General features: G+C 44.0%; 1 long non-coding RNA gene across 1 annotated transcript; it reads right to left on the reverse strand.

Annotated features, from left to right (window-relative positions):
* Positions 1–9,488: 9,488 nt before the first annotated feature.
* LOC147755482 (uncharacterized) lies at positions 9,489–50,045 on the reverse strand. The gene is made up of 4 exons (XR_015329218.1): positions 49,389–50,045; positions 22,697–23,360; positions 10,257–10,397; positions 9,489–9,649 (listed from the first exon to the last, which is right to left on the reverse strand). It is a non-coding gene; the product is annotated as an uncharacterized LOC147755482 (long non-coding RNA).
* Between the last annotated feature and the right edge of the window lie 22,044 nt (positions 50,046–72,089).

Consider the following 72,089-nt stretch of genomic DNA (forward strand, 5'->3'; position numbering starts at 1 on the left):
CGGAAACATTGACTCTCGAGAACCTAATTAAATAGGGTTTTGTAGGAATGACGGCTTCGCCGAGAAGTTTTATTGCGGCTTTTCCATTCCAATCCAACTCTTAAAAATAAAAATACAAAAAGAAGACGAGTAGAAAATTGATAGAGTCGTCGAGCTGGGACGCAGACCCAAGGGACGTTCTGTCAAAATGCAGTTGAATTGTCGGTAAAGCAATTCCGGTTACTGTGAATTTTTATTTCTCAATTTTGATCGTTATTTTCAACGTTATGTACCGCGACTTAGCGCACCACAGAGTTAGCTGATCTTGGTCAAGTAATTTGTTTGTCTTCAATTGTGCATACACAGTTATTTACGGTAAGTTCCTGCAAGGTAGGTACGTGCTACTTGTTTAATTTTGACATTATGCTATTGAGGTTAATAGTGTTTTCCTTTCTCTACGGTCTTGTCATTCATTCTATAGACCTTTTATATCACAACTAACTTTGCAAGCGGCGCATCGCTGCTAGTTAGCTCCGCAATGTAGTCATACATATTCGAAAAATTACTAGAACAGGAACTTTTCATAGCCATTGAAAATAGAAAGCGTCAGAGAATAGGAACATCGTATATGTACTTGTGCACGACGTGCTAGCTGAAAATAGTAATAGATCCGTGACAATCACTTAACGGCGATGCTGCACGTCTACCGTCAACCTAAGGATTAAGCAGAGAATATACATAATCATATTAAACAGTAACGATTGTCATGAAGTAATGATTTGTAAGTTATAGCCCACTCTCCTGGCGGTTTACGAGCGCGGTTTGTTTTGCTTAGCCCGTCAGGGTGTTCGGGCATTTACCCGGACCAAAGGCGAAAAGAAAACAATCGGCAGAGACGCCAACAACCCATGCCTCTACTAGCAACAACAGTTGGTGTGCAGCATTGGCACTAAGACGGTACAGGTCGGCTGAAGAAGCTTGCGAAATTTGAATAGGTTTTTATTAGAGATGATGCCAGGCACGGGGGTAGCGTAGAATGGGGGGGGGCGGATGTAGTAGTAGCTAAGAAGCCGGAAGCAACTCGGGTTAGTTTACTTCCGTAGACGGTATAGTCCGCCCTACCATTCGTCTTAAGCCTCCTGTTCTGATCGAGATGGAGGGCATTCGTCGAGAGTGAAACAAACGAGGAGCAAATTGTGCTACTCCCGCGTCGGCCCGACCTTTAGCCACTAACCCTCGTTCGCATATTGGTAAAACGACTGCATACTGACCCATGGCATGGTGCCGCCGGGGGTTTTCTACCGACACCTGTTAGAAAGGGAACATCGCTGCTACAGTATGTATTAAAGTATTATTTCCCTAATATAAAAGCAAATACAGAGCCGAGGCAGGAAGAACAGTAGAATAGTAGGTAATCGAAAGCTGAATTCGCCAAATGAGCGGAATAGATAATAGCGCAAGTGACCTTGGAGCTAAGTAGCGTACTGTGTACAAAATAGCCACTTCTGAGTAATTTAAATTATCGCTGCGCTTATTGATTGCAACGTTGGTGCTCTTCTGCAGGTGCTATGGTTTTTATCATAAGCGAAAAGATTCTGCAACGTGCGAACATGCGCGACTACAGATAGGCCAGCTACAAATAAGGTGAATTATGATAATTCGTCCCTGGCTGGGATCTTTGCTTTATATGCCGACTACCTACGACCCGTGCTACCGCGACAGCGTAGAATGATAGAGACCTAGGAAGCTTGGCTTGTTTTCTGCTTCTATAACACGTAGTCGTAAAGGAATAATTTTTTTTATCATTACGTAAGGAGGGTACGTACTATACGTAATGAACTGGCAACTTTATAAGACTGGATGGGGTAGTATATTAATTTGCCTCTGTCTTTCACTATGGTCATATTGAAATCGGATTACGCGTTCTCCCTGAAACATAGAGCAGCTATTGGAACCGCTCGATAATCGATTGTTGTCGCATTTTTGAAGCCGATGAGTACGCTTACAAATCGAAAACACTCTCACTTTTGAGTGTACTGATTTTCCATGTACATGTAAACTGCTTTATTTTTCTATTGCTTACCTCCACCAGATATGCCTTAACAACACATGAGCATAGGACGCATCGGTTATTTAGATATTTACTCGTATACTTTAATGATTTTCCTCTTATTGTCATTATTTTACTTCTATTCTAATAGAAGTTACTGTGTTTTAATCTAGTCAGTGACAAGAACAACAATTGATCAGTAATAATATGATAATCTGACGCGAACAACTGATTTGGAATTTGTCGCACTTACTTCGGGTTCAACTTGCATCGTTAATTACCTAATTATTCACTCTCAAGTAAATAGTCGTAATGGCCACGAAGCGGAGACAAAGTTTGCTCATTTACGCTTGCGCCTTCTAATCCTCAGACGTAAATTCGCGCTAGCGTTACCCACGTACCCGTGCAGACTATGGTCCGTTTAGTTAGTCCTCTGTGTGAGCAGATCCTAGGCAAGAAGATTCGTTAAAGTTTATGCTTCGAGTCTGAATATATTTATGTCTCGTAGAGGTGATCGCAGGCGATCAAGCACAAAAGCAGTGAGCCAAGTCCTGGTCTCAAATCCCAAATCTTGGTCGGATAACAGCAATCATACACGATTGGAGAAAGATGACTTGGGGGCAACAGCGACTGAACGTGGCAATTGTCAATAGATCCTTTATAGGATAGTTCACTTTGATGGGTCATTTTGCAGATCTGTAGCTTGTGCGATTTTTACAGTTCGGAACATCTCGGCAGGTAAATCTGTTGTTCAAATTAAAACTGAACATAACCTTGATGAGTAATGAAGATATCATATTAGGTACCTTTCTAACAGGTTTACTAGCAAAGTTCTGAGTTAAAAAACTACTGTTGTAACAGATTTAGTACGTTAGTAGGACAAGGAATTAAGTTCCGCCAAAATAAAGAAACATCCTTAAGATGGTTTACTAAACTGGATGTCTGAGGCTCTACTAGCCCCTCATTGTCATTATTGCATTATACGACCCATTAACGTACATAGATTTTCGTTCACAATGATACTTTTGATAGAGCATTTTTTTTTGCCTGAGAACGGAGACAGAGTTCACGAGCATGCGTAACCATGAAGTAATTAATTCGCATATTCTATACAATATCTAGACTATATAATGGAATTACGAACTCTGGCTACTGGCAGATCTATTCATTGTTCTCGGTTCGTTACCCTCTATTAATTACTAAGCATAGCTTCCCGGACGGAAATCTTTCCCTTTTAGCACAGCGAAAGCAGCAGCAACAGTAACCGTTCTGACCGGTACCGAAGTCGGATGTTGTCGTGAGAATCTTTTTGTCAGTGTCGGCGTCCGTTAGTTACACAGTGATGTTAATGTTTTTGCCCCGCCTGCTGCTACTGCTACTGCCGAATGCTGATATCAAAGGAACGAGGAAAAATACTTCAACGTGTGTCCTGGGCGTGGACTGGAACAGGTACTCCACCCAAAAAGTTACTTTTGTCCTAACTCGTCTGAACAGGACAAGCGAGCACCTCCCGCGGAGCGCGTGTTCTCTCTCTCTCTCTCTCTCTCTTTCGACTTCGGCGAGCTCTGGGTCGTAGCGCCACCGCTGCGACAGCGGGGGGCAATTCGTTCGCCGAATGATGCCTTCGGAAAACATGGACGCTCATTTTCAGCCGCCTGTCTTGCTCGCCTACTATGGACCTCTCTGTACAGAACTCTGCCCCATTTTTACTTGTCCATCGTCGCCAAGTGCGCGTCAATCTAGTTTATCACGAAGCTTTTAACAACATACGGATTCGACGTCAACAGGATGCGACGGCGCTAGCGGTTATTATAGGGGGCATGTCACACGGGGATGCTCCACAGGTCGGTTTGATAAGGAGCTGAGTTTAAAAATAACTTTCGCTGCCTGGTTATGTTCCATCATTCCATGTATGTGTCTGTCGTTGGCTGAATTTTGATTATTTCCTATACACAAGGAGGATCAACATAAGCTTAAGCCTTAAAACGCAAGCTCTCAACTCTCCGGTGTTCACCGAAACAGATATAGCATAGTATACTATGAGTGATTGGCACAGGTATATTATTTGTACCAGTAAAATATTGTCAGCAGTTTATATATGTGTTTATATATATATATATATATACTTATGGGTTCCATAATGTGTATAGTATTGACTTCACGTTATTCGCAAGTAAAAGTCAATTATGGACGTAATTACGTTTAAAATATGCAATAATTTATACATGTCACAAAAATAGGTGCATATAACTTCGAATAATTTATGGTGGTTGCAGCCGCACAGGTTGCTTTTAACCGGACGACTTCGTCCTAATACTTTTCAGGCCAAATGGCTTTCGCACTCTCCCACGGCCTTTTGTCGATTCTGTGACCATTTATCCAGCTGCTATCATTTCCGAATTCGAAACGACCATGCTGAAGAGATACACGCATTTCGAGACATAATAAGAAATATGCCTAATCGCGTAACAGTTGTTAGACAGACAAGTCCCGGGATCATCTATGTTTCAAATCCTACGTGCGGCATCGCCGTTAGGCATTCCATAAGACGGCTCGCTCTCAGCACGAAAAGGGGTGTGTTTATGTCTGGATTTGAACCTGTGCCGTAACGTTTCACGTAATAACGTTTTCAAAAGACTACAAAATGCAAATTGTCTAGCTTTTTTGGGCTGCAATGACGAAACGTTGCAATAGACCTTTTCCACTACCTCACCATAGAGAATCCGTTGTGACGGACCGATTAGTAGACGTATTTTAAATAATTCTTACTTCACTATAATTGTTATTTCGTTTTAGTCGTACAGATAACTAAATCTGTATAAACATTTGCTTTTATTTTAAATGAATTTACTAACAAAGTTACTCAGTAATCTGCAAGACAAGCTCGGTTGGCTTGCACGTGTTTACCATACCTCCATGTGGGCAAGGAAATGATTACCGTAATGAGATCAGCAGAAACGATTGAGTCTGCTGTATTGTAACAAGCAAACCCTAACAACTGAAGGAAGTACTGTTTATATCCCTGAGACAGCCTGAGACGGAATGCTTTAAGGTGTGTCATATACCCAAATCTGCCTGGTACCTCAAATTATATTTACAAACGTATACTGCACGTATAAGCTTGTTATAACGGCTGCATCCTTCGTGGTAATCTGAAAGGACATGCCCCATATAGTTCTTTTTCGTGTCGTCAAGTATAATAACAAATTTAGTAGTCTGTAATGATGTCCGTAGTCCACGTAATTCGTGATTGTGGTTCGTGTCTGATGAATGCCATGAACGTAAAAACCCGTTGCCAATTCTCGGCATCTGTGGTCCACAAAGTTGTAATAAATCAGCATATCATCTCAGTCGAATTCTGGGTAAAACGACGTATCGGTTCATGCTCGACTCGTCGCAGCATTCATGGAAACCACCTTTAATCAGCTTAGCATGCAAGCGGTAGGCTAGCCGCCGTGAATATGATTACCTTCTCTATCTGATATTTACTTAAATTGCTGCTTACCACCCATGAACCTTTTAGCGGGGATGAAGACAGTAAAAAAAAAAAACGCTATTTTGAACCCGGATAGGGCACACAAGCTTTAGCAGTGACTGTGCTGATGACACCAATAATAAGTATGCGGACATTAGGTTTTTGTTTGTTAGATCGAATATAAATTATTGCGGAAACAATTGAGTGTCAGAGATCATGAAATCACTTAGCATAGACTTACTGACATTTTTGTTATACCCAGATCGCACTAAACCCGTTGTTTCGTTAATGATAGCTAACTTTGATTTCATGTACTTGCCATCAATAATGTTCCAGTTTATCCTAATTTTTAATGGTATCATGCTCGTAAGCTCGAAAGTCAACTGAATGAACAAACGTTGACAGCGTAATCCGGTGCTAGCAGTATCTAGACAATTTCGCAGCTCGTATTTCCTTCTTATCCTGGGCATCTACGCGTTTTAAGCGGCACCGGTCCACGACTCGTTCATCTATGATGCATGTTACCTTGCGAAGATTGCTATGGGGGTCAGCCACAAACATCGTCGTAAACATCACTCCAAAAAACTTCGACAAGGAACTTCGTCTACGACACACGATCTTCGTCTGTAGGTAAGCATACAACGTTGGCGGCAGGACATAGGCCGCCAGGCGTGGTCGTCCCCTCCCACTAAGCCTCCCATTCAATTAACTCGGACTGAGGTCTTAGAGTGTCGTCAACAGACCTGCTTGTTACTTCACATGTGGCAGAATGCGACTGTGTCCTGTAAAGGGGAAACGACGCTTTTCTACTGTAGATCGAACAGAGGACGGCGGATGTTAGCCCAATCGGCATGAAAGAATACTTTGCGTCGGGAAGGGCCCTGTATCTGCGTCCTTGTGTCTCAGCTGACTACGGCTTGTTAACCACTAGTACTAATGCTCGCCAACCGACGCCTGCCTCGGCTCTACGAAGCAAACTCGATTAGCCGTCCCAGACTAGCACCCTTTTTGCAGACTCTAACCAACCTACGTACGGAAGGACACGCAAACGGCTTGGCTGGTGGGCAATCCTATGTAGCTAAGCTGCGGCGATAGGGTGGCAATAGTGATGCTTGAGGCCTGTGTTCGTTGCTCACTGCGCTCTTTTAGTTGCGGGCCTGTGGAGCAGATGAGCCAAATAGACTCAGTCTATAAGTAATTGCTAAGCATGAAGTGGACGCTTCGACGCAGACCCCGGTCTCTTCTCCCTTTATCCCGTAGCAGTTCGAACCTACGTAAAAATGACCGGGTCCTTCGCCCAGCCCAAGGGAGTACTGTCTGCGATGTAATAACGGTCATAAGTATAGGATCTCATAAGTGGACCGATACGGATTCTGTACAACAGATTGCGACGCTTGGCAAAGCAGGGTGAAGTAGATCAAAAACGGACCGAAGAAGCATCAAGCAGAACTGGCGAGCTTCTACTGCAAATGCTAAACGAGGAAACTCACTCGGCTACCGAAACGTCACCTGTCGGACAATTAAGCGAGTCGGAACCCCGACAAAGGATAACCCAACGGCCGTACATTTCCTCAATGCCAATAGCTCTCTTTAGATAGTAGTTTTTGTGCAATAGCTGTTGGCTCACTTGAACTTAAAGACAGGGAGTGAATGTGTGGAAATAAAAACGGCCAATACCTATCGGTGCATACGGATCCAGCCCAAACTACGACCACTTAGGAAGTTGTCGATAAAGTCAAAGTACTTAGTAAACAATAATACGAGCAAGTTCTTTCTGCTCGTAGGATTACAGGCATAACAGGTCGTCATAGTGAACACAAACGCCTAAGACGTATATATGTATTTATGTATAGAAGTGAATATATAGCACTCCTTCGCAGAGCTCTAGTAGGGAACAGTGTAGTCTCATTAATGTATCGTACACTCACCACTGAGCATGCACAGCAATAATCTCCCAACTTTCTTGCAACTGGATTGTATGGGAAGTTAAACTAGCGTCCCCTTTGTACATGTTTACGTGGGCAACTTTACGAGTTGGTGGCTCATCAACAATTCTTTCGCGTCTGGAAAGACTGCGGCATACTAAATCCACCGAAATATGCTCACAAAGGCGACTCTATAAAGATAATTCTAGCTAACAGAGGGCTGTTATATTGACAAAAAGAACCACCAGCATTAACGACGTTTAATGAGCAAAGATTTCACGAGCTGTATATAATACGTGCCTAATTCTAAGATAAAGTTCGAGGCGGCACCGGCATATATTCATGTTAAAAAAAGTTCGACTATCTAAGTGGACAGATACAATGATACTCATCTCAAAACGTATAATACCCGTATTTCAACGATCCACAACATGTTAAATAATCGTATACTTATTACCAAGTTGAAATATATTGAATGGAACTAAACATTACGATATAACTTGTTATCAAGGGTCTGCTTTACATATCTATCTTTATTACCGGTCTAATTACCTATTATACTTTATTAAAGCTTTTTGTAGCGTTTCAATTACCCCTTCTAACTTTGAGCGCTCTGAAGCAATACGAAGAGTGGTTCCAGGCTTTCAATGTAATAAACGCAGAACCGTGGTTTAAAAGCCAACTCGGAGCGAGTCTCACATTTTTACCCCCATGTATGGACCGTTCAAGGATAAGAGCTTTGGGTGCTCCATTTGGGTGATTACATTTATTCGACACCTAAGATAATTTAAATTGAACGCAAACACATTCCTCCTTTACTAAGGTATCTTCCTGTCACGTTGTTAAGCCGGTCGATATTTGAAGGTGATTTGTGTTGGCTTGCGGAGCCTGTATTTAGTCGTGACAACAACGTCGACGCTGACAAACCAGCGGCGACAGTCTTTTTGAGAGCCATAATGGCTTGTACCGGGGCAAAAGTCTCTTGAAGATTTAGCTGCAATATATATATATATTATGTTTCAAGTCGACATATATCGTTTCTTTGATACACAGGTTAACAAAAGTGCTGAATAATTCATTTTTAGTACTGGATAAATGTTCTTGATGTTATAAATTATTATATAATTTCAACTAAATATCTATGTATCAGTGAGTGAATATATTGATCTATTTTATATACCGTAGAGTACTGCTGAACGTTGTTTAATCGATATGGCTCGGTAACGTTAGGTAAAAAGCTGTAAAGCTCTTATAGCTATGGCCGTATCAAATAAAGTGGACTTCAGCGATTTCTGTTGCGTCGTTACAGGTCTATATGCTCAGAGTTTTTCTATCGGCAAAGTGTCATTGATTGGATCAGAACCTGTTAATAGGACGAGTCTTTTTGTAATGAGTCAACAACATATCGGCGCCAATCATATCAGGTCGAAGCACGCTTAGACCGATCAGGGCATACCTTGTCCATTAGCTACTAATCGAAAGAGCATCTATGAACGAAATTGAAGAAAGCAAGATAAAAGACAAAGTCAAAAAGCATTTTCTCGGCTTCTGGCCTGGAGAGCCTTGGAGGTTTCTCATAAGGTATCGTCTGCGCACTATATAAGCCTGTGTAACCCTGTGAGAACATGTTTGTGTATGCGCTGCTTCAGCGTTCGTAGTTAGACATAAAGAGGCTAATAGCATGTTGGATAGACTAAATTGAAGACGTTGTAGTAAAGTTCCTGGATCGCCGAAGCTACCAAGCCTTGGGGTAAGCATTAAGTCGATAAGTAGCGGTAGTTTTGTCACGAATTGCACACATCGGAAAAGAAGACCCAGTCACAACAAAGATCTGTTACGGGACAGAATTATTTATAGGTGAACTAGAAGGCTGCTTGAATGAAGTAATAATACATATAAAAAAACAAACAATAATTCATTCGGCACACTGACCGAACATATCTACCATTTAGTAGAAAACACTGAAGTAGAACTTGGATTATTAACGAAAATAGATCGTGTAGGACAGATGAACGAATCCTATTTAGAGAACAATATCATGTAATTAGACTTGCCTGTGTTGCGATAACGAGGAGTCGCATGACGGAGCTTTCGTTTACGATGGAAGGTCTTAGAAGGTTTAAAAGTAAAACGATACGAGACGTAGAGCCTTTACAGCGTATAGCCTGGGCCGTGACGGTGTACATCGTCGACGTCGTTTGGGATGTTCGTATCCCATTTCTTCAAAATGCGAAAGGGTGGGGGCAATTAAAAAGGACAAATAGTTTGAACCTGCTATTCCTGCTATATCGACGATTGAAAGAAAAAACACGTTTGTTTTCATCTCTGCTAGAATTCTCGTTGAATATAATCACGTTGCTAACAAGGAAACGAGCATTTATTTGTCTTGCATAATTCGACCAGGTCGCAGACGTCGACCCATTTTACCTTTAGCGAAATAGTATAACTTGGAGCTAGACTAGAATTAGCTGAGAGCTTTTGTGACGGTCCTCTCCGGCGTTCAGCCACGTTTAACAGGGTAAGAAGACAACAACAACAACAACGTCAAATCGAAAAAACTGGGCATTTTGATTCTACTCGCAATACGTACGTAATAGTATAGGGTTAGATAAAGAAGATGGATTATTATTTGAAAAAACACACTGTACATATTCACACCAGCTGGAAATTGTCCAATCAAACAATGGGTTTCTCTTGTAAATCTGAAAAAGTCGTTAACTTACGTACTACAGTAAAGTGTAAATGTAGTTATACGATTGTTATTCAGGGATAGTTACAAGGCAAATGCGTTCGGGGATATTACTCTTAGCGCAATGTATAGGCTTACTTTTTCGGTGACGTCAAGCGCCTTAGAGTTTTTTGTAAACGTGACGTTGATGTCTTTGACCTTAATGGTAAACACACGTACATTCTAGATGCTCGCGGAAGTAGACACTGGAAACCACACTTCTCTATCTGGCCACACGACCTGTTGGCATATCATAAAACATACACAAAGGTCACTTTGGTCCCAAGGGAAATTTATTTATGCGCAAGAACAAGTTTAAAAAACATCCCCTAATTTCCGTTCATTCCCTAGTCTTGATGATCACAACATCAACAAGAATTTTAAATGGAACGGAGGAAGTCGCATATAAGTATTGTAACTCAAAAACAGTACAATAAAATGGAAACAATTAGCAAGCTTAGAAGAACTTAGGTAGAAAATCGTATTTGTGTTTCCGTAAAGACGTGCCTGAGCGTGACAAGTCAAAGATGAATTGCTCAGCAAATATGATCAAGCTGAACTAATAGATTCGTCGACTAAGCCAAATGTGTCTATAGGTGTTAGCTAGTTTTTAATAATTTTGTTTATGAAATACGGTATAAATTATGTTTAGGAGGTAGAACGCACTATCGCTGCTCCAAGGGGGTGAGGCCTCGTGTTTGGATCACTTCTGTTATTCCAAAGATTCTAGATGAACAAGTTACCATTGCGGTGCCTCAGGAAGCTGCACATTTAACGTGTAAACTTGTTCCTTTTAAGTTCGAAGGGTATATCAATCGCATTGACTACGTTCACAGCTTGACAAAGCTGATCATTTTATAAGATATAGTTCATCAAACCCTAAATATGAACTCTAGCTGGTTTATCTTGGGATTTCTATGCGAGCTAAGCCTTTCATTCAATCCGTGAACCTTTCTGTTGTTTCTAATCTAATACTTCTCCACAGGAAAACACAAAATCCATACAGAAAGGTTATCTTAGGTTATCCGTTTCCCGAGAAGCTATTGCCTGCTCGCGTGGGAAGGCCAGTGAGGTTCCTTTGTTCACAGAAGCGGCGGTCTCAGTAAAGTGTTATATAGCAGTGTTTTTTTTTTTTTTTCATAAACTAGATGCTAGACTAGACCCTAAAAAAGTTCCACCATATAACTTTATGAGCTTCCTGTGTGCTATTCAACAGTTATCTGGGTCCATCCCAGTTATACCGTAACTATATGCTATCAACACGATTGGCCATACTGAACGTGAAAGAGGTACATGGATGATGCGTCGCGTAACTAAAACGATCCAGATTAGATCGTTAATGGAAATTACTAATTTTATTTGAGCCGATAGAATCAAAACGCTATTTATTAAATAAGTGGTCTGTGGTACTACGATCACTCGGTCGCGAAAAACGCATCATGCGAAAATAATAAATGTAACGAAAAGACGTTGCCTCTTCGCCTGGGTGGGTAAATAGGTATGGCTTTACTACCCAACAAAACCACCAACTTGTAGAAAAATGTAGGATACTAGTAGAGCATATCGAAACACTGAAGAAGAAATTTACAAAAAAAAAACGAAAACGAAGTTTCCGAAGTGTTCATAGTGTCTTGAAATAAATAACTACTACGTTATTATCGGAAGAGATAATTCTCGTAATACTTCCCATGATTTTATTAATCGCGTCAAACATACAACATCGTTTCTATAATATTCAGCGACCATAGCCAGAGTTTAAGTTCCTAAGTTTTTTAAAAAAAAAAAAAGCCGAAACAACGCTAACAGAATTGGTTGTACGATCACTTCGGAAACCATTCCGAGGTGGATGAGACCCTAGAGGCCACTACCAGTTTGTGCTTTCTCATTTCTCGGAACATTTCCGGCTCGATCATGGTCCACAGTCAACATATATTTGCAGTCATTACCTATAACACTTGTGTGAAACACGTAAACACGTATATGTATATATGTATATATATATATATATATATATATATATATATATATATAAGCCCAGAATTAAGGAGAACGGTACAACCAGTCCTATGATAATTACTGATCCTTATAACGACCTAGTCCATGTCAATGGTGTTTTTATAAAGATACGTACACCTCGGCCTTCACTGTCGAAGGAACGATGTCTAGTTGTGTAATTTAACGTTTAAGATAGCTGTGATAATTGTTAAATGAAATATCATAGACGGTTTGATCATAAAAGCATAGCAGAATCGATAATTACGATAATAATCATTTGGAAATAAAACAAAGCCCAGTGATACATACGGTGGGCCTCCAAGAGGTCGGAGTGCATGTATACAGAGAAACTGTTTGCCTCTGCAACAGCTTTTAGAATAGATCTGTTTTTTTTTTTTGTTGTTGTTTTAGAATAGTCAGAATGGTGAGAAGTAAAAAAGATCTTTATAGCGAAACGTCCAAAAAACGAACAATATTTTGAACATTTAATCCAGTTAGCGTTAGGTCGGCAGTGTACCATTCTGGTTGAACTGGTAACCTCTTTAGTAGAAAAGATCGAGCGCCTCGTACTGTTCATTCGCCTGCGGTTTGCAATGCGATTGAAGATTTTTTTTTAGTGTGTCTCTGAGAAATGAGTTCGGGGCTACCATTCATTAAATGGCACGTAAACGCTAAACAAGTTTTTCGAAATCAGTTAGATACAGCGGTTTCGAAAGAGACATTTAAACATTACACGATTGCCGTTGAACTTCGTACTTTAAAACTTAAGTTGAAGCTTACGCGCTTGATGTACACAAATGAAAAAAATGTTTTCAATAAATAAAGCACTGCCGGATAGAGCACTTCGTCATAGCAAAGAGTTTTCGTCTGTTTTCGGGAACGAGAAGCATCTACATTGACCGTATAAGTACTAAGAGGTTTCAGCCGTTACACGGACAACTATTCGTTACCTTGTACTGCAATTATATTACACAGAAAGAAATTCTTTCTGGACAGAAAAACATTGCAGTGTCTGGCCTTCCGAGACATCAAAAAAATCAGCCTTTGACAGAGTCCGTAAAGGCCACACTGCACTGAAGAAGATCTTCCTCGTTAGCATTTCCTCATGCACGACGTACATTTACGATTAGTTATCGGTCCCAGATAGTGTCTGCAAGGCTTCCCTCAAATGTACCCAGCAAGTGTGTATATATTCTACAATAGTAAAAAGTGGCTCATAGCTAAAATTTGTACCTAATCATAATTTGATCTATTTTTCTCGTTACGTCAGGACATACAGTGCTTATCAGCCAACACGAGATACTTCACCAATTGGGAAATGGGCTGTTGTAACCGTGAAAAAAAATCTTCAACATTAGTGAGATTTTGTAAATTTGCGTAAAAAATGTTTTTTTTTCGTCATTTTAAAACTTCACGCTTTTGTTCATCCTGTTACACAGATAATAACTAACAAAGAACCGCTACAATAAACATGACTTTTTTTTTGCAATAGATACTTTCCTAGATACATGAGAGTTTGAAATACTATAACGTAGTATAACATTGAAGAAATGTTATCATAGACAAACCTGCCTCGGGGAGCTGTATGGTGTAAAAGCAGTCATCCCTAATGTGGCTTAATGCCCATGTACAATGCTTTACAAGGATTGCAGTAGGTTATTTTAAGAAGAGCTTAACAGATAGTATATGGAAAGAAACATTATTATTCATCGTGTCTGACCTTTTGTATAGCGTCTCTAGGTTCGTTTTAGGTATCTTTATGTTATATATATATATATATATGCTTGCATGTTGATGAATTTTACCTGCTTATTTATAGAAACAGTCATCAGTGGCCAGTTATGGCTCGACAAAGTGTGCGTATGTGTTAGAGATAGCCAGCGGTTACCGGTAAGTACCGGGATAGGAAACCTCTTAGGGCTATTGCCTCTTCTATTCCACCTCTTTTGCTAACGCTATTGTTGCTACGTAACAGCCGACTTCTTATTGTCCCATTAAGAGCCATTAGGCCCGACAGAGATCAATCAACGAGTGGCAAACTTTATACCAAGAGGTAACAAGATGATGTTAGTTACTGAGTTTACTATCTGGGTTGGCTCACCCACCGGAGCCGATCAGTAGCTTAAAATGTCCATCCCAGCTTTTATTCTCATATATGCCAGGCATCATTAGCCTTATCATTATGCGCTAATAATTACTGATACATATACTGCGCGCATGTTCGTCATAACAAATCATTTTAGGTCGCAACGTTTGCAAAAAGGTTCGTGTCGCGGTATTGATAGGTAAGGTGTTCTGGGCCTGCTGCTGAGCTCTTTTCGTTGCCGCCTTAACTACTGTTGGCCACTTCGTCTATTACTATCACGGCAACTATTTTGTATATTAGTCAAGCCAATAGGAGACACTTTTCTGATCATTGCCACTGGGGATTTGTCCGCGCCTTTCAAACTTCACCTTACGTCTTTCCCCAGACCTACGAATTCCCGTACCGTACTTGCTCGACTCGACTCGACTTCCCCATTGGGCTTCTGCTTACTCTGGTTTAACCCCTCAACCCCTTTTCTTACCACAAAGCCCCTAGCTACCTCCACGCGCTTCAGGTTTCAAATTTCCCAGGCCTTCTTTAATACTGTCGGACGTCCAGCCGTGTGCCGAGCGAGGCGTTGCAACAACACTGGCAGCAAAAGCAGGGACACCTACCAGCGGCACCAGCACCTCCAGCTCGATTGAATGCGTATTAAGGCAAAATAAAAGTCTCGTTTGTGGATGCTACTACAGCTGTGGTAGCCAAAGTGGCCTTTGGTCGGTCCGTGAACTACGAGAACCTATTCTTACTCAATAGTACAGTTCTACGCCGCTGTGAACATTGGTTGAATCGCAACTCAGCCTCCCTTGCTTTTACCCTTGCATCTACTGTTGCAGACAAGGGCCCCACGGAATCCCACCGTGCAGACCCTTGCGGTGCTTCTGATTAACCGCCTCGCGCTGCTTGCGAATGACTCTACGGGGATGGGATATAATACAGTGTAGAGTTTCCTTTACCGGTTTCACTTGCGCTCCGGCTTTGCTCAAACGCTACTAGTTTGCGATTGGGGCAGCCGTTTTAAAACTCTTTTATAATTCGAAATGACAGGAGGACGTTGGTTCAAAGGGAAACTAAAGTGAGAACAATCAAACCCACAAGCAGTTTTCGATATCACGGAGTTGCCGTCGCCAGGATCTGAGCCTTAATATGCTGTAGCGACTCTTAACTGAGCGGTCGACCCGCGTAAGTCAATGCGCATGTTGTTCCCAACGAACCGCAGTATTCCGTGCTAGTACGCGGCCTTAAGACCTGTTTCTTTCTTCTGATGTTATGTGAACTGCGCTTCCTATCAAGTCTTATGATTGTCTAGTAACTGTTCAAATTATCGTATTTACAAGAATCGAGGTCGCAACAATCGTTCGAGCAGAACGAAGGGCTCGAACTAAATAAAAAATTAATTGTTCTAATAAACGTCGTGACAATGACCCTATTTGGTGTGTGAATTTCGAAGGCTTCACGTAGGCACATAGGACAAAATCTGTTATTGCCAGAGAGCTTTTGTACTTTGTCAAATTATGTGTCGCCCAATACTTCGCCAGGGTTTTGGAAGTAACAGGCGCCGGATATACATAGGTTATGTGTGTTTTATTTAGCGTTGCTACGTATCGTTCCGTGGTGTCGGTCAGCCTACCAATAATTACTCCTGGACGACGATTCTTCGCTTGTCTTCCTGCTCGACCAGCATCGTCACAAGCATCACATGACCTAGCTGCCTATGCTATCAGCGCTGCTGCGTTAATATCATCGACTTAGTTCCTTCGAGCTGTTAGTTGAACCGGCAAAGTCCCTGCTTCCTATTTTGTCCTTTTTTCGACGCTCTAACGCACAATGCAAATAAGCTGAGGTCGATCGTGTCAATCGTAGCCCAGTTATTACGGGTGTCGCTAATTTTCCGAGTTCAGCCGCTATTGCCCTTTGTGATTTGGCGGAACTTGACTCGACTACTGCTAACAGCTGTTCTCATTTGTCGAATCGTGTGCCGCTGACGATTGCGCCATTTGTGTGACAAGATCTATAAACCGATAGTTCATTGCTTGTGTTGCTGGACGTAAACGAACAACTACGAGCAGTATAATGCAGCAGCTGCTTTCTACTAGAGAAGCAGGGGTTTATATCCGCGGTTTCAGGAAATTAACAGAGAGAAAGAGGGAGAGAATGAAAGGGGAACGAGGAGAGAAAAGCACGTAACGCAGAGACACCGCTACTTGGAATCTGCATTAAATTGCGGTTACAAAATACCCGAAATAGAAAGTTCAGGTCAATCTACGATACGTGCTGCAAGGTCTGCTAATTTGGCTTAGGAAAAACTGTCGCTAAGATAACCTTTGGTAACTAAGCATGTTATCCATGGGATTGGCTACAGTTTGCGACTACAAAATCAGACCGGAAGTAGGTCGGTCGTATTGTTGCGAGACGCTTTATACGCCAAAACAAAATCAACATGTAAACCTCACTTTATTAGACATGCTTTATATATATAAAGTTCGAAACTATGTAATGCACATCTATGGTACATTGATATTACGTGCATAACTTTGATACATAGCCTAAGTTTTTCTCTGGCTACTTTGCCATCATTAGAAAGTCAGGTGGCTACGTCAAGCTTTTCGCCTACTTGCTTCGTACAACTATAACCTACGTGATTAGTGGCCAAGAATGAGAATAACAGAGGCATTATAGCACTAGGTCCCTTTCTCTCTTTGGAACGACATCACTCTTAAATATACTCAAGCATATATTAACTCTTGCGCCCCCTTCTCGTCCCCTGAAGCACCACGAGTTTCCCAGAAGCTCGATCGACTCGCTTGGGGCAAAAAAAGCACAGTCCGCATAGGGCAGCAATCGATTTATGCATGGCAGCCACGCATAGCGTGGCTTAGTTTAGCCGAAGCCAATACACCTCAGTTCCTGGCTTCACGCTCATATTACTAACATTACCTCTACCACCGTTTTCATGACCTCATTGGATGGTTCACGGACAGCTACCTAAAACAAGTTGCTTCACGTGTAAGGCCTAATAACCGTCGCACAGTTCAGCCCAGCCCATACGCCCAAATGCACGCGGCTCATATGTGCAAATTTTCATATGAATGTTGACAAATGCTTCATAAGGCTGCTCACTACTCGGAAACCGAATTACAAGTTCCGCACTCCTAGGCACTCACGCGCTACAAGAGCAAAGAAAGCACAGGTATAAGTATCGGCGATAACAGCAGCAGGAACGGCAGCGTTCGCAATGGAAATGGCGTAGGCAAAGCGCCATTGTAGAGATGCACGTAGACAGCAGGACAACGGAAAAAAACTGTTCGGTGAAGCTCACGAAGCGATGCGGGCTTTTAGCAGCAGCGGCGGCTGTTTTGTCACTTAGCCACTGCTCTGAATAAAAGTACCGTAGCATCCATCCCTACAATGCTGCCGCTGTCGGTGCCTACCATTGTGATACCTTCGTGTCGTGGCAGAGTATCCCAGTCAGCCGCCTTAGTCGTTCCGTCGTCGTCCCAACTACGGATGTTCCGTAGTCTCCCGCTGAGGTAAAGGCCTCCCGGCACTCGCGGTCGGCAGACTCGGTAAGTTTTCCTCGCGGTTTCATCCTTATTCGCGCTTATACTTATGCCCCTCTGTAACGAAGCGATCTTACAGGCTTGCCCTATCACTATCGCTTACGCTGTTGCTTCGGCCACAGCCGCTGCATGAAATCCCGCTGCGGTCGCTTAACGGTTTGACGAGATAACTGACTACTGCTACTTTATTTAGTTGTATTAGCGTCTATGCTCCCCGCGGTTTACTTCTTTTGTCCAACAATGATAGCCAACAACGAACTCTTGACGTTTCGTGGGAGGACGGTGTCCCGATCTGGGACCTGACTGAACCGTAAAACCTAAGGCTAAAAGACGAGACGAGGTGGGACCTGTCTCCTTCATATGTAGGGTTTGGGAGTGGCCAACGTGAAAAAAAGCAGACGATCTGCTAAGCACATCGATCTATCTTCCCCGTAAGGCTATTCAACTGTATATATATATATATATATAGATATTGGTTTTTCCTAGAAGATGCTTGTATATACATATGCTTACGCTGACGAATAATAATAATAATTAAATATAGAGGCAGCGCCAGATCTAGGTCAGAGACTGGAAGGCGACATTCAGTTAGAGAGGACAACTGCCAAAGAACAAACTTAATGGAAGCCGTACGGGTCTGCCACAGAGCCATATGGCGTATCAGGACCCCGTACACGAATTCAGAAGACCCTCCAATAGAAGACTTAGCTTCAAAAACAGCTTATATATAATATGCGTCATTTGATAAAATGGCTAACGAGCTCTCCTTAGAATTGGGGGCACTGTCGTCTGATAATATAGTCGAACGTGACGGATAAATATAATGATAATTATTAAGGCTATCAATAGCTGCGGCCCGATCGATTTCTAGCCTATTATCAAAGACATAGCCATTCACAATATACATCTAAGGCTTATAAAAGCAAGACACAGGGTATTCGCACACTTGTACGGATAGCCCTGCCTTCTTTTATTTTATGCTCTTTGTCGCTGAGATGGATTCGCAACGGCGAATTTGGAAAAGATAGGCCTGAAAAAGTGAGCTCAACGACCAACCCAACAGTTGCCTATGGTCCCGCCACTGTTGAAGAGCTAGTTGGTAGTAACGTTGTGGTGGTTCTATAGGCTAGAAACAGGGGAGAAGCCGCTGTGAATAAGACTAAAAATAAATGCGGTTCTCTGCTATCTGACAAGCCTGGCGCCTCCTTCTGTCTTTCCCCCCATTTATTCGAACCTCCAAAAGGCGTCGAGGATTTCATATGTGGCTGACGACTCAGCGACCCCACGTTTTTTAGGCGTTTCAGCAACCGCTGTCGACATCCCCTTTATGGGCGTAGAATTCTTTTTCTTACCTCGAATGTAGCTGTGGCCAAGGGTGGTACTGGCCACAACTAGGTGAGATTCGGTAAGACCCGTGACGGTATCCTGTCCTCGTCGCTGTCATATTGCTAGTCACGATAGCAGCGAACGAAGAAAAGGGTGCCCCCCCCCCCCCCGCCCCCGTTTCGAAACTGCAATGTGCCCCCTCATCATACCATTACCCGAATTTTGGCCGTACACGAAGGGGCTCGTTTTCTCACTTGCAGGACTTAGCTTACAGTCGTAAATTAGTTTGCAGAACGAACTGTTGCCACTAGAGGCACGTAGTGGTTTTTTGAAGTGAGTTACACTCCAGTCGTAAAATTACATTGCAGAATGGCACTAACCAGCTATAGTATCATAGCTAGCGGGGTAGCTTGGCTTAATCGGTAAAGCGCGCATGCAATCAGCATAGCTAAGGGGCAGAGAAAACCCTGCTTTGAGTACGCTGCGCGTCCCTATGGTCTGCAGGGAACCAGGATCTGACCAACGGGCCGCATAGTTTTCAGGACATTCGTACAGTAGAATGTCGTCTTCCCCAATGCTTGCGGGGGTCGTCAACACTACCACCATTGGTAGCATTTTGCAAAGGCGGCGTCGTCCTTGTCGTCACAACTAGGCCAACAAGCCCAACAGACGTCGTTGTTCGACGAAACCACTGCTAGTTTAGTAGGGCTGCGAACGAACTCCTGCGGTGCATTTGCATAAGCACGGAAGCTGGAGAACAAGGGAGATTGAAGCAAGAGCGGCGACAGCCGCAAACGTGCGAGATTGGTCGTAATAGGCAATTCACAGTATTGCTGTTACTGAACGAAAAGAAGAAGGTGGCTCGTTCAGCGTAGGGTCTAGTTGGTTCAATGGGGGTGTTTGTTGCCTCCATGCTATACCCGAATCTACCCCATTTTTTCTTCACTCTGTTGCAAACAGCCAAGCTCGGCGGGTGCAAATAGAATGCTGGTTGGTATAAACGAATGGTAGTGTGGCGAGGGACAGCCTTTGCCGGGTCTGAGTAGTCGCAGTAGTAGTTGCTGATAGAAATCGGGTCGGTGGCAGGTTAGAGAAGAGACGACGTTAGGTGAGAGTTAGAGCTTCAGGGGCAAACACAGGGGCAAGCAAATCTCTTCTTGAGCAACTAATAGCTCAAGGTACAGGGAAGAAGAAATTCAGCAGCCCTTCTTTGTGGCAGTGTGGTAGCTATATGAAGGCTGAGCGAAAGAAGCAGACTTAAAGATAGAGAAACAAAGAAGGAGCGCCTATGGAGCAACACTAGCTTGCAAGCTGCAAAAAGAGAGTAAGCGTGCTGCTTGTCTAGGCGGGCGAAACCTGGCGGCAGTAGCAGTAGTAGCGCGCCGTGTGGGCTGGTATGGGAGAGATTGCAGAAAATTGAATTGTAAAGTAGGAGCCGGCCGCAGCGCCTTCGGAGTAAGCAGAATAAAGGGGAAAGAAAAGAGCGATTTCGTTTGAAACTATCGTCATCGTCGGCGGCTGACGCCACCGTCTTTGCCCAGCAATAGCAACATCAGCGGTGGGCAGCGACGAGATGGGTCGGAGCTTACGCATGCTCATATACACAAAAACATAGACCACACAACTTTTTGGATTCCTGTCGGTTAGCAGCAATAGCAGGAGTAGACAAGAGCAACAACGACACCAGAACCTTCACTTCGTTGACCTGTTTTTCCACGTGGATTGTACGAGAAGAAGGCGAACCAACAGGAGTCTGCGAGTTTAGTTTTCTGGTTGCTCCGCTACGTTGGAAATGTTACACTGGGAATAGAAGAAGGGGGACATGACCAATGCAACACCAGAGACTAACGGGGACTGAAGGAACGCCACGCAAATCTTTAACCTGGTAAGCTCTTTCAGGACTAGCTCGAGGCTCGCGAAGCCCTACGATTTGGAAAGTCCTCCAAAATCCATATGACGTTTCTTGCATCGCGCACTTTCGACCTCAATGACCTCCCTCTATCTGCATTGCCAAAATTGGTTTTTGGGGATCGGCCACCATCACTGCTGCTCGCGCCTTGCAGTCACCACCACCGGCCTGACTCCCATCACAGCCAACAATCCAACAGCAAACGTAATGCAACAGGTCTCCTACTTGACGCTGGCGCAGTAGCGGTGGCAGTCGGTTTGGTCTTTATGCTGAGGTTAGGTGCCCACCAGCCTTCCTGAACTCCTCTCGTTTCCTTAGGCGAAGGTGGGCGTGGTGTGGCAGTGGTCTTGAAGTTTTGGCCTTTTGGGGTTTTGGTATGCGGAAGTGTACTAAGGGTGCTCCGTATGTGAGACAAGTTGGCTGAGTCGCGTTGGTTCTGTGGACGAAGGGACTACATGATGGAAAAGGGGAATCAGAATCCCTTGAACGCATCCGAAAAAAGGACGGGAGGAACGAAAGGGGGTGTAATAGAATTACAGAAACTATGTCGATAAATCAAATGGACGCTTTACTAACCTACGGCACGTCACACCCATCCGGCAAAAACGCGTCGGTTTACTAGTGACAGACCGCGTAGGCAAGGGATAGTCGGCGGATTGACCAAACCCATTACCATGAACGTTGTTGGCAGCAGCCTCCGAGTAACGACAACTGAGTGAGCTTTTCTTCGCGTGGCAGACATAAGCCAGTCTGTTTCGATTCGGATGGCCCCGGTCAGTCTCTCGTACAATCTTTTTGTCCCCTTTTCCGCCATCTAGTCCCTGTGTGTAGTTGCACACAATGTGTACTGTATCCTGTTCCGTTGAAACACTTTTTCCCTAACAGAGTAGAATCAGATGGATCCCGGTTTGTTCGACTTCATTTTGCCCCATTTAGCGCATTTACCTGCATCGTGTCTATTGCATCGGTGAGCTTCCATTGGCTGCGGAGCTGCCCCAAGTATCGGTTGTTGAAGCGACCACGAGACCAGAACGCGGTTCAAAGTGTTGTTGCGTAAAGACGAAGGACAGAATATCTAGAGTTCTAGTAGAAATCAGCAGAAGTTACATATTGTCTTTGTCCTGAGATCCATCCAAATAGCGGTGATGACTAAACCAACGTATTTTTATTTTGGACCCGTAAGATTCACTGAATGATACCGGTCGCAACGACTGTACGTTTATAGGAACCCCTCTAAAATTGTAGAAATACTTACCCTTAAAGAGATGTCAAAGAACATTAAATCTCTATGCTGATTCTGTGCTGTGCTTTGCGGAATCGAACACACCTGAAACTTTGCTCACCTCAGTTCGAACGCAAAGGTTGAGACAAGGCATCAGGCCGGCTTATTCCGCATATAAACCACATAAATGAAATGCGTCACATTCGTAATTACAGGACCGAAGGCCTGCGTTGATAGCGGTAACCATTGTACGACTTCGGTCGGATGTGTTATTGGGTTCAGAAAGCTTTAACCTCATGTTGAAGTTTCCACTTTGAAGGTTACACTTAAAAGGAAAGTGTTAAAAATTGTTCCTGGAATGATAAAAGGAACATAGGTGATAAACGGAAATAGCGTTAGATGTTAATGAGTGATACTTAGACATCTGAGAATTTAACTTACCTCTTGTTAACGGCTTTATAATTTACTAGGTCCGGTTACAAACCAGTTTCACTCTTTAGTCTTCATATACGTTGACTGTCGTTTCGGCAGGCGTTGCTAGTGATTGCATAGTACGTAGTATCCACGAAGTGGCGCAGATTGGGCCGTCTAAAATGTATTTCTTGTCTGCCTATCTGATTGCTTCTCCTTCAGTAAGAGTACGAAGAACGTTTGGTTTGATGAGGGTTGCTATCTTGATATTCAAGCACAGCCCAAACAAAAGTCATAATACACAAGTGTGCGATTTGAGAAAGTGCGTTCTTGTCGCTGTACCGTCCCTCGATTCGTCTGCAGTTGCAGGTTATCCATTGGGGCAAAAAATGAAATACGATCAGTGCTATATCTAAGAGCCCTTAAGGCGACGAACGACAGGACGCTCCGCGGAACATTGTTGTTAACAATAAGAAAGACAACAATAACAACAATTATGAGTGCGACAACTGTGCGAAATTAGAACTTGGCGATGGACAGAGCTGGTGAAGGGCAGTGAGCAACAAGTTGTCTTGATATCAGAATCGTCGACCAGCTTCATAGCGGTGACAGCTTGATGGCACTGACCGTGCTGGCGGTGATGACGTATAGATGGCAGCGCTCAGAAAAGTCGAAAGAAGGTGAGCGAGTGAAACTGAAAGAAAGGAGTCATCAATACGAACGGAAAGAACCATTAGAGGTTTGATGTAGGCTGTCTGCCGGAAAAATTGGCCGTCGTATAAACATGTAAACAAACACACATGAATGAAGCATAGTAAGAAAATACGTCACAAGAGAAAGTGCGATCAGAAACAAGCTTGAACGGCGGCTTTTGCGTAAAGCTTAGGCAAACCATTAAACAGAAAGTAACAGCCTCAGCAGGCTAATATGTGTGCTAGTCAAGTTAGAAGCAAATGAAAGAGTACATGATCCTATGCATACTTTTGGAAAAGGCAGACCTCGGTTTTAATTCAGTATGAAACAAGCTTACTAGAGAAGCCACGCGTCAATATCCATAAATATTGCGGGCTAACAAGCACTCACATAATAGAAACTAATGGAGTTCAACAAACGGCTTTTACTGACTTATTGATATTCCAGATAGCTCATATACAAATAACGAGGGCATAAGACAGAATTAAAAGAGAAAATATAGAAAATAACAAGTTCTTCCTCGTGCAACATCTAATACTCAACCCTACATATAATAATACCCTTTCTAAGCTGGCATTTCGGCTCATATTTATAGGGAACATGAAAGTGTTGAAAAAGCAGTAGTCAGGGTCGATACTCTCTTAGCAGCGGCAACAGCAATGCTCGACCAGAAAACACGAAACAAGAAAATGATGGAGGAATAGGAAAGAAATCCGGCAAGCAACTTGTTGAAACCCAGGCCGCCAGAGCCGACGAAACGAAGTAGGTCTCGACGAACGAGATAGCTCAGCAAGCTAAAATGCGCTGCTATAATGGCTGTTGCCGTGGCCAAATATGGATACAAAGAAAAGGCCGGCTATAGGCAAATAGGTGTGTACGGCTTAGAGAATGGCGGGAAACGAGTCTAGGAGTCCGAAGAGGACTCGGCCTGCGCGGTCCTGTCTGAACAGCAGTGAAGCGACTTGGGATTACAGCGAGAAGCAAGGGAAGAAAAAGCAATAGAGAAAGGCCTAGCGGTGGGTAAGGATAGAGCCACGATCTTAGGTCGTTTTTCGTCGAAGCAGGAAGAAGCGGCTTTAGGGGTGGAACGTCTCAGCGCGACTCGAGATCATCTCTCGCAGGTCAACTGGAACGGTGAGCAATTCGCTCACATCCTTACAACATTCTTCGCTTCCTGCTTCGTACTATGTAGCTTCCTTTTCAACAGTAACCGAAGGGGCAGTCAGGTTCAGGCTAAGGATAGCTTGCAAGTCCATTGTAACCCAAAGTTCCGTCACTCTAGTCGCCTTACCACTCGTGACCAGCTTCGTCTTGGGTCTTGCGGGCGAGTAAGCCCTTCTTCTCTACTGTTATTGCTGTATTCGCCTCGGTCGCTTAGTATCAGTAGGCTAGACAGACAGCCAGCAACGCAACAATGTGGCTAGACTGTCGGGACCCAGTGAAGTCGTGTGCTATCGAAGTGAAGGGAAGCAGGATCTCCAGTTCTGAATACCACTACCATTGCAGCCGATACGGCCGGTGTTTCTATACGCAACTTTCTGAGTGGAGTATCAATTTACATGGTGATTCTTCTTTTCCGTTCGAGCGTTTGCCTTCCCTGCGAATGCGGAAAAAACATGTTGTACAGCCTACAAATACGCTGCTGGTATAAGCGATAGCCGAACACTCAACTGTATATGTGATTGTACCGCTGTGTCTATGTAAAAATAGTAATTAGTGGTGCAACCGAGTCGTCTGGCTACTTTTGAGAAAAGACATTTGAAATTAACTCGATGTCATCAGTTACAGAAGAGAGTGAACTGAAATTGACACCGAAACAATCTCTGTATGACAAATGGGCAGAAAGCACGAGAGTTGACATTTGGATAGCAATAAGCACCAAAGATTTATTTACTACAGTTAGCAAATGCAACATGAATATACGTTGGGAGTGTGTGAGAATAGAATTTGATGTGTTTGAATCTTTCTTTTGTAGGCCCTGATTATATGCATATGCGTATGAACGCGCTGAACTGTAGGAAGCCAACGACCTACTTTACTTCGACCAGTTACTCAAAGAGTTAGTTTAAGGGCCATGGCTATATCCAAGTTCTCGGCGGTAAGGTGATCTCGATAGGTAGGCGAGTGTGCGTATCGAACGGCCAAAAACGAAAAAAAGCGCCAGTCGTAACCCAGTGAGCGGCCAACTGGTGAATGTTTGCCGTTCTAGCAGGATTAACAGTAGTAACCGTCGTGGTACCATTGCCATTATGGATACGTAGGTGATCCAAATTTGAAACTAAGCGTAGGCACCTCGTGGGAAAAGCCAGCCGTTTAAGACATTGCTTAGCTAAAGCAGTGTAAGACATGAAATTCAAAACGTATATTTATTTAGCGATATTATTGAAGCAACACTCAAACGGTTTCGATGGAGTAAGCAGAATAGGGTGACAAACGATTTCCTTACTTCCAAGAGGCAACAGACCTCTGCGCAAAGCCTGGAACTAGTGCATGAAATTTTTCATAGTCATTTCCTACCGAACAAAAAAAAACACCGCTAACCCTATCAATGGTACTAACTATTTTCAACAGTAGAGGTAGGCAATCGTAGCCCGTCAGATCGAGTCATGAAAAACCGTATTTCGCCGCAGGCAGATGTAAACTCCATGGATTTTGCAGCTTGACTGACTCTAGGGCTGGCTACAGCTGTTGCCAAAAGGTCCGCCTTCTTATTCAACAGGCCGCAAGGTAGCGCCGCTTGCTTGTTCGGTACATACACACACGCGTAGACACATGCTTTTAGTCTCGCGTTAGTAATTTCCAAAGAGCTTAAGTTATTCTACCTTCGTCAAAACTTTCGTTCTCTGAATCTTCGTGAATTAGGAACGATAGGAATATACTCCGTTACTGGAGACTGAGCAAAGAAAAAATGGTGCGGCTCTTTACAGCAGTAGTAGCGTCGCTGATGGATACGTCAACAGCAGCAGCTATGATAAGTAAAAGCTAAATGTGAAAATATTAAATGTAATAAAATTTTATGAGATAGCACGGTTCGTCTGGTCCCGACTGGGCTGTGGATGACGACTCGCTTACTAGTCCATTCCTCTCAAACGGCTTTGATCTTCGGCCAACTTTTGGTGGCTGCTGCCAGCGGGTACTGACGCCTATGAGCCGAGAAGCCGCTGTGCCAACGTGGTACATCAGTGTGCATATTAATTAATAGTGGAACCCGACGCCACTCGGAGCGATAACCTTGTGCCGTAACCATATTCCATAGACTGCAATAGGCATCTATTTACGGTCCTGTCTAGCTTCTATGGCGTGTATTATACCAGCCTATACCCCTTCGGAGGCCGACACAAATTAGTTGCCACCTTCTCGTCCTCACTTTGTAGGAAAAAATTACCACAACTTGGAGTTCGGTGCAGTACTGTGCAGTTGCTGATGTACTGCACAGACCTTAAACCGCCTTGACGAACGCATCTTCCGGATGCTTCCTAAGCAGTGACTAGCCTTACGGGTTGAAAGGGAAAAGCAGTGAAGGCCACCACGCTTCCAACGTTTCAGATTAGCTTTCAGTTGGGTATCTCGTCCAGGCGGACATGATAACAAGCTTTTAACATGGTTAGTAACGAAAGCTACAGGTTTTACTATGACTTATGCCGCTCAGGCACATTGATGACTACAACCACCAAGTGAGATCACTTGTTCTTTTAAAATTTCAGAACAATAAGATTTAAGAAGAAAATATCTTGAAATAGATTAGTATTGATGTACCGATATACACCATAGGTGCATAGGAAAATGATTCTCTATCAGTGTGTGCGGTTCGCTTATGCCCGATTCTTTCTTCTTTAACATGTTCTGCTTTGGTGACCAGTTCCTGGCTTTCTTACCCACCGCGAACGTACGTAGTAGGTCTTGCTGCGTTGTCCCACTACCTGCCTCCATAATAACAGAAGTAAAGCCGTTATCGAAACTAGTAGTCAGAGGACTCATACAGATTAGATTACGTTCCGCGGATTACCAAGTCGACAAGTTGTCTGATGACAAAACGTGTTGTATAGTTACAATCCTGAATCGTATCAGCAATGTCTGTTTACGATTTCATCTCTTGCTAATCACCTCCAGTAATACCCACTCTGTCACAAAGGGCCAACCGAAGGCTTAAGCCAGCAAGCGATGTCACTCGGGATGCCAGTCCCACAACGGTAACTTGTGACAAGAACGATGTTTGATTGAAACCTGAATGCCGCTTCCAGACTGTCTAGCCCTCGTGCCTTCATCCTGCATTTCTATAGAGGATCACCGCCCGTTTCACCACAGGCTAAGTTGAGTCCAGACAACGAATCGGAGCAAGAGTGGGATCTTTGGGCAGTCGGCGGTGACTGATCACATCACAGCACTGTGACGGCTGAAGTGACGACACTGGAGTGTGAGCCGGCAGCAAAAGCAGGCCATCCTGTCGGAGACCACATACAGACATCCGTCAGGATTCAGGCGGTTACACACCACGCCGCTAACATTCTCCCCCCCCCCCCCCCCAATTATGTTGAATTCGTCCCAAACCATGGGCACAATTTCACAAAAAAGTCTCTGCTTTTTCTGTACCTGAAGGCACTTGTACCAGCCATAGAGGTGGTGCCAACAGGACACATACCGAACGAGAGTGAAGAACAGCGCGACAGTATAACAATGACTATGAGCGGCGATGAATACATGGCACCATTCTTCTCGTAAACAGATCGCGCGGATGCTATCGCCGTGGCTAGCAGAAAGACCCCGCTGAAAATTAGCGAGAATGACCAACGTGCGGAAAAACTTAACGTAGATAATATACTACCCTATATTAGGTATGGCCGCAATTATATAAAGACTATCTGCGAACATATGAATATCGAACATACTGTGGAGGCCGTTTCACATCCCGGTACGTTGCGCTTAGAGAGGAAAAATCTAAAAAGGGTGATTACTCCGGATAAGCCTCCGAAGCGGTGACTGCTCATGAAGCCGAGGAAATATGCTAAAAGTTAAGCAGGTACAAAAACTGTCTGTAGGTGTGTATAGGTCTGCGGTCTAAGTAAGTTAATATGTTGCTTTTGGGTGGTCGTGTCCGCGAAAACGTGAAATCGTGGATACGCTTAAGAGAAGTCAGTCCCCTTGCAAAATTATCAACTACTGAAAATAATTAGTGGTCTTACGTGTAAAAATAGAGGATACAGCGCCATTTCATTATGTTCGTTTGTTTGTACTGTAAATGGATCATGTATTTTACAGATAATTAACTAATTTAGGTAGGCGCCGACCAAGGGTATGTGAATATTCGGCATGCGAACAAGCTTCAGTAAATAACCTTCTTAAACAATTATATAGCATTATGTGTTAATTATTTTCCTACATACGTACACATTAATGAGTATCGGTTGCCGATTCGTATCCGGATTTTGTATTTACTAGGCCAAAGGCAAAACACGGAGTGCATACTTTAGACCGCCGAAACTGACGACGTCAATAAGTAACCGCTCTCCAACAGGCCTCGTACCGTACATTTTTATTTTACCAGTCTGCGCACCTTCTATTCATCAATGGATTATACGCCGAACGCTGTTCTATATATGAGACAGCTCTTCACCAATCAGCCGAACCCTAATAAAGAATGAGCTTATTTAGATACAATATTATGGAAATATCTATTTATGGACAATTTTAAACGTAATTTGTGAATAGGTTATGAAAGTGATTTGTAGTTGGATTATCTCCGGCTCGCCAAGGCTTGCTTTCTGTCCGTTCACAGCCATATTACGAACGGTCATTTTGTGACGTATAGATCTATGGCAGATTTTTGTAGCACTCGTTGTGCTCAAAGTAGAAGCGTTATCACGAAGACCTTTCCATGTGTCAATCATGAATATCACGTAACTATAGAAAATCATCTGCCGGAAATGAAAAAGAATGCTTCGCCCTTCTACCGAGAGACGGACAGATTGATGAAAATAAGCGTCGCTGACTATAGATACACGCTCGCTAGACTATTTGTCTATGCTCGAATGATTTTTCCAACTTTTTCCAGTTCTAACACTCGGAACTACTTTGTTTCGCTTTGAAAGTTCTGTCTGTGGGCGTGGGCAAGACTACCCCAGTGAGAATGAATGCGGTCAATCTCTCTGCGGTGGCTGCAAATTGGTAAATTGTTAAAAATAAGGAGGAATCACTGATCCGACTATAAGGTTATGTCACCAGCAACCCAGGAAAATCCCCGCACGACTTAATCTCGTCTTCTATGTGAGCCAGCCTTGTTATCTAGTTTTGTCATGAGCATATTAAATTAGTTTAGGGACTAAGCGAACAAGACCGCAACAGAGTATCTGCGAGCAGAATTATTCTATGCTCTCTTCCCGTGGGTCCGTACGAAAAACATACAGAAATCTCTAGCGGAACATTGTTGTTCGAAATTTTTAAAAAAGGGGGGTGTCATGTCAGCAACAGGTCGACATTGATCAAGGTTCGTAAAACGCTTTCCTATGCCGTTCGCCAAATCGTAAAAGCGACGCAATGTATATAGACCGTTCTTGAAACCCCTCGCTTTTCACGGACGAACTTTCAGCGGTCGTCACTCAAAATTTAAGTTCAAACTTTCCTCGTCGTTAGACAGCAGCAAAGGCACGCGTATATTTTTCAAGATGACGCAGCAGTAGCGGTCGCTCACAGTACTAATGGAATGCCCCCATACAGAGTATGGCTAGGAATGAAAAATCTTTGGTAGGCGTCTAGTAATACCCTAGGTATGCTGAATAGGCCCAGTACATAACAACTGACTTGTATCCTGTATAGCTTGCATTGAATACATCCCTAAGACGCGTAGACGTATGAATCTGTAACCTAGTGTACGACTGTATATTACAATATTAGTACAAAGCCAATATTGGCACTATATATGAAAAATTATGATTCAATTATTATATATTTTCTATACATGTTACCTTCATACTCTCGCAAGCATTTCCCATGGTGGGTATCGGAATAATAAGATGCCGATGTAGACGTTCATCAGTCAACACAGGCACATAACCCTACATCGAATATAATCCTACCATTAAATGCTTCAGAGAATAGAAAAAAGATATGCATATATGATCTCAATACGAGACGAGGACTACAATAGGAGATTGTTGTACTATCACCGAAGCAAATGTTTAGTCTCTGAACGCAAACATCGCGTAATGGGAGATAGCGTTGCATTTTTCAATAGGTCTCTGTCCATTCTATCAGTTTATTTTATGGGCATTTGTGTATATTTTATTTGCAAGATAACGTTCAGTTTTATCCATGCTGGATTAGTTGAACTTGCGAGAAAGTTCAATTCTGTGTGCCACAAACTCCTTGGAACCAAAAGAGTCATTCAAACATGAGCTCAAAAATCAAATACTCATCTCGAGCATGCTCACTTCCAAACAAAGTTCCAAACACTACCCTCATTGACTGCTGTACTGACAAAATATTTACCCGTTAACTCCAAAAGGGACTACGTAGGATGGTTAATTTAATCCAACCAAACCACTTTTATTGTGTAACGAACGGGGGGTGATTATTTACGATTTCTCATTAAAGTAGTAGTTGACATAGTAATTGCTAAAAAAAAGAAGGTTTGCATGGGATCAGGTATGCATTGCGACGTTCTCGACCAACTCTCTATAAAAACGTGCCATTTGAATGATTCTTAAGGGCCGCTGCAAATATTACGATTTTTACTGGTGAGTGCACATACCCAAACATTTATGAACGTGTACATTACCAGGTTATTGTGCTTTATAGTCCTACGGCCTTATCTTCAGTAGCAAGACAAGAACTGCTGGAGCTTAAGCTGCAAACTAAGGCTCGATAAATAGGACATCTGAAAATTAAACGCTTAAATTAAAAAGGATCTTCTTAATTAGAAAATACCTAACAAGTACATCAGTGGTTAATGATGAGAAGTTATGTATTTCCCTAAAGGTTAAACTTAGTTCCCACGTAATTGTGACTCTTATATCTCTTACGAATGATCAGGTGGAGCACAGCACTAACTGATGTCTGCACACATATTCCTAACATTGAATCCAACTGGTACACAGCAAGCAAGCATGTAAATGGAGGATTTTTCTGAAATCGATCATAATAACATCGAGCTTCTCCTTAGCTTTGTCACCATTTACAAATGGAAATAATGACACTTCTATGTAGGCGAACCACCTATTAGTGCGGTAGTCGCAATGATAGGGGGCATTATTCAGTCAAACTACCCATACGATACTGTAAGTGAAGCCGTCGTCCAATATTACTGCAGTAAAGACTACAGTGTTCAATTAGCGCTTTTCTCTTACCCTCGGGAAGCCGAGCTAAAGCTACTTGAGGCTTGGCCAGGGCGTTGGGGCAAAGTAGTTCTGTCAAGGTGGTATTACGAGGTATGATGATAAATCGAGGAAAGTTGACTGGCTCGGATTAGCGGGCAAGAGGCTTCGATATTTCGGAGCACACTTAACGATTATGATGTGATTCATTAGCGTGAGACAAACAAAACAGCGTGACTGCGAGAGGAAGAAACAGTGAAAAAGATTCAGAGAGGAACGGAAAGAGAAAGAGGACCGATCTGAAGGCATGAAAGAAATAAGAGAGTCACGCAATGGCGATCGTCTTAATCCAAGCTTTTTGCGCCGTTTTCGATGCCTTCTTGTCCTCACGCTTCTAACGGAGCTTATCAAACAAACGCACACATTCGACACAATGGATCCGTCGGAATGCACCAAATATTCGAAGTGCATTATTACTAATTTTCACCTAAATCGCTTGCTGTAGGTGGGGGATCAGGCGTAATGCCTGCTGATCAGCATACTACCTGATCGCTAGATCGAGCGGGGTCGGCAAGATTTTCGTAGCTAGAAGCAGCAGACGAAATTTGTTCTGCATTGGCCGCTGCCTTTGTGCACGCAGATTATGTCTGGTTATATAGAGTGAACGAATGCATATCGTGCATCTCATACCGTGTCGGTCTAACGAGTGATACAAATTGTAGAAACGTAATTGGTCAGCATCTTGCACTTTTCTATAATGTACATAATGCAATATAATGTGATGTACACCGAAATGCTCCTAAAATGATAATAATCATTCTAGGGGCTCGTAAAAGTAACCACTTCTTATATCTATTAACCCTATTAACCACATATAATTGCTTTCATCGCACTATGCAGCGTATTAATACAGTAAGAAGTAAACGCATATTCTTGTGTCCTCCTCATATTTACTTTGGTCTTCTTAAACAATTTTTTTGTATAGAATCTGTATGCCCCGACACCTTGGCAGTCACGTCTATGGCACGAGTTATATTTTATGAACTGGCATTTCAGGCTAATTAGTTGTCAAGCTAACGGCTTCAATAGGACTTATCGTCATGTAACGTCCAGTACTAGAACGAGCTAGGATATATAAAACGACGGTTGCTATCAACTATAAGGTTATGCCATACAACGAGAAAAAACATTACATGTATGTATCAAACCTTATGTCACAGTTGTCAAGTTCTTCAAGCGTCCATGCAGGACTTGCTGGAACATCTGCTAAATTCTTCTAAAGTAACACTTTCGAGGAGGAGTAGGTAATATATTTATTCGTTGGTATTATATTCATATATGATGCCAAATGTCCGACCATTTGTTGCCTTCACAAAACGAGATCGTCGTTTTTAAGGAACTTCTTTGAAACCATGTTTCGTTTTACGTAAACTACGTGCTGTACCTATATGGTACAGGAGAATGCCTGTACGGTATTTATAGCTAGTGTCTCAGCTGAGCTCGTGTGTGCCTTCAACGTCATAGGCAAGCCTCAAAATTTACGCTATATGGAGCGTGTCTTTTAACCCATGCAGCATTTAGCATGCAGTCCGAAAGTCGAAGTATTCGATCACTGGCTATCCTTCACGTGGTCTCCTTGATAAGTAAAGCATGGACCACTATCAATCAGTTACAATACATTTTCCATCAATGGAACAGCATGATCGGTCATAATCGTTTTTGCCCGCATACAGCCGAATTACTTGACGTAAAAAGTGAGCGAGATCCTGAAATCTAAATTTTACCATGTGTCTGCGAATCCGTCTGGTTGACGCAGCGACCTTGGCAGAATTCATTGAAGTTGGCTCATTTATTTTAAATGTTGTTAATAATTTTAGCTAAATGTAGAAATAAAAGTAGCATCAATTAAACACGAATGATATGAGCCTAGTCGATCTCGACTTTCCTGCTCTGAAGTAGACGAACAAACTGACTCGTCGTAAGCGGTGTTATATTGTTTGTATATTAAAATTTGACATAGCTTTCACTATTAATATTACTTCAAAGCGTTCTAGCAAATATCCAAGCGTTTATGATACATAGTTCTTTGGCCGTTTGCTATGTCCTTTGACAGGAGAACTAGCAAGTGTAATAATTTAACCTCGCTTTCTTTGGGGTTATTATAAAGTCGTAAACATGGTTCTGTCTAAAGGTGGGTCATTGAGTCGTGGTCTACGGCTCTCTGTGACCCAGATGGCGAAGTGACTATTGTCTACTTTCGAGCTCTTGTAGTTATTGCTACGCTAACTAGAAAATAAGTACAAGGGGATAATGAATAAACGACTGAAACGCGTCGCAGATGGTCCTCAAAGCAAATAAATTTGCCTCCCAGGCAGAACGGGCCAAGAAAGCGCAGACCCAGTACCGCATTGGTGTTACTGGGCGTATGGTTCGCGACTGGGGACATGGGCCATTGGCACCACTCACGTACAGTCTGATGACTAAGCAGGCACCCTGTGTCGTGATATACCTTTGTCTGTCACCATATAGGTCACGATGCACTGCAATTAATTCCTTGCTCCGCTTCGTTACTGTTCGGTCATTTCATGCCTTGTAATTGTAGAGGGAAAAGTTATGACTTCTTCTTGCAATCGCCAGCAGGGCACGATGAAAGTAGGAAACATCGATATCGTCTTCAAATAGGCAAGCAAACGGGTATCTCAGCAGAAACTACTTTAAGATGGATGGATTCGTGAGTAGAGCATATTTAGCAGTATTAACACGCCCCCATAGCAGCAAAAGGAGAAAAAAACTGCTGTTGCTGATGGCTGGTATTGAACCTCACGATCGATCTCTAAAAACGGATATTCGAACGTATCGTTCACACGTACACATATTGGTTCCTACACTCAAGATTATTATTCCAATACATACTGCCAGCGTATAGGTAGGGGCCGCTTCTTAACAATCTCGACTTGAACGTAGTTTCGAAGGCGTAAAACTGAGTGAAGCACTAGAAAAAGTCGGTAGAATAACCTAACTGCTACGCAACAATTGATTCGGAATCCATGGGCTTGTACTGACAACTCATACTAGAGAACATAATGTAATCGAAGCAATACATTTTGTTTATGATCGAACTTTCCTATTATGTTCTTTAAACAAACGATATTATCGAGATAATAACGATATTGTAACGCAAGTAACAAAAATACAGATGAATTAGGCGCGCATATAATTTTTGCGAAAAACAAGTGTGTGCTTTTCGATCCTATTTTACAGCTACATGTAAGAGAATATATGACTATGGTACAAGCATGACCCTATCCCTAACAGGAAGGAACAACGTAACAACTGCTAGACGTTAGAGGAAAAAATTCCGATAAAATAACACTCGTTTTTAAAACGTGAAAAATTACCCTTTTAATATATGCTCAACACCCACATCTTACTAGCCTTCTCTGCGTACACCAATATAAATGACTTTGAGCATTTGGCCAAAAAAGAAAGTTGATTACAATTTGTCCGTCAAAGCATTTCTAAAAGACTCACCGGGGTACTTGGGGGAGGGGGTACAGCTCGTAGGAAACGCAGAAACTGCATTGCATCAGCGTTTGAAAACGACGAGCTGCACGAGCCCAAGGAGAAGCTACCTAGCGATACCAACTTTACGGGTACAACGTGGCAGCGCGGCAAAAGGGGGCATGGATACGCTAAGTAGGCAAGTCCAAGCAAGCGACCGGTTTCTGGCAGGTAGATAGCAAAGTAGCGGCGAAGAGCCGCTTGCCGTACAAAAACCGTTCGATCGAACGATCGTAGCTGACTGGCAGCGGCAGCGGCTGCAGCAAACCGAGCCCGAGGGCTAAAAAAGTCGGCCAGGCTGCTAGAGGTCTGTGGAGGCCAACGAGGCCACAGTGCCAGAGACCCAAACGAAATAGGAAAGAAGCAACGAAACGCCGTGTAGCCGGCGAAGGCGATAGAGAAAACGGAACCAGCGGTTGAAGGCCAACCCACCGACCGATGGGTCGGTCCCACTTCCCATGGCTGGGCTCACCGGTCAGTGATAAATGAAGCATGGCCAGCTCCAGCCTGATCGCCAAGAAGCCATAAAATAAAGTAAACCAATTTTTCTATCCTTCCTTTTTTAAGCTTCTTCGTCCACCTTTTTCCTACGACGTCTAAAGCCGCTTGCTTTCGATCCACGGAGCCACATCCTCTGCTAGGGTTGCCACCACCGCTCCCAAGATTATAGCAACCGTTACTACTTGAGCTGCTATACTTCCTTCATAACAGTACTAGTAGTAGTATTAGTACTGCCAATAGCGGCTGCAGTGAGTCTCTGTCCTATCCCAATGATCTTCTGAATCTATTCGTCGCCCACGACTATGTGTGAGAGAGTGAGAATGGTGGAAAAAGGGAAGCGTACGAAAGGGTGTCTTCCAGGTTGTGTGCGTATGTGTAAGCCGAGTCGAGGAACCGGGCGTTGGGCGGAGTAGCCGATGACGCAGGCGGTCGATGCCTCAAAGGGTGTTTTTGCATGATGGTTGGTGTGCTAGAAGCGCTCGGTGGGAAGCGGTCATGGTAAAAGCTGACTTCGTTGGACGTCGAGGACGTTCCGTTGAGCTGACCGTTTGGACGCCCATCAGGTCGTGCAAAGATGCTGGCGGCTGCGATTGCGTAGTACGCCGCAGGCCGAGGGCAGTTGCCGACCATCTTTGCTTCAGGATATGGGCTTGCCTTCCGGAGCAGGTGTTTCACTGGTAACAGAGACGAACGGACTATGGAGAGAACAGCAAATGAACCCGCCAGATGACTCGTCCGACTTCGCCTCCTTTCCTTCCTTCGTCATCCTGCCGATTGCTTCAGCCCTAGTTCTGAGCGAAGCTTGCAAAATTAAAAAAAATAATGGAGTTGCCAGTGGTGGCTGGCTAGCCATAGGCTAGGTAAATGTTGGTTGAGTGGGTAGTTAGATAAGTAAGACTACGTGGCCAAGGGGATAAACAGAAGGTGGACTGATTAGTCGCTTTAGAACGGTTTACACTGGCCGTTCGTGAAGTAACGACCCGACTTGAAGAACGTGTCTTTACGGTTATTGATATATAATAAATAGGGGAAAAAACTGATACATAGATGCGTTATGCTGTGAATCGGTACAGCCGGTACTACAGTACCATCGAGCTCCCAAGGCATACTTGTCTGGTGTGAATACCATGTCAGTTGAATGAGTCAGGCGCGATCAAACATAGAGCAAGGGGCTGCAGTCGAGTCTTAAAGCGAATAAATTTATATGGAAAAGTTAAGTGATAACTGCAATAGGGCAATATCGAAAACCTATTCTCGGTCGTTGTTAGATACAAGTTACGCAAAACTACGTTATGCAAAAAAATTTTTCTCAAAACTCACGTATATGCCCGTCTAATGTGTCCTTATGACCCAGGTTGTATTTCATGTAATATAATAAAATAGAGAGAATAGTGGAAAACGCGAAACGTATCAAGTTTCTGTCGATTTGTGTATGTTTGTAGGGGCCGAATGCGGAACCGGACGCTGGGCGGGTGAGCCAGTTACACAGACAATCGACCCCGTCCCCTGCTCCAAAGAGTATAACCTTAGTTCCTAATAACCAAGCACAAAATCACGCGCTTTTCCTTGTGTTTGTAATTAATTATACGTATAATCCTCTATGTATTCAATAGGCATTGATCAGAGGTGACCACGAAGCAGTGGCCTGAAAGACGAAATAGGCATGTTTATGGATATCTGAAGTCCTCATCGATTTCGATCTGCGGGCTAACGAACAGACGGCAATAGTTGGCCGCGAATAGACGAATAGACGTGTTGGCCGCGGAGGGCCTGGCGGCTAATTTTACTTGGTCAGGCTAACATATACACCAAAACCGCTAGAAATGCGCTCAGACGCACAGCAGTTTACTGACCAAAGCAGGCGGCGCGCCCTGCGAAATCACGAAGGCGAATGACACTGATGACAGCAGGAGCCGCGGCAGCGGTCTTGGCTTAAATACCCTTCCCCTAACCTAAAGCGCTTCAGCTTCTGATATGAAAAGTTCTGCGGACAACACCTTAATTGGATCAACTGGCCTTCCTTTTTACGCAGTAGTCACTAGCTTTCTCCGGCATGCTTGCTTGCCATTACTGAAAAGCAACGGTATCTGCGCGGCTCGGGCTCAGCCGTCAGGCAAAGCAGATGAAAGCAATAGGAACTTATATGACCACTCAGGAGAAACTTCCCTAGTAGAACCTCAAAAGACAGCAGTAGAAGTCTGTCTTAACCTAGGGTCAGGTCCGCGCCAGCAAGAAACTGCTTTTCCCTCTCTCGTCATGGACGAGATCTATGAGGGTCCGCTTTGTTTGATGCTCGTCTTTGCTTCTTTCTTTTTATTCGTTTATCCTTTTCCCTAAATCCTCCTTCTCGTAGATTCTCTCTCTATCTTCCTCTTGCGCGTGCACGGTCGTTTTCCTGCAAAGCTCTCGGCGTTCGGCCTTTGCGATGGCCGAAAATGGAGCACCACAGACAGTTAGGGGCTTTTGTCCCAGCGACTGTCATTCTCGTCCTGTCCATATTGTGTCATGTGTCTCCACAGCGGTGACACAGGGCACAGACGCACGGGAACGGACCACCTAAGGCCCAGATGGCCATAGGATTCCGCTGACCGACAATCAACAGAAAGATGAAAGTGAGCTCTCATCACTTAATGCAAAAGGAGAGATTACAGTGCAGATAAAAATGGTGAATGTATAAGAAAGTCGGAAGAGACAGTGTCGGTGGGTTGACTGCTGAGCTACGACAAAGGGCAAAAATGAAAGGGGTGCACAGAGGGAGGATCGTGGAAGAAAAGACGTTAGCCAGTATGAGAACAAAGCAGCCATAACTTTGGTGACTAAATGAGCAGGCCGGCCCAAGCAGTTCAAGACACACACCGATTACATATAGCCAACACACGTAGTTTAGATGATGTTCCTGTCCTCCTATCTACCAAATCTTGCTCGTTCGTTGTATAGCACCGTACCGACCGGGCGCACCACTGCGATATGCGCCCAGCAATTTGGTTGGAGGGCCAACCTACGAAGGTGAATAAAGAACTTGATGAGCAGTTACAGGGAGCAACAGTAAAACCAGCATCAGCAGCTACGCAGAATAACCGTACTGTTGCCCTCGACTAAGTTGGTGCTGTTGAGATACGCTCGAAACTGTCTCACGATACGAACTCATAAGTACCGTTCACACTTCCTCGTAGCCAGTAAAAAGTACCCACAGATACTGCTAAGAAGTCACCCACGTCAAGATATTCACACAGATAGAATCTTGTATGGGCAAGCCAACTATGGCGGGACCAGGACGCTAACAAAGTCTACCAGTTCCTAGACGCCAAAAAAATCGAGCATGCTAGGCCAGTTCGGGCACGCCGAAGCCCTTTGTCACAGATATTCATTCCTGCAAATAGCGACCAGCCAACGTCCGCAGTCAACGAAAAAGTCCGTAGCGGCCGTGATATAACTAACCGCGCAACAGCCGTTCATCACAGACCCCTCCCTCTTCCAGTTCTCCTATTCTTAAATTATTTCCTTCACCGTGTTGCTTCTTGCTATCTTATCCGTCCGTCCTTGGGCTCCTGCTGCAGAAATGGCTATACTTGATGTTAGATTTGTTCAGTGGTAGTAGTAGCGCACAAGAGTGTTGGCTGTCGATAGTCAACGAGGAAATGGCCAGCTGGTAGCAACAGACAGGGGAAATTAGGAAAAAGGCCGTAAAAATGATAGGTAGAAAGAGCCACTAAGCCGGCTGTTGACGACGGCCTTCGATAACATGATGCGCTTAAACGAGGACTCTCGTTTGGTTGCTGATCATTCCACAGTCAATTAATCCGTGCTCAACTAGACTCGAAAGCGTTTGACTAGCTTATTGCGGCTGTACCCCAGCTAGCTGAAAGGCAATTCAATGCTGAGCATAGCGAAAGGCAAATGAGAGAACGTTACTGGCTAAAAAGACGGCACGATGTGTGTGGTTCGGTACGTGGGACGTCTATATCGAATGTATTGTTGGGATTCACTTATTTATAAGTTAGTCAAGCTAACAAAAACAAGCGGACAAGCAAGGGAAAATATCCTGTTATTCGATTATTATCAATAGTCGGATTCTTCTCTTGTGCATCGCGCGACTCGATTCGGTTCTGCATTTAGCATTATGCACATGTCAACAGTTGAGCTATGATGAGCTACCAATGCGGGGCATGGGGTGAGATGTCGTCGCCGCAGCTGCTGCAATGACGGAAATGTTCAAATAGGCAGCAGTAGCACCATCATCACTGCGACGACCAGGAACAGACACATCTAGACGGAAGCGGCGCATTATGCAAATGGCTGACTCATTGTCCCAGGAAAGCGGCTGGGGGCCCATACTTGCCCACGAGAACCTCCCAGCTTCCTCTCTCTCTTCCGACGCGTCCTCACAGCGAATCGGGCTGCGGCAATGCCAGTGTAGCAATAACGGTGCTGTTGCCACTGAGCGAAGGCACCGCAAACGACCTCAATGAATAAAGTAAGCTGCCATGACCAGAATGAGACAGGAACAGCACGAGAAGCACTAGTCGCGTCAGCCGCATCAAGACCATCAGTAGCAATCTCAATGGTGACGGCTGGCTCGCGCTGAGGAAAAGGAAGAGCTCACAACTCGTCAGGCTGCTGCGAAAGAACTATCTCTTGCTCTTGCTAGTGTTTGGGCATCTATGGCACCGGACGAACGCGGAAGTAGAAGCCGGTGCAGAGGCACGAGTGGCGTCACATGGAGTAGCAGCGCGCAGCAAACGACCAATGGGCAATGAACATCAAAATCAAAAATCAAGCTAAATATCACCGTGTCCGATGACCACAGCACGGTTTCACAGCATAACCATCCATTTCACTCGATCATAGGTGGCACTACGGCGGAGTCGTCTGTACCCCACTGGCGCCTGGGTATATGGATATTCGAGTACGTTAAAGCGTAGTAGCGTCTGCAGGACCTTCAGCTATTTTGCGCTTATGTATAGGGTCGCTGCAAACCACCAGAATTTCGTAGGGTATTCGCCAAAAAGTGAAGATAATAATGGCTTGCGCTTGACCACTACGAAACAGTAATACACATTTCGGTAATCCAGTGTAACTCGCCAGACCTCTCCTCTAACAGACATGGAATAATAGGATGCAACGAATTTGCTCTATATATTTTTAATATAATATTCATTTATTTTATTACTCGTACCTAGCAATAAGTGAAAGTGTTGTATTAGGGTTAACTTTTTTCTGCTACGACAACCTCATCTTTTCTAGTCTATTCTCCCTGCGAGTGAACGTAGTCGACTGCTGTAAATTGTCCATCATTGTCTATCTGTCTCTTTTTCTTTTTATTTCACATACGTTATGCCGTTCGTTTTATATTGACAAATGACAGTTGGTAATCCGCAGATTGAACCAAGTTAACCAGCAACTTAATCAAAATAGGTCAACACCTGTAGACGAGCGACATATCGCAGTGCGCTTCATGATCACGTATTTATTTCTGGCTCTTTTGAGGCTTAGGTCTTTTATGAGAGTTAAGGTATAATTCACTGCTAATCTCCCAATAGTTCTGTCAACTACATTATCACATTCTGGCATCACGTGCATTGTTTTCATTACATTAGATCCTATTTGCGTATTAAGGTCTAGTACACCACGCATCCTTCTGAAATGTAATATTTGCAGAGCATCTCTAAACTGTTGCGTGTGTCTACACTGTCGGTATTATCCATGTATGTAAGTTCGTCCTTGTGTATACTAGTGGTTAGACCGGACAAATTGCAAAAATATACTGATGTGCTTCCCAAGTATCTTCCGCTGTTCGACTGGCGGTTCCTGATCCAATCGTTTTTAGCTCTGTCGGCGCCTCTCGTTCGAGACTCGTCGGCGTTTAGACAAAAACGCCTAAAGAGGTCAAGTAAACGAGGCGAAGGCAGTAAAGGGTCACAGTAAGTCAGGCTGTACTTTGTTTCTCTTTTTGATTCTGAGATTATTATTGCCACAGCTGCCACACACCGACCGCTCTCCTCTATGCTGTACAACAAGTACAGCTTCTGCAGCCCATTTGGGTTTCGAATAGTTTTTTGAAGGGCTGCAGCAGGACGGCCGCAATCGGAGCAGAGAAATCATTCGTCGGAAAGACTAACCGTCGAATCGTCAAATGAACCAACGAAGTGCTGAAGCAGTGAAGCAATGGACACAGAAACCGAAAACCCCAATCAGTGCCATTCCTATCTAGCAACGAGAAAAGTCTTTCTCCGTTAGCCATTTTATACTGTTTAAGCTAAGTACGAGGTTTCGCAGAGAAGAGAATCTGGCAATGATTCGGGGGGTTGGGGGAATCCCCGGTGGAAGGATCTCGTTAGGCAGCTGTTGAATATCAGCTGCATGCTGTTCACACTACCACAGACACGACGACGTTCCCAGACAGACAAGGTTGGCAGAGACAAAGCCGGAGTTTGAACTGTAGTCCAGGGACAGGCACTAACGACATCACTATCACCACCATGCGCTAACCAACCACGACTGCGAGCAACCTCCTATAACAGTCTGCAATATGCCCTACCTTCCAAACTCTCAGATGCTGCCCTATGTCCCCCCTAGTTTTTGTCCTTTGAATTACCAAGCGTGGCTTCCGCTACTGCAGGCATGGCGTGGCGCTCCAACTGTTGGTGTCACTACCACTGCCATCATAATGATTGCTACTGTGGTGGTGCTATCAGATGGCACAGGGCACTTCGGCTTATGGGAGCTCGTCAATCTGCTAACCGGTGCCAGCCAGTTGTTGGCGCCATAGCAGCTCCACCGCCACCACTATACGAACTCTTTTATCGCTTCTCTCAGTCGTACCCTTCCATGAATTCCCTGAATGGCTTCGTTTGGTGGTCTGTCGGTCGGTTTTACTTAGCTTGAACGAGGCAAAGGCAAGTCCACGAAGGGAGCAACCTGTTAGCCGTAGCTTCACCTATGTTCGCCTCCTACATTCCGTGGTATTGTCGCATTTGCTAGTCGACAGGTGCGGCGTTGCTAAAAGTCATAGCGTTGGTAGTGCAACGGTAAGTGATGCGGTAATCGCGGGGGCGGCTACCGCGTTTCTTACGTCATGACGGTCCTTCGGGGGAAAGACCAAAGCACGCCGCATGGAAAGGGAGTGGGTGACTCTGTATAAATGGGTCGGATAGGCTTCCTTACTGCCATCCGTTTTGGGTCGACGGGAAAATGGACCCTGATCTAACAGGTGGCAGAGCCATGGTCGAGTGAGTAGAGTCGGCTAGCAAACGCGGGCGGGTAATGGCGGACAGCCAGGCGGCAAGCCGGCCCACGAGCGGCAGGCAACTCGACGGAACCCTGCTCTGTGACCCCTAAGTGTACAGGGTATAGTGGTAGTGGTAGGAGGCGCTGCATACAGCTGGGGTATAGGGGAATGACTACAGTTGTAGTAGCAGCAGCAGCTAAACAGGGTAACGAGCTGAGACCCCGGTTGGTTGGTCCGACGAACGGGCGCCGCCATCACCACCGCCACGACTGGCGGGGGTAGTCGAGCGTGCGCGAACGCGCCAAAAACACAAGAGGAAGAGAAGGAAGAATAGAAGACTAAGAAGACAATTGAATTTGCAAGCAGACTGTACAAGCGGCTGTCGCACAGGCACACGAACTTAGATGGACTCACACTTACAAACAGGCACACGGCTATCTGTATGTAGGTGCGCATAGTAACAAATACATCAAGAGGCGCACATTCAAACTGCGTGTATTAGACATCAGGCACAGACATATTCAGTTCATTCGACTACTTTTTAAGGTGGCTTTCGCTGCATATAATAGGATCAAGAACTTTGTTGCTGACTGAAGCCAAAAACTCTTAGGTTATGGAATGAATACATAGTTTCGGTATTAATTTGCTGAATATACTTACACTTTAGAACTATATATTGTACACAGAAATGTAGTACTCAATCGATGCGGAATTTAAAGTATAGAGGACATGTTGCGTTGGGCAGTAAGGTCGACTCTTTAGGAACTTTACTAAGTGCGGATTCCGTTTTAGACGCGATGGCAAATCTTAAAACTAAAACAGGCTAATGGATAGCGCGCAGATGTACACTATAATATCTAATAAACGGCAACAGATAAGCAACAGCACGGTTCATGGAATACATGGCCTGTTTCAAATCGTTGAGCTCAGCGGTAGATAGTTCAGAAATATCCACCCATTGTAATACATTCTTCTCCCTCCATATGCTGTACGTAGATCGCTGCTCATCTCCAAACGTGTTCAGCCGACCAGCGAAATGCCTGCAATCGTTTCTTAATTTCACATATCCCCAACTTGAACCAGCCCTTTTACTCTACCTCGCTCTCCTGTTAAAAAATTACCCGCCACAGTACATACACCGCTGCGTCCAACTTCCAAGGCCACTACACCCACAATTTCCCCGGATTCACACACATCTGCACATCGACGCATCGTTTTGCGTCTTGTTTGCTTTCGTTGCCTCTGTTAGCAGATCCTATGCGACGGTCTCGGGTACGAAAGGCTGGCGAATCTCAGAAGAAATAATCACGAGCCGGTGGTAGTGTTCTATAAACAAAACGAGCGTCTCAATTCGGGGCATCCCCTTCTCTTTCTTCTTCTACTTAGAATGACGCGCGGGGCGCCGTCAGACGCTATTTCCTGTCAGCAGCTCGCCCGTCTTTGTCGTCGACAATGGTTCGCTCGTTTATTCGTTCATTGGCCGCTCGTTCAAGTCGCTAGACTCTCTAGAAACGAAGCGATTCTCTCCGCAAAGAAGACTAGAGTCTTCGTCATGATTGTGAGCGTAGCGAACTGCAGCTATAACTGCTTAGCAGCAATGTGCTCCATCCTCTGCTTCCAAGATTCATGGCCATCTTGGCGCCGATGGCTTTCCAACGCTACCGGCACCGCTGCTACTAAAAGAAAACCACGCAGGGGTAGGAACAATTCTCTAAGGGAGCTCTGGAGATCAGGTCGGCCTGAACGGGCTCCCATTGGATACGTAGCGGCTGGCAGATGAAGGCGAACACCAGTGAACGGCTGCTTTTCGTTTAGCGGCAAATCGTCGCCCCCGCACCCCAACGCGTTCGCCCAACTCATCGCATTGGGACTGGCCGCTTTAAACAGTTTGAGCCGTTCGCAGCTGAGTTTGCGCATTCAGTTGCAAACAGACAGACAGGGAAGGATGCAAAGCGTAACAGCAGGCTATCCCCTTGATTTTTGTTCTCTCACCCATTTTTCCGCTGCCCTAGAAGACGACGTAAACGAAGAAGAAGAAGAGTCTAGCTTTGATCAGAGACCCCAATTTCTCCGTTGTTCCTTTGCCATTTTCCCTTATGTGTTTGTTCCTGTTTGCCTTTTCACCCTCTCCCTCTTTTTCGTGCGTATGTTCTCTACCCCGACAATTCGCCAGCCATCACTTTTCACTCACCGCCACCCAGTTGTATCTTCTATCGCGCGTCTCGTTGCCCGGCCTCGCGCCGCCACTTTTGTTCCCAATCCTGACAAATGTGCCGTTGTGTGTTTTATCGCATTAAGTCGATCGTGTTAAAATCGTGTTATGTGTCGGGGTATTCGTGTGAGAGCGCTGTGCTTAAGTTTACTTTTTGGCTTTATTGCCAGCTGGTCGGCCGACTGCTTGTCGGTCGGGCGCCTCTGCTTGGTTGTCCGCCAGCTAGCGGACAACAACGCCGAGAATGAGTGAATTCCTCTTATTTTAGCGGGGAAACGAAGAAAGGAGGAGAAAAAACAGAAATATAGATGGGGAAACAATGCAGTGACTTCGACACCGTAAGCGGAAGGATAGGCGGAGGTCGCCGTATAAGCGGCGCGGTGAACACTAAGAGCTAGCAGGCGTGAGCGTTTCCACCGATGAGACCTAGGAATCAGCAAAAAGGCTCTATCGTTCACCCTTTACAGGCTAACACGTATACACATATACGTACTCATGGGAGGGTATAGAAACGCACCCAGCCACCAATCCGTTAAACCATGTGTAGCCATAACGTACGCAATGAAAAAAATAAGGCCGCAATTAGAAAAGGGACTTTCAACTAAACGACCGCACATTGTTTGTTATTCTGGTCATCCCTCTTAGATGTACGGGGCCGGAACATGAAAAGTTCACACGAACACCTTCAATCTAGTTGCAGTTATAGCATTACAGCATCACAGATACCGAAGTTTTACATTAGTTTTTCGCCATTGTCCAATCTATAGAAATATTGATTAGACGGATCGCTTTGTAGCATCAAATAACATAAACTTGTGTATGTTGAGCAGTCTGCACGTGTATGCGCTTAGTGGTTCACAGGCAACGGTAAAAAATGCGACGGATTGGTATGAACAAAGGAAGGCTTGCCTATAATAACTCCTGCACACCTAGATTTTCGACTTTAGATTTCGCTAATACTGCTATTATTATATTTACCTGAGATCGTAGCCCACCTCAACCTTCGTGTATATATATTGTATTAATAATAACTATGTCGACATGAGCTTAAACCGGCACAACCTGCATTACTCGTACTATGAATGTCCTATTGGAACTCGATGTGTAAGTATTAGTCTCTTACTCTGTACTGAAAGCAGAAGAGCAAAGGGAAAAAACGACGATAGTTTAACCAACCAGCAGCAGCGGTAGTGGCACTATTCAGTTTTCAGGGTCCATTTAGGGATCGTGTTGGGAATGTGATTGGGGGAGGTGCGACCAGGACAAGAAGCGGAGTTTGCCTAGCAAGCAGCAGGCTGCATGCCCGCCTTTGATACACCGCCGCCAACTCCACCCTGTGTTGAACTACGGCACAGGTTAGCTGGCCTAGGCAGGCGCGGAGAAAACACGGTAGTACTGCTGGTCGTGCTGCCGCCGGATGGTGGCTGTTGGGGACGAAGGTGCATAGCGAATCCAGGAGAAGGAAGCCTCTTTTTGGGACCGGCAACGACAAACTACTATTGCACCGTCGCTAGCGGTGAGATGGCAGCCTGCTGGTCGGCTTTGCCCCTTGCCGTCCCGTCTTCTCTCCTTTGTGGAGGCGGTTCCTCTCCCCCTTCCCCGGCTTTAAAATCACCACTAACAGCAGCAGCAGTAGGAGGCAAGCTTGCCACGCCTTCTCGACAACAGTAGCAGTAATGGCGGCACTACGGAGAAGACCGCTTTACTGCACGAACGTCCGTGCTGCCTCGTGCTCGGAAGGGGCAAGGCCAGGAGCAAAGCCGTCTGCCTCTTTCGTTGGGTTTGGTGTGCATGCAAGAAAGTATGTACTAAAAGAGAGTATGTGAGCGTATACGAATTTGCTGGCGTGTCTGTACGTTCATGTATGTGTCCGCATGCATGTTGCCCTAGAGTAGATCAGGATCCTCTAAGCGAAGAGGCAGTATCACCACCATCACTAAACACGCACTGTACGCGGCGTGAGGCAAGAGCAACTTGACGTTTGACAAAAACAACCGCAACACCAAAGATAGACTGATATGCAGGTAGGTTGGACCTTCAACTTGGTCAGTTCTTCCTGGCCGTTTTTCTTGCCCAGTTATGAAGAGGTGGGTGGAACCAGCTGGGTCTTTTTCGTCCCTTTTGAACACAAAGAAATACCGCAAACCTGGCAGAGCCTTAGGAAGGGGTTTACTCTGCCATCGATCTTCGCGTAGTGCTCGTTCTAACAGAAAAAGCATGCTCACGTTTTGATGCTAAGCAAAACGCCTAAAATGTGACTGTTGCCATGAAGTTGTGCTCGTTTGCTTTCTCGATAAGAAACTACTTTTACTCACGAACAGACCGACCTTTGTTTATCTCTAGCTGGTGTTTTATTGGTTAGGGGAGCCAGAACGTCATAGGCTACCAGTCCATTTGTGCCGATCACGTTTATAAAATGCTGTCGTTGCGGAAAAAACAGCAGCATTAACTACAACTACAAAATCGACAGCAACAAACAACAGGTGTAGCAAAATGGATTGCTCGACGCTCGTTAACAGAGTGTAGACCGCGCTTTGCACAGTCGTACAAGATCATCAGTAATAAAAGTCCTTAGACCGGCTTGACTGACGTATGTTCTTCTTTTTTGTTAAACACTTAGTCGATTAATCATAGATGGTGACTATGCTAGAGATGTCCAAACCAAGATTGGCGACATATCTATATAATATCAAGCATATGAGAGCTTTTAAGGAGCGTGTCGATACGCGTGTTCAGCCTCCTCGACGGCCTTGACGATGACGGCTAATGTTAAACTATAGCAGTAGCAGCGGCGCTTGTTGTAGGCTGCTGTCTTCTAACTGCCATAGACGCTGCCTCGGCCTCACCCGATTTGAAGGTTCCGCCGGTCCGTTCCGTCTTGCCAATCAACCTGAAATGCCCCCTGCTTGGCTACCTGCAGCGAGTGGCCGCGGAAACTGACTCGATGGCTTGTAACGTTCATCTTGGTTGTTCATTTCAAGCCGACAGCTTTGCCATCACTACCACACCAACCACTATTGCTGCTAGTAGTGCCGACGGGATCTTGTGGCTCTAATTCGGAGTTATTGCCTCAGTTTGGCCGGCATCATGAATAGATTTATCTTCATTACAACCAGCTCGCTCTCCAATTCTGACATCCCCCTGTCTATATACTATGTCGGCCTATAGGCTTTTCCTTTCGACCTCAACCTTTAACTTAACTCAACAGATACATTCACTGCATTGATTCGTACGTGCACGAACCGCATGAAGAAAAACAGCGTTCACGAAACCTGGCTCTTCAGCCGCTGCGGTTACACTAGCGAATTTGCTTTCCTTCCGTGCAAACCGAATGAAGCCGAATTTTTGAAGGGGGTTAAACTGCACATAAGGGCAATGAGTCTTTAAGGGTTTGGCGTGAAGAACAGGTTGGTTGAAGAGGAAACTGAGAACCAGGACTCGTATGTGTTTCGTTGTTACCCCCCCCCTCCCTTCTCTTACTCGCGACTTGGAATCAGCGATGGCAAACACCACGTGCATGCCAATGTGGGGTTATGAGCAGGCGGGTGATTGTACCATAGAATGTCAAAGCGTTTTGTCTGTCTGCGGCCTTAATGGTAGACTGTACTCATTCCTATATTTCTGGTACTAATGCTCCCGATATTGGTACCCAGTTAGCAACTGATGCGCAGATTTCCTGTGACTAAGGACTATTCATTAGTTATCATGCTAAGAAAGAATCAATCAGTGCAAATTGATTCGGGCTTCAGCTAGAGTGAAGCAAAAGTCACAGGATACAGAAACAGACGGTACTGGTCAATACTACAAGTGGCGTATCTACAGACGCAGCTATCTCTGCCTATAAAAATGACGCATTATCGTTTGGTCTTGCTCACGCGGCAGGTGACATAAGTTAGGTTGCTTTGAAGTCTGGGCATTTGACAGCTAACCAGAATGGAGCAGTTCGATTTTTCCTTCGATGTTTTTTAGTTTTTTATACCCCGTTTGAATATTTTACAAAGCCTATGCTTATTTAATAATTGTATTTTTATAAGCATACATAACTAACGATTCCATAAAACAGCGACGAGGCGGATAGATGTGAATTTCTGCCGACAAGTCTGATAGGCTTACACGTCTGCCGTGCGCTGTGCGAAAATCAAGGGCAAAATATGGCAACGGAGCTACGGAGAAAAAGAGAACCAGAGTTAAAAAGAGTAGAACCCTTATGCAGTCACTTACCTTCCTTGCAGCGATAGGAACAATAGTTTTAACGACGTCGAGGTAACCCGATGAAACACTCCGTTGGTTGGAAGCTTTTCACTCTCGCAGAGAACGAAAATCTAATCAGCTGCTCATCATCATGGCTACGTATGTACGCTAGACAGCTGCATGACCTTTGTATTTGAAGGGACACGATCGGTTGAGCATTCGAGCCACCGCCAATCCGATCTAACGCACTTCGGCTTATTTTCGAAGCTCGGGCTGCCCAACTCTAGCGCAAATCAACGATACAAACGCACAGATACTTTTATTACTACTATTAGCAGACGATGCATACACATGTTGATGATAACATCGACGACATTTGCAACAACAACAATTAGCATCACGACAAATGACTGACATTCGACTTATTCTACATGCGAAGCGTTCGGAGGTTGTTGTCAATGGCGAGTTATCATTGTCGTTAACGTCGTTGTCCCCCAAGGTTTGTCATCGCAATGGCCTTAAACAGTAATCGCGCGCACTCTCGATATACGAACAATTGTATAAAGTACATGAATAGAGCACGCCAAACGCAAAGTACGCCACGAGCAAGAACACCGAGTACGAACTGAGGCTAGACCTGGGCACATCGATAGGGACAAGGTTTTGTCGTGCTGGCCGCAATGCAACCGGCAGAGTTGCAGCGAAATGAGGCCGGATGGGCCGTAAACGATATGGCACAGTGAGAAAGGGTCTCGAGAAGGAAGGCAGAGGCAAGACCACACTGGTGGTTGGGGGAGCGAAAGGTCACCCTCAGGCTTCATAGCCAGCAGTGGCCTGCTGTCCGGCTCCTGCCTGAATCGCTGTCTGCTTGCGTGCTGCTAAGCTTGGCAAGCTGACCGCCGCAGTATATTACCACACAGTACACCAGCACTACCACCACGGCACGCAGGCACTCAGACAGCAGCACTATATTCGAAGAGGAGAAGGAGGAGGGTTACACGGCCTGCGTTATTCGTGCGTCAGCTAGCGAGAACAGCTAAGCAGGCAGGACGATAGACGGGAAGGCCCGTATCGACGTTCGTGTGGGAACGGCCGTGCTCTTTGTGGCGATTGCCAATCACGACGATCCGGCGCCTATTCAGGCGCCTGTCCGACTCGATGGTTAGCCTCCACTCATTGGTCCGCCGCTTGCTTGGAAACCACAAACTACCAGTTAGTTTACTAGTATTAATATCAGCATAGACGTCCAACCGAAGCAATCTATTCATCTCTAACGCAATAGTTCAATGTACTATACATACTAAACTTGTTCATTACGCGTAACTTGCTAGTGAGCGCGATTTGTGCTGATGGCATCAGCGGTAACGGTAAAAATAATATGGGTTCATCAAATTTAAATATGTGGCCTATTATCGCAGTTAGCCGGTTATATCACTGCCAGGTTATATTGTTATCGTTCGCAACAGAAGAGCGAATCTGGCATTTATACGGTATAGGGGGCGGTATGGTGTCCTTACATTTTGCGGCCATTCAAACCAAGTCAGGAAACCTGGCCACTGTACAAGATCTGTTTGCGTCGCATGTGTTAACTAGTAGTTTCGACATGGGCTACGACGAGTTGCCGCTTGAAAGGACAAGGACAGTCTTAATTCGACAGTTTGCTAATGAGCTCAGCACGGACTTCGCTGCTACAACTATAGGTGCCACTCGATTATTTCTTGTTCAAGAGCGTGTTATGCCCGACAAGCGGCAAGCGAAGAGGTTGATCCCTCTTAGTTGCGAAACAACTCCAGTCAAAGGTACTTTCCTAGACAAGTCAGTGAGCCAAGAGTACTGGACGATTGCTAAAGGGTCACAAATCAAAGAACACAGGTCCAACACAACATCCTAGGCAGGCCTACGGAACTAGCCTGCGTGGTGCTGCACTCAACACAGTGCTCAGAGGCAACCGCATAGCAGGCTTTCGCGTGTGTACACCAGCTACACGCTGCAGGCTAAGAGCAGAACGAATGCTACTAAAGTTGACTTTCTCGGAAACAAGGGTGATGGAGCCGCAAGGGTTAGACCAGGAGGACTAGGCTCCCCCAATAGTAGAAATTGAAAGCCGGCTTGAACGTTAACGATGGCTGGACCGCTGCCCATGGTAGGTCGCTGGCTTACGCTCGAATCCAATGGATTTAGTGAGGCGAAGGCCAATGGGAGGCATTCTAAGACTCAACAATTATTTGTGCTGTACTCACCACTACGGGCATACCCATATTGCTCCATTGCTGAGCGAATGCCGACCCATTCAAGCTGGCTGTAGTGCAGTGCGTGCGACTCGGTAAGGCTTCAGCGAGGTCTTAGAGTCCGTGTATCTGTATGTTAGTTTGTCTGCCACCCATGGTTGTTGTCTTTGTTAGTCGTCCGTTTGGTAGAGACTATACTGGTCGTCCACTGATACGTATAATCGCAAAACTGGTAACTCACTAACCCTGCAGGCCCTGCCCGCGTCCGTTGCTCGTCTGTATAGGGTCGGATCGGACCCTCAAACGGCAGTTAGCTAATTTTGGTCGACGGTCGCGATGAGTCCTTTCATCACGCGATAACACAAACTTTTAAAGCCGCCCTTCGCCCTTCAGTCAAGGCGGCCTTCGGTTGGCCTAGCTGGCCTACACTAGCTGGCCCGTCAGTCGTAAGCTGTCCACAAGAGGAGCAAGGAATCCCAATCAACCCAGCCGCCGATTGAGGGGTAGACTGCAGCACCGCCATTCGGATGCGAAGCAGTTCGCTGACCGCGCACTGGCGGCAAATGCAGAGGCGCTGGAGTTTAGGATGAACAAGACGAGGCCGATAAGTTTCGTCCCGCTACTACCGACTGTCGCTCACCGGCACACAGCCCGCTATAGCCAACCCGTAATTTAAAGAATCGGATGAGACTACTAGAACGGCCTGCGGCGCAAGCAGCCGTACCAACGGTAGGACAATGCTGAGCCAGCAACCAGCTGACGTGGCGTGGTAGCCTGACAAGTTGCACTCAGCTACACACCCTCTTTTCACGATGACGGTCCTCCAAGCGGACGACGGATTGCGATAGGTCGCAGGACAAATCCTTCACTAACGCTATAGAATTGCCGCTTGGCCTGACGTCGCGTCATAGAATAGTGCAGTCCTAAAGAAAAGTATTAGAGAAAGCTAGGAATTCTAAGGCAGGGGGCCATGGGAGGAAGTTGTGCAAGATGGCCGATGGAAACAAGACAAAGTACAATGAACCTGGTGAACGCTTACGTGATTAGACGTAATATTAGATCGAAAAGCAAAAAACATAGGTTCAACACAAGAGCTGCCAACCAAAGCTGATCTAATTAAGATTAATGCTCGATTATCCGTTCTTTTAAGTTGGCGTTACGCAGCTTAGCATTGATTACGGTTTTTCTTGGCAAAACTAGAAAGACTGGTAGAGAAACACTAGAAAAACTTGAAGAAAAGTAGTACAGCATTTCTTAGACAATTTGTCCAAAAATTTTACCCGATATAGGCCTGCTTTATCTATAAATGTATTTCTCATTGGTATTTTAAAAATCAACATTAGCTTTGATCATGCACATGCGCGTGCTATCTCATCCTTTCATTTCGCTTTTCCATTAAATTACTACTATCAGCACGAACATACGCGGCGAGCAGGGGCATGTATGTTGCGAAGCCCTTCAGGACAGAATAATAGCTTGCGTCGACGCTGCATACAAGCGACTTTATTCGATGTACCTGAACTTTCAAAAAGCTAAAATTAGCCCTCGAAGTATCTAAAACCTGAAAGCTATGGAGGGGTACAAAGAAGGCTGTGGCAAACGGTACAAAAGATTTTACTCTCCTGTGAGTAAGCATGTGCGTTCCCACAGTAACTACTAGAACTCAAAGCGCAATTTATTTGCCCATCAATAATAGAAGATACGCGTTGTAGCGGTCACGGTGCGTTTTATGAGGTAGAGTCTCGTTGCGTAGTCGAAATGCTCCAGGGCTTCCTTTGATTCTTATAAACCGGTCCTATAATCACATGTGCACTTTCTCGAATAAATTGTCCAATATAACGTCTGCACTGTTAAAAGTCAAATATGTACGGGGGAGTGGAGCGACAAAAACAGCCACACTATTGGGAGGAAACGTAATTTCAGTCTCAAAAGAACAAAGTGTAACAGCTAATCTAAGTTAGGGCAAAGCGAACGTAGCCATCTGCCACAAGAGTAAGAGGCACTGTGACATTTATGACCGACTAGGTCAATCTGTTCTCTCAATTAGAGTCAATTCTTAGTTTCGCCTTATAATGCACTATTTGAAAACAGATATATTTGCTTTTAGATGCATTTACATCCCTGTTAATTTTAATCTTCATTGGGTAAGTTTTGTAAATGAATAATTTTCAGTGGTACGCGGGCAAATTCAAAGCCCTAATGCCATAAGTTCAGCTTGATGATGCGTATCGCTAAATTCGTTACCATGCTTAGACACCTTAGCAGGCTCTGTCACGCACGCACAAGAAATGTAAGTAGATTGAAAGTACTAACAAAACGGTCATTGCATCATCTCACAAAATGGTATCATTGCAGAATGGTCAGCACATTAAGATTGTCACTGCTAACGAATAAGTAACTGTTAATCTACTTAGCGCTTATCTACTGCAAAACTAAACTGCAAGTTCCTTTTTGTTCTGGCCAACTTCCTCCAGGAAGTAGAGATGTGTCTGTTCTTCCTCATTTATATAAAACGTACAGAACGAAACACATTGCAGAGTAGAGTTAACTATGTATAGTGACTGATAGTAAATGTCACAAAAATTATCAACGGTGTTAAAAATATGACATCACATAGAGCCATCCCAGAGTATTGGCTTACACAGGAACATTTGAATAAAATGAAAATCCGACCAGGTGCTAAATTGTTATTAAACACGAAAAGGAACGAAGAGATTGTCCTTCTCCAATTTCTTCTCGATTCGTTTCTCCTTTAGCAAGTGATTACTGTTGTGTATTAAGTACACAAAGACGACAACACAACAACGGTATAAATAATTACAGTAACAACAATAACTACTGCATGAACAACAGCAGCAACGCAGGCCATATGCAAAAGGGCAAACTGACGTTTAATTGTGCTCTCTCTCTCTCTCGCTACATTCTCTCCCTATGCAAGGCAGACTGAATCATCAAAACGGCTGAATATAGCTGCTCCATCTGCTGGCTGGTTGAGCATTTGCTACAATGGCCCTAGAGGCGGTCGGACGCGCAGCAGTTCCGTGGAATAGAAGGGCAGACAGGTCGTCCTCTCCCGCGACCGCTTTGGCCTGGCGCTCCGACGAACAGCGAGACAGTTCAACGGATACACACAGCGGACAGTGTATAAGGAGGCACGGAGGGCCGAAGAGTCGGGGTTTGAAGGAAGAAGCGACTGCGGATGGCGGCCTGCTCGAGCACATCAAGTGGCGCTCGTCAAGGCGGCCGTGGTGCTCCGGTCCGCTCCGCTAGTCTGCTTGTCTGTTCGCAGTGACCGATTCCGGCGTTGATCTGCCGCACTGGCTGTCTAGCCTGCTTCGTTGCTGTTGAAGGAGCCCCTTTTCAGCCCCTCCGTCTTTTCTTTCCCACAGGAGTGGGTTATAAAAGAGCGGCAGAACGCTGGACAATTGGAGATGTTTAGGTTGAGGCTAGGTGGACAGGAAAGTTAGAGGTTGTTATCCCAAAGGCTAGTGTGCCCGCGGCCCAGCCCACTCTTGGTTGACAGATCTGTGGGTCGGCCGCACACCACTGTTGCCTGGAGATGCAGTTACAGTGGTACGTAGCTTGCAGACAGGGAGGCAGGCAGGTAGGCAGGCTAAAGTAGGAGGCAATGTTGTCTTGTTGGCAGTTAGTGGCACAGTAACGTGTGGAGTAAGGCCAGCAGAGAGAACCAGAGGCGAAGGTGAGCCAACCCGAGAAGACTAACCTGCGCCTGGGCATAGACTTGTTCTGGTCGGACCAGTTCGACGGACTTCCTTCAGTAGCGGTAATACTAGCGGTAATGGTGATGGTGGCGGCGTAGCGAGGGGCCTGAGGCCAGATGCGACCAGACCTCTCCCGGACGTGCGGCAATCCCCCAAATCCCCTCAGCCTCAAGGCCTGAACCTTTCTGCCTCGGGGTTCAACCTCCCTTACCCCCCTCCCCCCGCGCTCCATACCCAATCGTCTTTCGAGTCTCCCCTTTCCGGTCACTCACCAGTTCTTGACGTACTCGACCGGAATAAACCTGTGAATGAATATGTATAAGGATAATGCTAACACACGTTGCGATGAGAACACAGCCCGCAGCTAACACAGCTAAGCAGGCATAGAGAGAGTACAGCGGGATGCAGAATACAGTCGAGTAGCTCTGAAGGCTTCTAAGCGGCGGTTGTAACGGTGGTGGCGATGGTGATACAGAAGCGACGACAACGACGACCACATCGCTGGCGGTAACCTCCGACAACTGCTCTCGCACCAGCCGTCGTCCGCGCCGACCAGGGGCAGGCAGCTAGCGAGCGCAAATACCAGCACCTCTTAATACGCTGTCCAAATATTGCATTTTCGGGTCCAAGTTTGCCTCCCACGTACTGCCCTTTGCTCGCAAGCAGAAGGGAACGCAGTTCTTTTCCCAGAACTACGCTGCATTTCGAAGCCGGCGGCTTCGGTCTCAGCCGCCCCTAGCTGGCTGGTCGACCAGGCCCTTTGTCGTTACTGACTTCGAAGAAAGCCCAGCTTCACAGCTGCACACACTTCTTCACTTCTGACGCTGCCGCCTCCGGCACGATCGCTACAATCGCTAGTACTTTGTGAACAACCACCAAATGATTTGCCGAAGCTAGCTGAGCAGTCGTGCACGATCAGTTCATAAAAGCAGTCGGTCAGGGTCAGTTTGTGGGGCGGATGTAGCCCGCGAGCTTGCGAACCGCCGATGCACCTGACAATCGGGTCGGCGCCATGATCCTAATAAGATACTAAGAGGATACTATGTATGACACATACATGCCTATGTGGATTAGATCAGGACAAATATGCAATAAAACAGTGTTGGTGGCGTCTTGTCACTAGACGCAAGGTCGCGCTGCTAACACACTGGTACTTGGAGTTGCAAGAAAGGTCAGTTAGTTAAAAAAAAACGTGTCATCGAGTCTGCGATTACCAGGCTCGTTAAAGATGTTCATCTCTTTGAAATAGCCGTGTTTGACTGGGCCGCTTGAACTAGTTTTGCTTTGAAAAGCTTTTGTCGTTACGATATCTAGTAAAATTCAGAACTACTGCAAAATACCACAGCAGCATCGAAACTGCCATAGGCAATACGGAACGGTAACTAACAGTTAATATAATAAGTTATATATAATATTAAGTTAATATAATAAATAATAAGTTAAACAAATTCAAATAAACAAACATTACTATTGTGAAAAACAAATCTATCAAAACCATAATATAATACAGCAGATACAACTATAGCACGCAACTTTGTGTACTCACAAAAATGCAAGTATGATCTGCGTAGCAACAAAGGAAGTATCTGCGGCTTATTTTATCGACGAAAGCCCTCGTAGAATTTCATATATACGTACGCAGAGAAAGGTACCCTTGAGCGGAAATTTTGATGACTAACTCGTAACGGCCCAGTTTCAGTCATAGGTGAAGATAGTATCACGTCGATTTGACACTACGTTATATCCAACGAGACGGCAGTGTGTATGTATGTGTACAGGTGTGACTCTGGTAGTGGCTATGTACAGGTAAAATGTTTGTTTGTTTACATTGGCATTGATTTTTGAGATAATCCCAAACATTTACCAGAACTTATCCACTTGCAGCATTGTTTCAAAATGTGTCCATTTCACAGTCTTGCATATGATTATACTGTGATGAGCATTTTTTTGAATCCATCTTCTATGGCATGTCTGTCTGACATTTCCCACTCGGTGGATCCTGATGACACTAAGTATAAGCTGCTTGTCCAAAAAACAGCCTAATTTACTTAAGTCTCGGAATGAATTATGCCGCTATGGGTAACGCCCTTAGAATAATTGTTATTCCCGTCCTATGTTTTTATGTTGACTGATGCTGGCATTTTCATATATGCGGCCTTCGAACTGGTGGTTCTGGACTTAATTGCCAGCTTCGATGTGTGTACAGAATATCTGTCTTTTACATCATTTGTTACTCAAGACAAACGTTTGTCACGTTATTGCGAGTCGATCTTTTGTTCTAATTGCCATCCCTATGGATTTCGGCCGTTTAGGAAAGCAGATTCGAATCGGCCAAATGATCTTCCGGCAGGTAGGATAAACGACTGATCAGATATTATTAATTTTTATGCGTCTCTAAGGCGTACTGTTCTTGTGAAACCTTTGTAAAAATACTAATGCTGGTAAAATAGCGGCTAACGTAAAGGTAGTGTATTTCACCTATCAGGAAATTCATAGATTAAATATACAATCATCCGAATCATTTACAGATTTACCGAACAATAATAACACAGATTTACAGAGTTCTTGTTGAAATTCGGACTTATCAAATCAGTCGAATTCTCTATCGAAAAGATTGTTCCTTAAGACCAGTGTCGCGACACATCTTCATACAGAGACAGTATTTATCAAATACTGACTCATCGAGAAGCAAAGATTTTACTAGGAAGCGCTATGTTGACACACGACATCGATCGATTACAATCTACCAGATAAAGCTTAACTAAGAAGATATATCGTCTTCTCTGTCGAACGTCGAACTGCTGAAAGATTATCAAACAATATTGTATGCAAACTATTAATTATAATTCGCTAACGTTCTTCAAACAGCGATTATTCACTTTCTCATTCTGTACAACGTAAGTACAACAGAAAAATGCCGGGTACCATAAATCGTGTTATAGTATGATTGACGAAAAAAGATCAGGAACAGATTGAAGCACTATTATTGGCCGTCTGTGGAACTCTGCTCTTCTGCTTGACCTTACTCGAAGGGTGTTTTGAAGTAATTAATCAGACTACAAAGTAATTCGTCGAAAACCTTCAAAGTTGAAATTAACAACGTGAGAGATTTGTCTCTGACGGCAAGCCGCTGTTTCTCTCACTATATATATATGTTACAAGTCATACTATTTATTTAGCCGTTACTAGTCATTTATTTAGCCATTCCATCTGGCAAAATTTATCGACGCTCGAAGGGCGGAGATCTCTAACTTACCCAGGCTAATGATGTGAGTTAGCACGATGGTAGATTGTAAGCGATCGATTCATTAACGAAACTAGAACAAATATTATGTGTATATATAGAACAAATGGTATAAGGGTGTTATTCAATTAAACGCTAGTCCAATAACGGCTTCCCTTACGTTTCTCTTAGCCCGCACAGTTCTAACTACCTTTGCTTAGTTGCTTGTTAGCCATTCATATCAGTCGAATATATAGAAATAGAGCGTGATCTTGGTTCGAAATATTTCACTGGGAAAATATCTTTTATGGTTTTATTGTTGAAGTTAAATGACGGGTTACTTGTCGAATTCGTAACTCAGCTTCGAATAGAGATAAGCCGCAGAAGATATGTAATTTTTTTAGTAAACGGGATGTTTCCTAATTCATATTATAGTAATAGACAGTCTGACTTGAACGATTGCCCAAACAACGATTCATATTGTATAGTAATAACGAAGTGTACATATACTCGTGTGTGTATTGAGCGTTGTCCATACTCATGCCGTTCTCACGGCACCGCTAGCGGCCTAAAAATACTCCAGTGCAGAACACTGCCACCATATTCCGCTAGAACTAGCTGACTTCTCGACGACAGCAGCCGCCTACAGTAGTTATCTAGCCATACCAGAAACAAGCTAATAATATATATGCGTGTATGTTTTAAACATTGTAACAAAAAGTCTAATTTAGCTCTGATATTTATTAGAATTAGCGGTCTGCGTATGATGTCAAAATTACATTACAATAATATAGCTTTAAATAGACAATTTAGTTTATTCATAATTTATAGATTTAGTTATTATTATAGTATGATTTTTTCCTGTGTATAAGGTAATTTTATTTGTTCAGACTCGTGTTAGCAGATATTGTTGATATTTATTACTTATGATGAATAATAAATTATTTCGTCGGCAATATTTTTGCACCGGGTAGTCTTGTCAGTGATCCAGTTTTGTTTGCGCGCAGTTTAATACCACGCACTATCTAATACCATATATGCTCTATGGTATAATATTCCGAGCTGATTCGTACGATTGTAAAGAAGCATCCGCTAATCTGATTAACCACCTGGACGCGAAGGCGGAAAAAAGATTGTCGAATACATACATATATTGAGATGTTCTGTTGTACCAATCGAAAAGGAATCACATTGGAATAGACGCCACTTCCCATATTATCGTTGCTGCGTATGAAATAGGCTCATAAGTATTCGGGATGGCACGTGGCGTAAAATATGTACAGGAAGACTCTTTTAAGAGCCTAAAGGCTGAGGTGCTAAATACTCCAACTCCAGCGTTACGTTGACCATCTGCAAATTATGAATGTTATATTGCATATAGAATGGCTATTTTTGTACGTTGGTGTAGTTTTTCAATGAGGAGAGACAGCGGAGAAAATTTTCCTTGAAGCACGCTTCCATTAGGGTTACGAAAAACCCAAACTGAATGTATTTGACGACCAGAGCCATTTTGATGTCACCCGTAGCTACTGGCGAGTTCACCCATTCCGAAGGGTAGAAGGCCTTCTCAACACATACGGTCATCGCGATGACTATTGCTATATTGAGGACCAGAAGATTTACATTAACAACTTCCGTCTGGAAGTGTGCAATTGACGAAGAAGGGAAAGGCTATAGTTAATTTTTGTTTTTCGTATCATTATGCCACTATGGTAATAGTCTCAATATATGACTAGGTTTGCAGTAACTTAATCGTGGGAACTCTCTCTGAGCTGAGGGGAAAGCTTTCATCTGAAGTGAACGAGGTTCAGCTTGGTCCCAAAACTTAATCAGCCCACGCGTCGAACTCATGCAGTGTAGGGTGTCACCAAGCCATCTTTTATTCTATTCTAATTTTGAATAGCGGTTCTATTAATGTTCTGATTCATAGTATCCGTAAGGTTCAGTGTTCTAAATGGCCGAAAAAATTCCTCTATTACCCGAGCTTGCTTGCGGCCACGACGTATATTAGTGGAACGGGCATATTGATTAATGGCAGTATATTTAGAAAAGTTTCACTATTCGCATAGATGACATAAATCTCAGTCTTTGAACCACTTCGTAAGAACAAACAAAAACGAAACTCTACTTCCGCCTTCCTTATAAATGTATATTTATTAAATCAAATCACAGTAGTCTAAATCAACTTTCGTGTCTCCTAACCGATGGTGACCATCACCGATCTGTTTTACTGATCGGTACGAAGTGTCCGCATGATTCCCATGAAGAATGGATATTACCCAGTGCTGCTAACTGTCGATCATAGCGCATGTAAAAGTGTACCACTGTCACAGCCTACTACCCGCTTTGCTCATAGATAACTAACAAGACAGAGACAAACCAACTAGGTGAGTTTGTCCTGCCATCAGCTTTTTATGTATAAACTCCGCTGTTGACTTTATTTTCTTGTTTTTTACTCCTCTTTCTACCGTCTGTTGCTGTTGCAGCTTTTTACACTAATATCATTGTCATGTACCATCATCGTTTTCCATGCAGCGCTCATGAGGCGTGTCTGTCGTTCCTATCCATCCTGTAGTAGTTGTCGTTAATGCCGCTGATGATTTTGTGGTTGCTGTTGTTATTATCGATGTTGTCGTCGTTGTGCCATTGTACGGTGTCTGGGCTTCCCCCGGAGCTGGGTGAGCCGGATGGACATCGGATAGCTTAACATATTGCGTCGGCAGTAGGGGCAGAGGCGACAGCGGAAAGCGGGCAGCGAAGGGGCAACACGGGATGAGCTGGCTCGCCACATCTCCTTGCTGAGTGAGGTAAAGGCAAGTCGAAAGCAAGCAAAACCTAGCAATCACCAGCACCAGCCTTGGCTTTAGGGCCTCTCGTCTGCCAGCCAACGGTTCTAGGTAGGAAGATGGACGAACGAACCGATGGGCTTTGACGAAGTCGGGGCGAGGCACATTCGGCTGTTCTGGCGAGAGCGTTCGAGAGCTCCAGCCAACCCGCCGAGGGTGGAAATACACAAATGGCAATCTCAGTTAGGCTGGCAAGTAGCATGGCAGTGGCCGCAGCAACAGAGGGGAACGCAAACAGCTACACAATTTATTGGTGCTTATATCTTATCTTATCACGCGCGGGCTCGAGGGCAATTTGACAACAGAGGGAACCAAGAGATGATTGCAAAGGGCTAGATGGGTCTCAACGAAGGATGAGACGTATGAAATATTGAAAGGAGAAAAGACAAGCGCGGAGAAGACCTGAAGCCTCGGCCGGTTTTCTTGATGGGAGCTGCTACTTCGGCTGCTTACGCTCTCGACTGAGTCTCCGGTGCGCTGTACTAACTGGTGGAAGGTCGTTCTTCCAGCAGCATTAACAACAGTAGTAGTTGCAGCACATATCACCGTGGCGATGAGCAGTCCCCAGTCGAGGCCTTCGAACGCTTCCCATGCTGAACAACATCCGCTTTCCTCCATCCAAACCCCACCCCACACTTTCGTGCAGGACTGTACGCCTTGTTCGACCCTCGGACTGCGGGGATTCCCCATTCTCAATGAAACACTGCTTCGTCCAGCCTGTTAGACCTTTATGAGTATGTGGACCAACAAGGGCGGTTCGAAGGGTTTGTACTCTCCACAGAGGTTCAGAGATGGGACAAAAAGAGACAAGAAACCCTAATGGTATGAGAGGCGGTTCAGGCGATTTATAACTCGAAGCAAAGATACAGAAAACAAAAAAATACGAAAGACAAACCCGTAGCGTTACCTTGGTCTGTTCCTAAAACCGCTGGATGGCTCCCTGTGGTCGAAAGCAATACCGCGATAAGACTTATTGGATGTTTGTATACCTCAAGGCAATGTGGTTTGGTCAACATATAGGCTCACATCTTCTTTTTGGCTTACTGTACATGTGTGTAATGTTCAGAGATTTAAATGCTTTTGACGTCAACAAACCTTTTAATGCATATGGTAAGATAGCGGTAAACACATGTGGATAGCTAACGCCATTGTGCAAATACTTTTGGGTAAGGCAAACAATAAATTAATTCGGGGAAACCATTACTACGTATCATTTTACTCATAGACCTTTCATGTGCCCTTTGAATGAAATAGCGACTAACTTACGATGAAGCGTTTGAAAACATACAGGGGACTCAATTGCAGTTCCTGTCACCCATATCAGACCAACACGTAGCAACAGGAACGTATCAGTGGGATGAATATTAGATTCACAAATAGACGACTGGAAACACATTGTCGAACCAATTTGCCTAGACAGCTGTAGCAAGGATGAATGAAGTTTACTGTTCGTTCAGGATATTATAATAGATGTCGTAATATAACGTAAGGGATAATAACGGAATTCTGTAATGGTCGTTTTTGAATTGTACTAAATCAAGTGCACTTTTCCTGAACGGTGTGGTGGATTATCCCTGTAGCTCACTTGGGCATTGGAGGTTTCGTCAGAGCTGGCGACTACGTTAACGAGAAAAACGAGTTGATGTTTAGTAAGTAGAATATGAAACGCCGGATTAAAATAAAAACCGGAATATAACAGAAAAATTGTTGTTTAGAAGCGCCTGCAGAGCTAGACACCAACCAGAAATGACACCCGCCATTCGGAGCTAACAACAAAAAGCTGCACCTATGGGTCTAAGACACCTTCCATAAAAACGAGTTCTTTCTATTAGATCGGAACATTTCCATGTACCGGCAATATTTTATCTGACAAAAACGCAACATTTCATTAAAACTCGAGCAGAAAATGAATTATGTATTCACTCTCACTTCCGTCGGTCTTTTCGTACTTCACGATTTACTTGTTCCGTCTCGCCAGAGACTAACTTATCAAACTAGTTATTGTGACCCCTTTTATCGTCGAATGTACGGGATTACGAATTTTATTTGCGAGTAATGTGAAAGAATGATAATTTTTTGACACAAGGTGTGATGAATACGGTAGGCACAAAAGAACCCTTTACTTAAAGTCTTGCAGAGCGGTATTAACGACCTTTGCCTTATCGCTTTCGAAATTGTCATGGACAGGAATGATTTTTCCTTGTCTATTAGGTTTTAAGGCAGCCTCGTTTGCTAGATCCAATTAAACCATATAGAGATCTTGGTCGAGTCTTTCACTCAAGCATTTCTCAGTATATGAGGCCCTTTCAGTGCGAGCAAACGCGATATTTTTAGAGTGAAGGTTTGACTTAACTTTTGGTTAACACGCGTCCTCCGGAGCTACCCATTTTTTTTCTCTGCTTTATATGAAGATGGGAATGCTACTTCTTGTCACCCATAACAATTTTGTATAGAACCCTATTATTGTGGCTGCGTATTGCTCGGTATCGGGCGACCTTAGACAACAAGAAGCCGTATTTCCCTGTGCGCCGTCACTCAGCTTATGGGACACCCTGGTTCCCCATTTTTTTTACCACACCCTATAAATTTAAGAAGCCCGTCGATCGCCATAAGGCTAGAATTCACCTTCTCGGCCAGTTCGCGAATTGTTTGCTGTCTTCTTCCAAAGTGGTGCTTCCACAGGCTGTTCCCATCGAGCTCGAATAGCCGACCGAGGCACCGCATATCCTTCAATTCTAAAGTGCCATTATTGGACTTTGCAAGTCGTCTTTAAGCAGTCTTCTCAAGCAGCGAGTCCATGTCGGGCGCAGCACGTAGATCCCCTACTGCTTTGACGGCTTCTTGACCTCGGAAAAAAGCAAATTAGGATAGAGGCGGAAATCACCAGGAACATCCGTTTTAGGGTCTGTATCTGAGGTAAAATTTTATCGCACAATGAAATCATAAGGGGCTAAGGAGGGCAAAACAGTTTCAAGTGGTAAGTTTTGGTAAATAAAGGGAGTAGTAAAAGAAAAACAAATATTGGAAAAATGCCATGAGTTATGATCGAACCTAATATAAGTCGCAAAGTTAGTGAAACGTCGCACAAACAAGCTCTGGAAGTATTGACATTTGTTCTTATAAATTAAGCCAAATAGTACAAGACTTCGGTATTATTCAACGTATATAAGTATTCGTGTTTAGTACAAAGATTATTATTAATTCAAGTATCTTGTTCAATTTAAATTTAGAAATATTCACATTACTTATATTATTGTTCAAGTAGTTAAACGAGAACGTCGTTACGTAGTTACAGGCTTTTGTATACATAATTATTCATACCACCTTGCACATTTAGATGGGCTTTAGCAAGCTACTTCTAGCGTTCACTATTGTAGTTACTATGTAAATATATTTCAGGTAGAAGCATTGCCATGTTGATAGTGATTTAATAATGAATTGTGGCTGGATTTCCCCTTTCGTCATGAGGCCTACGCACCAAAATTCGATTATGATTTTGATACTTTACCGAACTTTAGCTGCACAGTGCCCATGTGACTAAAATGATCCTAATGTTTTATCGCACCATTCGTCTGTTCAGCTGAACTGTGACTGACAAAACCATTGGCGGGTGTCAAGCTCTCATCATTTTGTTATGAACTAGGAATCTGCTTTACACGGGAAGCATTACCCTACCGATCTTTAATATGCCGAATATTTAAGGACCACTAATATGGGCCCATAGAGTCACCACAATCCTAAATAGCTTCCTAAAGAAGGGCTGGACAAGGCAAACATGCACAAGTTGAAAAACGCAAACGATCCTTAACTAAGTTAGGAAAAATAAGAAGGTACCGTAATAGTTGTGTTGAATATCTGCGGAGTAAATACCGACGTTTGTTAGATGGAAGCGGTCAGAAAACTAGTCAGTTAACTTTCACCCCGCACAATCCGTGGATTTGAGGTGCATTGAGGCATCAAGAATAAACTAGAGAGACTCCAGTTAACCACTCGTAGGGAATTTTATCAATTACGACGTTAAAAACGAACGCATATCTCCCTGACTGTTTTTTTTCCTTACCTTCACCTTAAGAATAAACAACGTGCGCAAGTTTACTTATAGTCAGCTTTGACAGAGCCTCCGTTTACTCCGTTTTCGATGATGGACTCAAAATGAAGTAAACGGTATTTAATTTAGATTTCTTTTAGTCAGCATTAAGATATCGTACTAACATGTCTTTTACTGATGGCAGGAATGTGGCAAAGCCTTACTCCGGAGCCACTTCTCATGGACATTGATGTATAGCGTCGCAGGAGCCCTGTCCTATGCGTTGTGAGTATCTTTCTGGTCGTCCCACTGCTCCGCCCAACGGTGCCGCATAACCTTCCCTATGTTGATCATGTCTTGGCCTTTCCTGTAGACGATACATTTCTAAACAGGCCTAGTAGCCATTCAGAGCAGGTTAACAAATTTCATCCAATTTTTTCTCTCTCTAGTTAACAGAACCTCGAGACCGCATCTTCTGTTGCGCCCTTTTATTTTGTGACGTTTTTCTCAGTCGGACGATATTGATTCCGTTGCTCTGACGTTTTTTGTTGTACGACGTAATCGTTGATAGCCGTCGCCGTGACACTAGCACCGGCTGTAGTTCTTGACATAGGACAAGATCTTCTACATTGTTTCGGGTGGGTTCAGATTTTTAAACGGCACGAGCTAACGGCACGATTGTTAATACAATGTCACAGTGCATAGAACACAAAACATAAGCTACTTCAGCAGTTAAAAAGATAATATAATAGAAGGGAAGATTAAGTAAAGCGGAAGTAGCTATGAGTGAGCGCATGGCCGACCACATCCGGTCAATGAGTGCGGAGCACACACAACAGCCTTCGTCGGCCAGAGCAAACCTTAAAAATTCGTAACGACTACCCCAGTAGACGGCGGCAAAGCGAAGAGCGATCTGTCTGTAGCATTGAAATCTCCGCAGCCGTTGTTGCCCTACTGCGCTTAACGAAAAAATGATGGGTGCGTGCTTCGGTTGGATTCTGGGTTTAGCGATTCGTCTTGGCCGACCGACAGCGGAACTACGCAATGGAGACAACGTTTTACTGGCTCTCTTCGTCCGTTTCTCGTTAGCAGTGTCCCCAGTAATCTCTTTTATACAATCCATTTGTATAGTAAATTGCGTCGTGTTACAGGACACGACGACGCACGCCGCCACTGAGCCTTAACAGGAGCGAGCAATTGTCAAGCACCGCCTTTAAAGCCAGTCACTCTCAATGGAATGTATGATATCACAGAAACAGGTTAAGGAGCATCACGTAAAGCGTACAAACTGCTAGATATATTTATACAGTCAGTTCGTACATCCGAATAGAAATTTATTGACAGTAATCCGTTTTTTCATTGACTTTTAGTAGATCATAGGTATCAATAAAGTAGGAAATGCTTGTCTAAATCATCTACATGTAGTAAGACATGTTCTCCTGAGTTGTATAGTTACATAAGGAAAGTCAATAACCAATAAAAAAAAATACTTATGCTCGATAGAACCCTAGTACTATAAAACGGACAAAATATGAGCGCTTCGTCAGAAAGGCTACTCAAGTGGCCGTTTGATCGTCTGGAGAGCAAAAAATCTATAAATTCAGTTTGAGATGTACGAAGACAAGGGAAAAAAATCGGTGTAGAATCATACTTTGGACAGAGATGACGGCTATTAGTTGTGAAGTTGCAGTATGTCATCCAAAACCCATTAAAGCTGTTGTAGTGTTCCGTAGCCGTCTAACATATGTCATGTTGAGCCAACGGCGATTATGATTTGCTTGGTTTGTCACGACAACATATATTGCATTAACGCGAGATTTATTTGGCTTGTTTTTTTATATTATAATGGTTCCTTACGCATAGTTACATCATACCAAGTAGGCATGTAGCTGTCTCTGTATGATACTGCATACAGCAGACTCGATCAACCAATACGGTCAACCATTATACGAAACGCAATATGGTCAAGTCTGATCTGCTAAATACAGAACTACAAAAAGCTGGATTACTGAAGCTTTTGCTTGTGTCGATGGGGTCACAACCTTAACACTTCTTTTGCAAACGAGATAATTACCTACAGCGTTACCCCAAAAATAGACACACCTAATTTTATATTATTCCCTGATTCGAGATAGTGTAACGAACCTCCGAGGTTTGCGTTCCTTTCAACATGCAGTCAAAGGAAGCCAACACTCCTATCCTTTGCCACCTATTATACGCCCCAAAGAGCTGATCGTCGTTCGTCACAATCCAAATCCTGCCAACTATGTCGCGCTGCTATACTCCAGAAGGCTATCACTTGCCAAACCCAAACAAAGGTTGTTTAGGTAAGACTCATTGGGAAAATTCTACTGTCATCTACTACTAGTTACCGCGGCGCCCGCGTGTCCAAGAGACGATCCAGCTTTGATTTTATGGCAAGCATTAGAAATCGAAGCTGTTTGCTCGTACAAGATTACTGTCGATGTTAATACAAAAAAATTATTTGAATTGAAATGTAAACATGTTAGAGTGCCCCTTCGAAAATTTACCCTTTTTTTAGCTTTTTAACTTTATTTTAATTTAGCTTTATAACGCTGTATTAATTGGGGTCCCCGTTAACCATAATTTACCCTCATGGAGGTTAAAAACAGTGACCACGTATACAAAATTAGAGTCAATATTAAATTTCATTTTGTAAGCAGGCAAAATTCTTCTCACTCAGTTCATCTCGTATCGTGAGCAGACTTATCTGGCAAATTCCAGAACATTGGCTTGTAGGATTTTAAGTAATTTAACTTTTATGAAAGGAAAGTCACAATTGAGTTGGTTAGACCGTTAATGCTCAGCTTTTTCCTTTGGGCAAAAGCCAGACTTGAACCTACTTATCTAATTGCCAATAGTGGGTTATAAACTGTACCATCAGTATTAGTCATGCCTCACCTTGATAAAACTTGGACAAAAATCAAAATTGTCTAATTTATCATTATTGGTTCACAGCGTACTTATCAGAAGGCTCCAAAGCTGAATAAAAGCCAAAAATACGTACCAATTTTTACTATCTTCAATAGACCATATGCTCGGACAAGTATTTCTTTTAATAAAATCTTCGTACACGTATCTTGTACGTATATTGAAATTGTGAACCGTTCGGCTAAAAATAGACTTCAGATTCAGTCAAAAAGAAAAAAAACAAGATATGATAGTTCAATTCGAAATTTTACCTTACGCCTACACCGTGCGATTCCGTTGTAACATAGAGAGCACCAGTTAGGTAGTGGGACAACGCATTTCTTCATTTTTGTTCAGTGGGCAGCGCAGGTGTTTAAAGTCTATCTCAGGCAGGCAGGTAGCTAGAAATGGTAGCAAAGGTGGTGGTGGTCTCCGGGTCTTTCTCCGCGTAGAGCTGTGGAAAGTCTCCCCGGAGACTTTCCACAGCTCTACCTGTGCTGACGTGAGCAAAGACGAAGGAGTCTTAGCAGCAAACAGGCAGTTGGCTTCCCTCAATTGCTTCTCCGGTCGACCCGGACCGTATACGCCATACAGGAACACGCAGTCGACTCTTCTCTGCAAGTCGTCGTCTTTTCGTCATGGCTATGGTCATGGGTGATATTCGAATATGAACGTAATTTCCGTTGTGCCTTCCACGTTCTGTATGGCGGCGGCTGTGGCGATAGAAAGTGCTGCGGCAGTAGTGGACAGAACCTACCCTTGCTGCTGCCAGCCGAGCTTCCGCTGCTCCTTGCCGGTATTCCAGTTGCAGGCTGGGGGGTTGCTGGTCTTTACCGCCAGCGAGTGGACTAAGGTCCTCCACTGGATCTAGCTCAAAACGAGACAGCGCGTCCCGTAGTTACACACGGCATAAGGAGAATGATCCGATTTAAACAGCTCTGTCCTTTCTCTTCCTCATTTTCTCTCTCTTTCCGCCTCTCTTTGAAGGCAGAAGTGTAACGGCAACGCAAACTGGATGTGTTTCCCTGTGACACCCCAGGAGTAATAATAGCTTCGAAGCACTTTTTCTTTTCCTCTTTCGCTATCTGCGCTAAATACGCACCAGACTCGAACTTGAACTGCGGATTTCGCCGAGCCCCACCGGCTACGCGAAGATGCATGGGACTGACATAAGGAGCCCTCGTTATCATCAAGTGAATAGATAAATCGACAGACAAATTGATAATTTGGAAAAGTTTGGCAATTTGCACCTATTACTTCTGCCGGCCGATACATGTTGCCTCCTTGCTTTTCCACCTCCCATATAACTCTACCAGACCATCGCATGAATATAGGCTTTCAAACTGTTTGTTCTTGCTAATAGCAAGCATGCATAGGTATGTTAATTGTATGGCACTGAAACGTAACAAACGCTTTCGGCGTCTGTTTCTATAATGTAGGGTAATTTGTGTTTGTTGCCACTGACAGGCAATGACTTCGTAATCGTATGCTTTTGTTCAACTAGCTAAAAGGCACATGACAATCCTTTAAAACGTTATTGTTCATTATGTGCACAGTGACATAGATGTATGCTCATGTTAACTCGTCTGTAAGAGAAATATTTAGCTAAAGGACGACTCGCTTGACAAATTCAGTGAAGGATAAGAGGTCTGATCAGTCTTGCTTTGCGGATTCTATGGCTAATATATCTTCGGTATGCAACCAGTTATATCTTTATTAACTCAAAAAAAAAGTTACTTCTGATTGATTCTTTATTTTCTATAGTACCGCGATGATATAATATACAATCTGCTGCCTATCTTACGTATTTGTTCCCTCGCCGCCTACGACTGGCAGATTCAGTAAAGTATTAGTCTTATTGCTCACACAACCATTTTCTATTATGTATATATATATAGGAAATACTAGTATACATCTAATACTGGTATATATATAAAGTATAACACGTATAGACAAGCAAGACGATACAGCTTACGCAATGTTTATATAGATTATTGTCATCCTTTACGGCGTATATGTAATAACTTAAGGGTACGTCCAATTTTCGAGATATTTAACTGTGTCTTTAATACTTCTCGCTTAATTTATCTTGTTCCATCAAACACTAGCGGCGTAATCAGTAATGATGAATGATCTGTTTGTAAGATTATTTGGTCAGGTCGAATTCCCTACAGTTAGCTCTCTATGCACCTGCTCCTTACAAGAAAGTCGATGCGCTTTGAAACTAAGCTCGCACATCGGTGTGTTTGACCTTCTGCACTTCGTTCTCGTTTGTGAACAAACAAAACGATTTGTTTACGACTACCCTTGGGTAAACGCCACAGAACGACGATAACGAGCACCATTTACGACATCAAGTCATTGAAAAGGTTTGACTCGCAAGAGAGAACTGTGAAAAAATTCTACTATATGTCCACGATGCCGAAGATCTATCCGTCCACCTCACAGTTTTTCTCTTAGTAAATCCATGAGATTCTAGAAGGAAAACTTATGAATTACCCCACGCCAAGAGTCGTCCAAAGACCGAAAAACAAAAGGGGTGCTGTCTCACCCGCTAGCAGCGATACGGGTCACAATTTAATCGGTGACTGTTGTGTGATATAAAATCGCACGGAGCGAGCCAACTGTAGTTAAAAAAAAAATACCTCACGTAGCGTGACACTGGTGCGTTGAATCCCCACTATGACCTTTAGTTAATTTCGTTTATGAAACAACATATGTTTATGTGCCTTGTAAGTATTAGAATATCGGTGCTGAAAATTAATATGAACAAGCATAGAAAAAGTATTAAAAAAACACAAGTGAATTAGATGTATTTGGGACAAAGACTTGTGTGCGCCGAATAGTACAAGCGTGATATTCCTAGCAACATAAACACAGCTGACTCAATTTCTGATCGCTTCAAACACAGGGCTTATCTGGAGAAAGAAACGGATGCAGTTTACACAGTATCTGTCTGTGGAAGCTTCCCTGATTGACGGAGCTGCTTCCCGAATGGCTCCGAGATGCTAATTTCTCCTGTAGCCAATTGTGTAATAGTTAATTTGGTTTTGTTTCTTTCGCGTTTTTTATTTTTCTTCGTGCGCTTCCTACTCATCGATGTTTTTCTCAAAGAATCCTAGTAGCCATCAGTATTAATTGAAAGGGTTTCGCAATATGCGCCAACCTAACGCTGAACAATCTAAGAGCAGAGAGTACCTGAAATTTAATTATTGCCGATAAAAATATTTAAGATATATGCATCGCGTGGTTGAAGTCTCAGTACCGGCCGTCAGCCTTCAGCCCGTTGACAGTCATCTCATTCTACGGTGTCAATAGCGGGACCACTCCTGTGTCGCTGATGTAATCCTACTTACATTGCGTTTCGCATGTGAATTGCCTTCGATAGTTGCCGCGTCGAAACTCACAGGCATGTTACAGTTTGTCAATTGTGATAACAAAGCCCGAAACGCTATTAACGCTGAGCTACACAGATACCGCCTGGCCAAACTGTTTTTTTTCATTTGGCAGCTTTACTATAGTTGTCGTTATTGGAATGGACTAATACCTAAGTTACTTGTGGAGTCGATGCTTCTCACTGACACTTCTAAATCTCTCGATTTGTCTTAACCTACTCCGCCGACTAGACCAGGCCAACCCGCTCCTCTTTCTTGACGCAGCAGAAGGGCCACTACAGCCACCAAGACCAGTGTTGGATACTAAATCCAACAGGTATACACCATTTCTTTTACTAACCTAAATGACTAAACCGTTG

This window comes from Varroa destructor, unplaced genomic scaffold, assembly GCF_002443255.2.
Source record: "Varroa destructor unplaced genomic scaffold, Vdes_3.0 BEIS01000005.1, whole genome shotgun sequence".
Classification (NCBI taxonomy): domain Eukaryota; kingdom Metazoa; phylum Arthropoda; class Arachnida; order Mesostigmata; family Varroidae; genus Varroa; species Varroa destructor.